Here is a 72089-nt window from a genome sequence, read left to right as displayed (position 1 = left end):
CACCTTTGAAAGGTTCCGGGTGCATTGCATAAACCAAATGGCATGCGGCGATAGGCAAAGGTCCCAAAAGGACAAGTGAATGTGGTCTTTTCTTGGTCGTTGGGATCAATTGAAATTTGGAAGTAACCGGAGAAACCATCTAGAAAGCAATAGTATTCTTTCCCCGCTAATCGTTCAATTATTTGATCAATAAAAGGTAACGGGAAATGATCTTTTCTAGTGGCATCATTGAGACGCCTGTAATCAATACAGACTCTCCAGCTGGTAACCGTTCTAGTTGGAACGAGTTCGTCTTTTTCATTTACAATAACGGTTGTACCCCCCTTTTTGGGTACTACTTGTACTGGACTAACCCAAGGACTATCGGAGATGGGGTAGATTAACCCGGCGTCAAGAAGCTTGACTACCTCCTTTTTAACAACCTCTTTCATGTTGGGATTTAGCCTGCGTTGTCTTTGTACTACTGGTTTGAAGTCATTTTCAAGGAGAATTTTATGTGTACAATAAGACGGGTTTATCCCTGGAATGTCGGTCGTTTTCCAGGCTATAGCCTTTTTATGGGTTTTCAAAACAGAGATTAACCTTTTCTTCTCGTTACCGGAAAGATGTGAAGCAATAATTACTGGCAATTGAGATGTACCTTCGAGGTAAGCATACTCCAAGTGTTTGGGTAGCTCCTTAAGCTCTAGTACGGGTGGTTCTTCCAAGGAATTCTTTATTCGGAATCTATCTTTATTTCCGATATCTTCAAATGATTCTTCTTCCTTAGGAAACTCTTCTTTCATGGTCTCATCATCCGTGACCGCTTTCATCAACTCATCAAAATCCTCATCAATATTGAAATATTCACTTTCACTCACCGGGGCAAACCCCGAGGTATCAATTTCAAGTAGCTCTTGTAATTCATTCTCAACACAAAAGTTTATAACATCAATTTGAAAACAAGAGTCATCGGTGGAAGTGGGTCTTTTCATGGCTTTGTCAATATTACAAACTATTCTCTCGTCTCCCACACCTAGACTTAATTATTCTTTTTGGACATTAATGATAGCATCTGCAGTGTTAAGGAAAGGACGTCCTAAAATGATAGGAACTTTTGTGTCCTCTTGCATTTCTAGAATAACAAAGTCGACGGGAAAGACAAGTGAGCCAACTTTTACAAGAATATCCTCGGCTATACCTATGGAGGTATCAAATGATTGGTTTGCTAATCGAATACCCATCCGGGTTGGTTTCAAATCTCCTAAGTCAAGTTTCAAGTATAACGAGTAAGGCATTAGGTTAACACTTGCACCTAGGTCGGCTAGCGCATCATACACTACCGAATCACCCATCATACATGGTATGATAAAACTACCCGGATCTCCCAATTTTGGAGGTACATTTTGCTTTTTCAAGATGGCCGAACACTCCTCATGGAGGAATGTGGCAGATACTTCTTGGTATTTTCCTTTCGAGGATATGAGATCTTTCAAAAACTTCCCGTAATGGGGCATACCCTTAAGAACCTCTGCGAGTGGCATGTTAATGCTAATTTGCTTGATCATATCCGCAAATTTCTGATATTGGCTCGCGAGTCTGTCTTTCTTCAACGCTTTTGGGTATGGAATAGGTGCCTTGTACACCTTCACTGGTGGTTCTTCACTTTTCTTCGATATGACCTCCGGTGGATCACCTTTCTCTTGCTCTTTTTCAACATGCTCATCTATATCAACAGGCTCCTGCAAAACAGAAGGAGACAAGGGAACTTCCGGGGACTTAAGGGTCTCTGGGTTAGTAGTTAAACCGCTTCTAGTGGTTATAGCATTTACATGCTCATTCCTTGTTTGATTGTTACTAGGATTCACTTGAGTATTTGAGGGGAGAGCACCAGGTGGTCTCTCTGCTAGTAACTGTGAGATCCTTCCAACATCCCTTTCTAAGTTTTGAATCGTAGCTTGTTGATTGCGAATTTGCTGAGTTTGAATTTCTGCATTTTGTTCGTGTTTAACCATAAAATCTCTCAACAGATCTTCTAAACCGGATTTCTTCTCAGGTTGTGGTTGTATAAGTGCTTGTGGTTGTGCTTGTGGTTGATTGTGTTGGAAATTATTTTGGTAATTTCGTGGCGGTTGATTACGATTGTTTAGATGATTGTAACCCGGTGGTGTATTTCTTTGATTTTGATTATGGAAATTTCAGTTATTTTGGTAACCTGCATTCCCTCCATGGTAGTTGTAGTTTGAACTTGAAGGTCCTCCTATTTGATAACTGTTGACAGGAGGATATTTCCGGTTATTTGCTTCAACCGCCGGAAAGTCGTCAAAATTCATCTCACCTTTTCGCATGTAACCTAGGAAATTTGCTTGCTCTTCCATCATCGTTTGGTCGCAATCTCGTGTGAGATGGGGACCTTGGCACAACTCGCACCCTACCCTGATAGCGTGCATTTCTTTGGTTACCTTCTCGATTTGCCTTGCTTGATTTGCCAATTGAACTTTTAATGCAGCGATTTCATCGTTGCTTTCGACATTAGCAACTGTTGACGATCTAGAGAATTCCATCTCCTGATGCCAATTATGAGAATGGGCTGCTATATCGGCAATTATCGTGTGAGCGTCTTCGGGCGTTTTTTTCATGATTGATCCTCCTGCTGCAACATCTATATCCTTCCGGGTAGCCACATTGACTCCTTTATAGAAAATTTGGACTTTTTGGAATGTATTCAACCCGTGTTGAGGACATACCCTAAGCATTTTATTAAATCGGGTCCAAGCTTCATAAAGAGTCTCGTTAGACTTTTGTTTGAAGTGATTTATGTCACTTTGCAATTTTGCTGCTTTTGAAGCGGGGAAGAATTCTGACAAAAATTTGTCCATCATATCATTCCAGTTTTCAATATAACCTTCCGGTAATGAGTCTAGCCAATCTCTTGCTTCATCCTTTAGGGACCATGGAAAGATTTTTAGACATGCAACTTCATCGGAGACATCTTTGATTTTGAAAAGCTTGCAAATGCTTACAAACTTACGAAGATGCTCGTTAGCATCCTCATTTGGGGCTCCACCGAATTGACATGTATTAGTCACCATGTGGAGAAATTGTCCCTTTATTTCAAAACCATCAGTCATCGTAGGTTGAACAATTGCGTGGCCTTGTCCTGTCCTTGTTGCCTTCATCAAAGCATCCATCGTTTGATTTGTAGCAGTCATCTCTTCCTCTTCTTTAATGACTGGCTCGATGATTGGTTGAACAATTGGTTCAGAGTTAGAATCTAACGAAAGTGATTCTAAACCTTGAGCAAGAGATTCTACTTCTTGAGCTCTTAAGCGTTCGTGAAGTTCTCTTTCAGGTTCAGGATATGAAGGAATTAAATTAGAGTTGGAAGAACGTAGATTCATGCACTAATGCCTATCCTGCAATCACAACAACACAAACAAACCAATTGCAAAAATACAAGCTTACAATAAAAAGTAACTTTTCTAGGAATTGAATTCCTACAAAAGGATCGAATAATTCAAAGTTTATTAAAATCTTTTAACAAAACCGCTCCCCGGCAGCGGCGCCAAAAAGTTGATGTGTCAAGACGTAACCTTTAAAATGTAGACAATATGCTTAATAATTAACACATAATACAGGCAACTAAAACCCGATCATGTAGTAACTAGCAAGTAAATTGACCAGTTCGATCCACAGGGAGAAGTTTGTTTAGATGATTTTACCACGATTAATTATTCTAAAAAGGGGGTTTATATTTGAAGTTGTGTTTTTGTTTAACGAAACAGTAAATAAATATAATCAATGACAATAATGAGAATGCGGTGTTTACTTCTATGCTTGATAGATGACAGGGATTGTTCTTTTATAATTAAAACCATTATGCGATAGTTACAAAAGAGTAGTTTATATCAATTTCACAATATCTATAAACTTAAGAACTATGTTTAATCAACAGGATTCTTTCTTGGTTAAATTCACATAAAACCTAGTTTACTAAGATCACTCTAAGTAAACTACATGATTGTAAAACCTAAATATCATCCAATTACCATCCTATATTCACATATAGGTGTCTAGATCACTAGGTGTTGAAGTACAAATTATAGCCTTTGATAAATTCACATAAATCAAGTCATAACTCGTATAATTGAACTAGAATATAAAGATAGTTACAACAATGGATTTCTTGAAAGAACATGGTGATTTAGATTGATTAACTAACTAGATTCAACCCGGTTAAACTCACGTGAAACCTTAATTACAACAATCACTTGAGGTAATTTCATAACTATGTTGCTTTGGAACTTATTCAATTACCGAATTAAACACATAACAAAATCACTTAAGTGTATGTATCTAATCGTCTAGATTACTAGATGTATTGAAGTATAGATTGTTTTCCTAGTTAACTCACATTAATAGGTTGCAATCTATATAATTGAAGTAATGATCTAAACATGCATAACAATGGTTCTTACGGTTGAACTAGATAATTAAATCAATCAAACATATGTATAACTAGCATAACATCAAAGTATAGAACAATCTCAAGCCATAAATCTTACATTGAAGCAAACACACAAGGCTTTTAGCCTAACATAATCATAGTAGAACTAATGAAACAGTAAATACAAGTTGAATTCATGTTAAAAAGATATAGAACAATAGTACCAATTGCGATAAACGATCCTAGCTTAATATTGATGTTGAAAGAGTAGAGATTAACTTGCAGCCTTCCTTTGGATCTTGAAAATCGTCTTAAAACTGGGGGAGAACGTAGTAGTGAAGGTCCCCAAGTAAGTAGCCATTTGCTTCATTAAATAGCCTCAAAAGTTAGGTATTTTGGCCAGAAAGTGACCAGATGCGCCGCATCTCTTTGGGATGCGCCGCATCTCTTTACGTTCAGTAGATTCCAGCTCGATTCTGCACTCAGGACTGTCGGCAGGGGGTCAGATGCACCGCATCTAGGACAGATGCGCCGCATCTGGCTTGGATACGCCGCATCCATCTCAGATGCGCCGCATCTGTTGCTATTTTGGCCCAGAAGTCTTCATGCTCCGCATCTGAAACTGTCGGGAGTTATTTGGTGTAAAGATGCACCGCATCTAAGAGAGATGCGCCGCATTTGGACCTATTTCAGTGGTTTCGGGCTGTTTTACGCATTCGATCTTCGTTTTAACTCTGTTTTCGCTGTTGGTCTTCATTTATTCATTCACAATGGACTTTTTACAAATGTACATGAATTACAATACATACGTATAACAATTACATACAAATGGAACAACATTGGATCGAAATAACGACAATAAACATGTATAATTTTGGCGTTATCAACAAGATAAACATTGTATTATCTTTTGGCATTTTTTCGGTTGAAAAGAGGGAGTAATTCAGTGATTGGTAGATTCTATAATGTATTTAGTAGTTTACACAAAATTCAATATGATTTGGTACATAATGGTACTCATTCTTATGGTTGCCGATTTATTTTTATGTAATGTTATGGTTACCTATCTATTATTATGTATTGTTTATGGTTACTAACGTTTACGATGCCGGTGCGCATTGTGTACGTATATATATATACGTTTAAGATACTAATGTTTTCAACACCAATGCTTTCATGATTAATAATAAAAAGTTTTTTATCTTTATTGTAATTGTATTATACATTTGATCAGTATCAATACTAATTATAGTATAGGTGGCAATATGAGCGGGCTAACCGGTGGGAGATTGAAGAAAACGTACATCATGCTTTTATTTGTGTATTTTGGAGAAACTAAAATCTTAAGTATTCACTTTTATAATTAACTAGTCCGGATCCGGCCCGCGCGATGCAGCGGGGGCTTTCGGCATGTGTATTCATATTTAACGTAGCGTTGTGTATTTACAGAGGGGAAAACGGCTCATGTCTTAAGCGCCGTTTTAGATGTCTTTGTCTTAAGCGTTTTTTAAAAAGTGTCCGTTTCGAACGTAGTTAGTTTCGTTTTGTTCATAAAAAAATTTCGAGTGTAACGGTGCTGTCGGAAAAATTCAACTTGCGGCGAACAGAAAGATACGGGCTGTCGTTGTGTTAAGCGTTTTTTTAAAAAGTGTCCGTTTCGCGTATAGTTAGTCCCGTTGGGTTCGTGAGACTTTTTCGAGTTGAACGATGGTGTCGGAAAAATTTAACTCGCACAGAGCGAGAAGATAGGGCCCGTTAAAAATTCGGGTGGAAATAATTTCTTTTGTTTTAATATAATTATATAATTACGCTTTCTACCCCTGAAAAAGTGTAAACTCGAGGGATCATTGTGTAAAGTAAGTGGAAGTTGAGGGACCGGTTGTAGTGTGAACGCAAACTCAAAACTATATTCCGAAATAAATGAAACTACACATCTGGCCATGAGGTTTAGTATATAAGGTTAACCGAAATAAATGAAACTACACATCTGGCCATGAGGTTTAGTATATAAGGTTAATAAGTTATATTAAAATTAATATTAATTAATATTAATATTAATATTATTAATACTTTAGTACTTATACTTATTTTTTATATGCTAAAAGTCATGGAAAAGTTCGTCGTTTCAGCTATATCGGATTATCGTTTTGAGTTTGCGTTCACATTACAAACGGTTCCTCAACTTCGATAATATTTACAAAAAGACCCCTCAAGTTTACATTTATTCAGGGGTAAAAAGTGTAAATATATAATTTTATTAAAATAAAAAAAATAATTCCACCCGAATTTATAACGGGCTCTATCTTCTCGCTCGGTGCGAGTTAAATTTTTCTGAGACCACCGTTCCACTGGAAAAAATCTTACAAACCCAACGGGACTAACTATACGCGAAACGGACACTTCTCAAAAAACGCTAAACACAACGACAACCCGTATCTTCCCGCTCGCCACGAGTTAAATTTTTTCGACGGCAGCGTCAGACTCGAAATAATTTTATGAACAAAACGAAACTAACCACATTCGAAGCAGACACTTTTTAAAAAAACGCTAAACACAACGACATCCCGTATCTTTCTGTTCGCCGCGAGTTAAATTTTTCCGACAGTACCGTTACACTCGGGAAAATTTATTGAACAAAACAAAACTAACTACGTTCGAAACGGATACTTTTTAAAAAACACTTAACACAACGACATCTAAAACGGCGCTTAACACATGGGCCGTGTTCCCCTCTGTAAATACACAACGCTACGTTAAATATGAATACGCAGGCCGAAAGCCCCCGCCGCAACGCGCGGGCCGGTCCGGACTAGTTACAAGCTGAAACCGTGTATGACATTTTAGATTGTTACTTGTATCATACACTTAATCGATCTCAATATGAACGTTTTCGAGTACTATTTTATAGAGCTTCCGTGAAACGCACGGGCTCTTATAACCTTATTTCTTATTGTATTTAAGAAACAAGCTCAAGTATGTAAAAGTAGAATACTGCTTCTATGCAGTCAAAAAAAGTCAAAAAAAGCTTATTGACAATCCCATATATACAGTAGTAGCCTCATTTTATTATTACCGTGCAATTGGAGTAGTTGTATAATGTATAATACTTTAACTAATGCCTACTCATTTTTGAAAGCTCAATATGAGAATAAAGATTTGAATATTTGTATTTCAAATATTCATTCATTTCTTACGTGGTCTTTTTGTATTATTGTTTTGCACTTAGCATTTTGTAATATACACATCTTCATCAAAAGCAGCTATGAATGAGGCCAGGGGCGGATTCACATAGGGTCAACTGGGGGCAGTTGACCCAGTGAAAAAATTATATTTACTGCTAACTAATACGTTTTGGACCTTATACATTCAGCCCAAGAAGGAAAATGCCCCCAGTGGGCTAAGCAAAAGCATCAACTAATTAATATGGATACTTTTATTTGTCTTTATATAAAGAAGAAATTGTGAGACAAATGTTTATATGTGTCGATGTGGGACTACTTTCATACACGTGTTTATATAAACATGGAATGGTGGGAAGAGTATGTGTATGTATCGATGTGGGACTTTTTTCAAACTTCACCCAAATTATGTATGCTCTTTATTTAGTGTATTTTTTTTATTTTTTTTTTTTTTTTTTTTATTTTTTTTTTTTTTTTTTTTTTTATCAAACTTCAGTATTAGCAACATTATTATAGTACACGAAATATTTATTATCTATATCTTGTACAACATGTGTTATTTATTCTTAACCCACACTCACTTGAATTGTCAATGAATGAGTAGTTTTTTTAACTACTTATTAACGATGATGTGCATATAATTTGATGCTAAAAGTAATTACGATCTCTCTTTTTTTTTTTTTTTTTTTGTATGAAGATGAAGATGTTACTAAAATATTTAATCGTGATTATTTTGAACGTTTCAACATATGCATAGTATATTAAATAATAAAAATATGTAAATTTAAAAATAAAGAACAATTTATCTATAAAATTCAATCATGGATATCATTTTTATGGGTTGAAAATAACCCGACCCGTTTTGTTGTTAGTACACCGGACCCGTTTCGGTTTCAGTGAAATAATGTCCCCGTCAAAATATTTTCTGGATCCGCCACTGAATGGGGCTTATTAGACATATGTTATTTTGCTATTCACTACTCGCATACTCCGACCTACAGTACTTGAAGAACCAACCGAATTTCGCCTGCATCTAAGCCCGACCGACCTCATCCGAATTTAAGGTTAGGTTTTTATCTACTGATGTTTGATGTTTGTATCGAAATGACATATAACATTTTTACATTAACCTTATGTTTACTATTGAGAAATTATAACCCATTTTGCATTTTGGTTTGTTAAACAGCATGCATGTGTTTATACAAAAATACTTGAGCAGGTTATGTTTATTTTATGCACAACGATACTTGTGACATTGTCTTTATCGTACCGTTAAATGATATGACATTTTACGTTTCAATTTAGTTTGATTAGAAGTCCCCGTGCAACGCAAGGGCTCTTAAATCTAGTGGAGTAATATTTTACAACGTACATATTTATAATTCAGGACCAAACTATATTACTACCGGAAACAATGAAGAATCCTAACATAAAAATAGAACTTTAAAGTCTCGACTGTCATCTTGTTAAGCAATAACTGTTTTAAAGATACATAAACATAAACATAATTTGCATATTAATATTGATAAAATTAAGAATCTAGAGAAACATAAACATAACTTGCTTGCCTTTCAAAAAAAAAAAATAATAACAGTTTTAAAGATACATAAACATAATTTGCATATTAATATTGATAAAATTAAGAATCTAGAGACACAATTTTTATATTCAACAACAGTGAAAAAGGTGTCACTCTCATTTCCAAAATCTACAAGAATCTGATACAGAAAATACTTGTAAAGTGGAGACAACTTTCAGCTAAAATTGGTTCTCAAGTCAAACTTGGTACACCTAATTTCAACTAAATGTCGTGTCAAAATATTAAACTACACAGCTCTTCATTACCCCAAAAGGGTAAAACTTATGCAATAGATTTGAGAATCCAAAAAAAATATAATCAGCTACAAAACAACTTATTCTATTCAGTAAAAATAGTGGTAGAAGACAATATAGTACCAGAACTATAATAAGATTCCTTACACTGAATAAAAACAAGTTTTACATACAGAGCTTCATAATTATCAGATCCAGGTTTATTCAGTATCAACAATAGATCTATCTTGGAAGCTAAATGAGCTGTATGTTTTACAAAAAGATTAAAACTTTATCATAAAACAGAATAATAAATAATTCATGTTTGTTTCATGGTAATCCTAATAACTTGCCTTTCTCATTTAAAAAAATCAATCAATAACTATCAAAAGATAACTTTGTGGATAATCGATTAAAAGGTCTCTTGTTCAAACCTTACCTTACTAACATGAAAATTTGAGGTCTCAATTTCAAACGGTACTAGAAGCATATCTTGGGTAACAAGGGAAAAAGGTTAGAAACGATTACCGAATTGGTCGAGTACAAACGAATGAAAATATACTCGCTTATCCGGATAGCCTGAACAGAAAAAACTCGGTTTATGTTATACCTTAGAATTAGAACAGTACCCACAAAGTTCAATAACAAGTCAATGTGTAAGAAATTTCATTAGAATAAAGTAAAATGTAAAAACTTGAGATCCAAATTTAAACATAATAAACCTTTTTCACGAATCTTGTGAATCCAAATTAAAGATCTTCAAGCTTTTGTATTGTTACTATAGCTAGCTGCTGCTGTGAATCATTCACAGCGGTTTCAGATTCAGTTGATGTAAGGCGGGATCACAACTTAATGATATAAAATATCTAGTGAAGTGATTCCCGACCTGCACCAAGCGAATTTGAAAACCGCCGTAACATTTATAAATCAATAACTAGATCGATGTATAGACATTCATTTAATTAAGTGATATTTGTAATATCATGTAAGCTTCATTTCTTGATGGTGTGTGTGAATATTATTGTGAGGAAGGGAAGAATTTATGAATTTATATAGGGAGATGCATATTGAGATTTACTAGTTAGAATATATGTTAGAGAATAGGCTTGGATATGAGTTTTAATTACGAAAATGCCATTTGAAGTTTTGTAAAGTTTAAACAGGGAGTGGGTGGTAGTTTGTATTGGAGTGAGGATGGAACAGTAAACTCACGTGTTTGTGACAGGAAGGGGCAACTAGTGTTCAAAGAAATGCGTTTTTTTTAAGCTAGAGCGAATATGTTATTGTGTTACATAACTCACGTGTTTATGTCATTGTTGTAGAATAAGTTATTTATTTGTTATTATTATACCATAAGATCTAGTGTGTGTTTGGGTTAATTAGATAACAACTAGAGTTAAAACTGCAGCTAGAAATTGTAGTTAGAAGCTGTAGCTATAGCTAAAAGCTGAACTGATGGAGTTCCCGGCTTATATTCTGTAGAGTAGAGTGTGTTTGTGAAATGCCTCGTTCATATTAATTATAAACGTTTCATATTAATTGGTTTCTTTGCGAGGTTTTGACCTCTATATGAGACGTTTTTCAAATCTCGCATTCGTTTTTAAAAACAACCATAACCTTTATTATTGAATAAAGGTCTTAATGACATAATTTAGATTGTCTATCAAAGACAATCTCCTCAAATAAATAAGTTTTTACACAACCCATTACAATATGATCAAATATATTACAACAAATACTCCGAATGCAAGTTTAAACAATATAAACAATTATGCCGACTCCAAATCTTGACCTTGGGTTGGCATACGACAGCGGAAGCGTTTTTAATATTCACCTGAGAATAAACATGCTTAAAACGTCAACAAAAAAATGTTGGTGAGTCGTAGGTTTAATTTCTATATAATAATCATAACATTTAATAAGCCACAAGATTTCATTTAACCAAATGCGCAGGATCATTACAAATGCAAAAATCATTCATACGATGAGTCGCCTGGTAACCGACCTTAACATAGAGCGCTTAAGATATCTGGCATCATACATTCCACTATTCAAATGTATGACAAGAACCCTTCGAAGTACTAAAGCATTTCCACTATTCGAAAATGGGGGTGGTTGGTGCCCGTAGATCTACCTTTAGGATTCGCGTCAATTAGTGTTTTTCACTAATTCTTAGGTTACCAAGCATAATAATAATAAGTACAGATATCCGGTATAACAAAACAGTCGTAGAATGTAGTTTCATGAACTTGTGCTTATTTTGTAAAACATTTATAAATTTGCATGTATTCTCATCCCAAAATAATTTAGATAGTAAAAATGGGACTATAACTCACTTTCACAGATTACTGATTCGTCGAGAATTAGACTTGGCCACGGGTTGATTTATGAACCTATAACAATATATACATATATTAAAATATGATCGAAATATATTCACAATATTTTCTTTATTACGTGTTGATGATTTTAGTTGTCCAGTTAGCAGTCCAATGTTAGTAGTCCATAATTTGTCGTACATGAATAACTTAATATATATCTTGAATCAATCCACGACCCAATGTATACATATCTCAGTATTGATCACAACTCAAACTATATATATATTTTGGAATCAACCTCAACCCTGTATAGCTAACTCCAACATTTGCATATAGAGTATCTATGGTTGTTCCGCAATATATATATATATATATATATATATGGGTTGACATGATAGGTCGAAACATTGTATACGTGTCTATGGTATCTCAAGATTACATAATATACAATATAAGTTGATTAAGTTATGGTTGGAATAGATTTCTTACAAATTTTCACGTAGCTAAAATGAGTAGTTTTTACCAATTTTGTTTTACCCGTCATTTCTTCGTTTCAAATCCGTTTTGAGTGATTTAAGCGGCTACGGTTTCATATTGAACTTAACTTTATGAAACTAAACAGAAAAAGTATAGGTTTATAGTCGGAAATATAAGTTACAGGTCATTTTTGAAAGAGGTAGTCATTTCCGTCGAAAGAACGACATCTTGATGACTATTTTGAAAAACATACTTTCACTTTGAGTTTAACCATGATTTTTGGATATAGTTTCATATTCATAAGAAAAATCATTTTCCCAGAAGTATAGCTTTTAAATCAAAGTTTTTCATAGTTTTTAATTATCCAAACCAAAACAGCCCCCGGTTGTACTACGACGGCGTATATCCGGTTTTACGGTGTTCTTAGTGTTTACAGGTTTTAAATCATTAAGTTAGCATATCATATGGATATAGAACATGTGTTTAATTGATTTTGAAAGTTAAGTTAGAAGGATTAACTTTGTTTGCGAACAAGTTTAGAATTAACTAAACTATGTTCTAGTGATTACAAGTTTAGCTCTTCGAATAAGATAGTTTTATATCGATGAATCGAATGATGTTATGAACATCATTACTACCTCAAGTTTTCTGGATAAACCTACTGGAAATGAGAAAAATAGATTTGGCTTCAAAGGATCCTTGGATGGCTTGAAAGTTCTTGAAGTAGAATCATGACACGAAAACAAGTTCAAGTAAGATTTCCACTTGAAATAAGATTGTTATAGTTATAGAAATTGAATCAAATTTTGAATATGAATATTACCTTGAATAAGAAAGATAACCTACTGTAAATAACAAAGGTTTCTTGATCTTAGATGATGAGTTGGAATGGATTAGAAAGCTTGGAAGTAGTCATGAAGACTTGATATGATTCTTGAAGTGTTCTTGAAAGATGGTTGTTTTTATGATGATTAAAGCTTGTAATTGAAGCTAAAAGATGGTGAAAATGCTTAGAGATAATCAAGTATGATGTTAGGAGTATTTTGAGAGAGAAATTGGAGTGTAAGTATGAGAAAATGGAGTGAAAAAATGGTGTGCATTCATGAATACGTTTTTTACATTTTATAAAGAAAAAAAGATACTTAAGTTTGTTTTCTTGCTAAATAATTCATGCAAGTTGACAAATGATGGTTCCCACATGATACTTAATCATTTAAGGCTGCTAAGGAGCAGATTTTTATTAGTATAGATGAATAGTAAATACATCTAGAAGCTGCGTATTATACGAGTACAATACCATACATGTACGAGTAGAATTTTCGATGAAAATGAATGAGAATGTAATTGTAAGCATTTTTGTTAACTAGGAGTACTTTGATATGTGTCTTGAAGTCTTTCAAAAGTGTATAAATACATCATAATACATTACATGTATATATATTTAACTGAGTCGTTAAGTCATCGTTAGTCGTTACATGTAAGTGTTGTTTCGAAACCTTTAGGTTAACGATCTTGTTAAATATAATTGACCCATTGTTATTATACTTAAATGAGATGTTAAATTGTTATGTTAACATATTAACATGGTGTATTATCATATCTAATATCATATATATATGTGTGTGAAATACTATTACAACGATAATCGTTACATATATGTATATTGTTTCGAAGTCTTTAAGTTAGTAGTCTCATCTTATATATATATATATATATATATATATATATATATATATATATATATATATATATATATATATATATATATATATATATATATATATAACTCATTGTTATTATACTTAATGAGATACTTAAATATCATTTAATCAAATCATAAATATATATATCCAAATATATATTCCTTTAATTAATTACTACGATATATGACGTTCGTGAATCGTCAGACAGACTGGGTGTCCAAACGTTTGTATAAAATTCATTTCAAATAACCAAGTCTTAATGAGTTTGATTGCTTAACATATTGGAAACATTTAATTATGTAAATATTAATCTTATATATATTAGCGGAAAAATCTGGGTCGTTACAGTTTGATTGAGGAGATTACGTTAGCATATTTTTATATTTTATATAAGTTTCAACATCAAGTTTTGTTTAGTAGACAAAATTTCAAGAGTTTATAGAAAAAGTAAACTCTAAAAAAATAAGGCATTTTAAGTTTATTATCAAAATATGCTAGGAATCTATGAAATGAAAAATTATATAAATAATGCTTATATATATCACTATACAGCATGTGTTTATATGTCCCATTTTATATCAATTCATATGTTTAAAATCTAGATCCAGCTAAATTTAGCCAACCATTTACAAAAAATAGACTTTACCTATAGCTCTAAGTATAACATAACAGCGCTCTATCAAATACACCTATAGAATTTATGTTTTCAGTAAGCTTTTATAATTTTATGTATCAAATGAAGCTTTTAATTTAAAAAATCTATCTATATAGTCATATAAAGCTCTAAAATAATGATGTCATCATTAAACTAATTACTTTTTAATTTTCATAATGATGATGTCATAATTATATATTAATTTAATTAAAAAAATAATACAAATTCTTTTATAAAAGGAAATACTAATCTTTTTTAAATTGTAATTTTAATTTTCTACAAAACTTTAAAAGACATTTATTATTACTAATAATAATTATTATTATTAAAAATATAAATACTCAACTTTGAGCGAAATTTATTATTATTATTATTTACTTTTAATATAATAATTATAATTATTATATTATTAATATTCAAATATAGATTTTTTTTTACGAAATTAATTACGTTACATATTCATGAGAAAATACATGTCTTTACATATTTATAAAAACAACGACTAATTTCTTAGTCAAACGGGTTATTAAAATAAATGACTTTAACATTTACATAGGCTTAATACCTAAAACATGTCATTCAATTGTTTCGTTTAAACAAATTCGTGATTTCACGGGTCATTCCACTAGTTAAAATACATAAGCTTAAACTTTCACAAGGATTTGGATTTCTAGGGCCATGAATTCTTTTTAACTGAAATGAAACGTGTTATTGGGCCGTAATATAGTTACGGGCTTTACCTTCATACTAGGGCCGGACCCACATAAAACACATGAAACGTGGTTTGAGACAATGTTACGCTCGTCGTCCCTGAACTTGTATCCAGCCTTCTCAGATGATCCTTAAACTTTTATTTTTGCTGGCGTCATCCCTAAAGTTGTACTTTGTAACTTCGGTCGTCCCTCCGTCTATATTCCGTCCAATTTTCCTGTTAAACGGACTCATGTGCGAATCATCTGAGGGTATTTTTGTCTTTTTATCCTTTTTTTTCTTCCTATCTTGATTTTTATTTCCAATATTGAAACAAACTAGTTTATTTCACAAAATCATAATTCCTAGAAACCCATTTCTCCACAAAATCCAGAAACCCATTTCTAAATTTCTTCAAGAATCTATCATTTCCAAATAAAAATAACCGTTTTTATTTAGTTTACTCACCTTCAACAGATTTCGAGTGGGTTTCATTCAGCTGTCTCATTCAACATTAACTTCAACATCATCTTCATGATTTTATTTACTTAAGAGTATCAACGAAATGAAATTTAATTAATTATAGATCTTGAAATACGATGTTTGAACAGCTGTGTTGAATCTGAGTTTTTAACTGTACTGGAAGAAAGTCAAAACTCTCAATTCTCAGATCCGGTAAATATGAGTTTGTGTCATTCCAGATCTGATTGCGAGTGTGGGCTGATTGTGTTTGTATTTGTTTTTAGAGTATTATGCTTGTATCTTGTTGAGTTCATACCAATTTCGAACCAGTGAAAAGAATAAACATAAATAAGTTGGTTTTGAACCATGGTGTGTTCTTTTTTAAGTGGGTTGTGATGCAACATCTTTTTAACATGTGAAGAAGAAGAGGAGGTAGTGGACAAAGATAAGTGTTCTTGTTAACAGGTTCGTATTTGAAATCGGGTCAGGTTTTGGTGGGTGGTTCGTATTTGAATGCAGGTTCTAATGCAAACATCAAACATAAGTGTTCTTGTAAACATGGGAAGAATAAGAAGAGGTGGTGGACAAAGATGCATAAACGTTTTGATTTTAAGTTTTAGTTTGAATATAGATTTGAATACTTGGATTTATGATATTGTAATGAAATAATGAGAAAGTAAGGTGGAAAAGAAATTAGGGTTTGTGAAAGGGATGAAGATGAAGAAAAGGGAAGAAAAGATAAAAAGACAAAAATACCCTCACATGATTCGCACATGAGTCTGTTTAACGGAAAAATTTGACAGAATGTAGACGGAGGGACGACCAGAGTTACAAAGTACAAGTTCAGGGACGACGCTAGCAGAAAAATATGTTTAAGGATGACCCGATAAGACTGGAGACAAGTTCAGGGACGACGAGCGTAATTTTGTCTATTTTAAATTTTGTTTCATTTGATTTGGACACTTCGTTAATTCTGTTTGCTTCATTCGCATTTAAAACATCATTCAAGTTGAAGTTATTCGACAACCGACTGTCATGTCTCTTCAACATGCATTCATTCAAGGATGCTTTTTCTTAAAGTTATTTCTATAAAGATGAATTTTATTTTATGATAATTCATAATTATGTAACACATAAATGAAAAGAACAATGAAGTTATAGGAATATAATTAGGATGTACATGTACCAATGTTATGATAACATATCTATATCACTTTCCTAAATATCTACAACATTTTTTAAGTATTCAATAGTTATCTCTCATTTCAATTGAGCATGCACGACTGTGCTCTTATTAAACAACAAGTATGAACAAAGTGTAGAAATCATTGCAATAAGTACGAGAATTCCCGAGCCAACGAAAATGCCATTTTTTACAAGGTAACACGTACCACCCACCCATCCTTCTCCGTACTTCTGTTTTTTGTTCATACTTATCGCCGTTCCAGCTAAAATCAATGAAATCAAAAAAATTATCCTACAAAACAAATAAGATAACGTTAGATAACTATTTTGTCAACAAAAGTATCAAATATGGTTTGATATATATATGTGTGTGTGTGTGTGTGTGATTATAAACTTATTTTTAAAATATAGTCATCAATTTAATCTAGCTATTAATAATCCGTAATAATAATAATAATAATAATAATAATAATAATAATAATAATAATTATTATTATTATTATTATTATTATTATTATTATTATTATTATAACAACAACAATAATGATAATAATAATAATAATAATAATAATAATAATAATAATAATAATAATAATAATAATAATAATTATTATTATTATTATTATTATTATTATTATTATTATTATTATTATTATTATTATTATTATTATTATTATTATAACTATTAATTATAATTATAATTAATATCATCTGAGTAATCTATAGTATCACATAAATCTCTAAAATGATGATATCATAAATAAAAATTATTCAAACTTAAAAAACTTCGAATATAGAAAAAAATCTAAGCCTCCCATGATGATGTCATTAAAATAAATAATTGTATTTAATAAAAATATTAACATGTTTAATTGTATAATATATAAAGCATTATGTACAACCTTATAATAAAACACCCCATGATCATATGTACAATATTTGAAGTATTATGTAAAACCTTATAATAAAACATCTTCATAATCATATGTACAATATTTGAAGCATTATGTACAACCTTATAATAAAACACTCTCTTGACCATATGTACAAACTTTAAAACAAATTGTATAATCTTTTATAAAACAGGTCATGAACACACATACAAATTTTGAAGCATATTGTGCAACCATCATGTAATAATTGTATTACAGTATAATTTTTGAAAAATTTTTAATAGACATTTGTTATTACTAATAATTATTATTAAAATATAAATACACATTTTTAAAGCAAACTCTGTTATTATGATTATAGCCTAAATTGACTGCCGCTTAGAGCCTAAATTGAATATCAGGCAGACTTTAAAACCCATGAAAATTTGATTCTACCATTCCCATGACGTATCATTTTTTTTTTTTAATTTTAATTTTAATTTTTTTTATTATTATTATATTTATACATTATTGTCTTTTTTCCTACTTATTGGTCGGAGGTCCACTCGAAAGCAATCTTCCTATCCATCGAATAAAGAGAGAGATTATTTTCTCTACTTTTGAGAGTGTTTTTCACTCTGGGTGGAGAAATAACTTGCCTTTATTCTCGGATAGGGCCCCCATACACCACTTATGTGATATTGGGTTTTGTTGTCGTTGTTGTAATTATAATTATAATTATTATATTATTATTATTTAAATATGAGTTCTCTTTACGGGATTAATTACGTTACATATGTATGCGAAATACATGTCTCAATAAAAGGTTGTAATGTAGGCTTTTATAACAAGGAAAATAGTTTTTGTGATGAAAATTGGAAGATGGAAGTGGGAGAATGAATGTAATTCATTTATTCTGATCAAACTAAATATATCAATATGTTTGTAAAAACAACGACAAGTTTCTTAGTCGGAATTCTTGGTTTCACGGTTCATTAGACTAAATGACTTTAGTATTCACATTCACTTAATACTTAAAATATATCATTAAACTGTTCCGTCTAAACAAACCCGTAATTTTACGGGTCATTTCACTAGTATATAATATATATAGCTGGCTATTCAATTTTCTTTGCATGACATATGCTACATACAACATGACACATTTACAAAGAATTCAATGTACATAAGTCCAAAACTATAGAGGTTTTCAGATTGATACACACGTCGTATAATTAGAAAGTGGTTATCATTCAAAACTTGTTCGTATGACGTAAATTAATTAAAACTAGTAGCAATTGGAAATATATGATCCAAATTTAAAAACACGGCTTTTTTAGCCGAAGGGAAGTTCCATATACTCCGTATTATTTATGCTATACTATATTAAATTTATAATAATAATAATAATGATAATAATAATAATAATAATAATAATAATAATAATAATAATAATAATAATAATCAACTCACATCCCGATGTAAACCCTTTCTCCCAACTTTAATTTGAATTTTCCATATTTTCTTTTTTCTCACTGCCGTTAACCACCTTACACCATCATCCTACCGCCACAACCAACTCTTTCCGTTCATCTCCATTCTTAATTTCTACTTTCATTTAACAACAGAGAAAATTATCTATATAGATAGAAACAGCTTTCTCTCCCAACACCCTTAAAACTCTGATCACCTTACACTGCTGTCCACAAGCCTTAACTTCCGGTCAGCCACATCTTCTCCGGCCAGACCTCTAGAGGATGTTGGTTTGACCCATATGTCGAAACCCACTGGTTTTTCGTCTTCTTCGTCGTGTGACAATCGTGCAACGCCCAATGGCTTTTCGTCTTCATCGTCGTGTGATAATCGTGTAACTTCGTTTTTGATTTTCAATTTCCCGGAGTCTTGGTCCCGGGATGATTGTCGGAGAATCTTCGAGAACTACGGTACTCTTAAAGATGTGTATTTTGCACGAAAAAAACTATCGAGTGGTCAACGCTTTGGTTATGTTCGATTTGAAGGCATTGACGATATCGAGTCTTTCTCCAAAGTCTTAAACTCCATTCATATAAATGGAAGATGGATTCGAGCCTATAAGGCTTTGGAGAAAAAATCTGCAGGGGTTAAGATTCCTCCTTGTACAAGTCGGGGTTCGAAAGTTGAAGATCTCCCTTCTCGCAGGCACCATGAGGCCATTCCGAATATTAATGGGTTCGAGGACTTTCCTCCGGCTCCTTGGAACCAAGGTCAGACCAAACCGTTCAAATGGGAAGACAAAAATGCTGCTGCCCCGTCTGCGAATCTCGACTCCAAATTTTTTAAACTACCTGTCAACAGTCGAATTGAGATTAAGATTGGTGATAAATGTTTCGATTTTAACCTTCCTAAGTCGGTGTACAACCACAACCTTGTTTTTAGCTTTAACAAAGATCGTGTTTCGTGGACTTTGATCGAGGTTGACGATTTTCCGGTAAAGGACGACTGTGGTGATGCATCGATAAAACCTCATGACGTCTCCAACGTTGATGTTGAGGTTAAAGGTGTGTCCCAATCGGTACTTAACAAGGATCCCATTTCGACGGATAAAGAAGGGCCGAGAGTGGGTAAGAACTTTAATCTTTGTGAGGAAAAAGTCACCGAACAAGATGAAGTCGTTGACGGGTCTGATGTCGATGATGTTATTGAAGAAGGAGAGTTTATCCCTGTTCCAGTCGAAGAAATTTCGGCTTCTGTCTCTTTTCCGTCCGACGATCCTCTGGATTCTGCAACTTCGGATTACGTGCCAGAAAATATCTCGGGCGTAGGATTTACAAGTGGATCGAGGGAGGATAAGGATAGTTCCAATGTAATTGGTGATTCCAATGGCACGCGTGACAGTATTTTTACCCAAAAGCAAATTCAAAATAATTTTGGGCCTGAGCTTAATGGGCCAATTCCCTTAAATGATCATAAGGTGGGTTGTGTATCTCCAAACAGGCTGGATCCTACTTCAAATGTGGATGAAAATGTTATATCGGCTGATTCTTGTTTAGATGACAGGGATTATGCCGACTCGAGTGAGGTTATCACTTGCCCATCATCTACAGCTGTTGCTCGTTTTCGTGTTAGGGGAAAAAAATTTCACCCCCTAATTAAAAGTCATTTCATTAAGCATGTGTGGAGAAGAGCTAATTTGAAACGTTGTCGCCGTCGGGAATCCTTTCGCTGGCATGATAGGCTTTTCATTGATAATGTGATGAAGCATTCGTTTGAGGACGAGGATGAAACTGATTGCTGCTCATGCTGCTCTTCTTGTGCGTCCTCGGAGTCGGATACATAGTCTCATGTCTTGTCGTGTTTCGAGTCGGTAATCGTTTCGAGTCTGTAATTGATGTGACTTTTTAGTAGAATTGTCGTCGGGTGTTGTCTCGTGCTTGTTTTGCTAGCTTCTTGCTAGTCCGTATCGTGTAATTTTTCTTTATTTATATATCCTACTTGCCTTTCAAAAAAAAAAAAAAAAAAAAAAAAAAATAATAATAATAATAATAATAATAATAATAATAATAATAATAATAATAATAAATCTCCTAATATTAGGGATTAGGATAATTGAGTGGTAAATTTCTTAAGTAATAAACATAAACATGAGAGTTACGAGAAAATGTGACTTTTTTTAGGATTGTTAAGTATTGTCTCTCATGAATTATTTTCTGAACAAGATGTGTAAACCTTATAGGCTATAGCAATATCTGTTTTTAACGTCAACACGAAATTAAAACCAGAGATATGATGCTTTTCATTAGTCTGATTAGTATTCGTGATTATAGCATAATAGTTAGCGGACATGTAACATAAAGCAGAAAGAAGGGCAATTCCAACCTCGTGTCATTTAATCATGAGTTACGCTATATTTCTTTTCCATATTAACATAGGATCCGTCAATGAAGGACCGCAAGAGGTTATTTTTTTCATTAGGTTGATTTTAGAGTTTACCAATTTAGACTTAAATCTCAACCTAATCTTGTTGAATAATCAACTCGTACTTTATACAAAAAAACTCAACTTTCTAAATATAGAACCATAGATTAGGAATAGAAAATATTTAATATTAAGAACTTACGTATACGGTATACTCTCTCTGTTCTTTATGTGTTGGTTTTAATTTGTTTAAAATAAATAAAATAATTAATGAATTAATATTTTTAAGCGTACAACAAAAAGAGAATAATTAACCTTACGAATTTTTTTTTTATAAAGAATTTAGTGTACGAGATTTTATTAATGTTATCGGTATGTTGATTATAAAAAATAACACATTCATTTTATCGTATCAAAGAAATTTGCAATATAATAACTATTTGGAAATAGTAAACCAATTCACTGACTTTAACAAGTCAAATGTCGAATGTAGCATTGTATTCAAGACTTATAAAAGTAATATGGTTTCAAATAAATAAACTTACCATGAAGAGAATATAAGAATGCTAGCATATGAAGTTTTTGAATTCTTGATATCAATCGATCTTCTACGCAATATAAAGAATCCGGTCCCAATGATTTGTGCAAAGGAGGAACACACCAAAGCTACAATTCCATAGCCAAAAGCTTGGCTTTGTGGTAGAAAGCATAAATCTCCATCAATTCGAAGCTCATTCTGTTAGAAATCGGATATGAATTGACTGCCGGATTCGTTCTTGAATCGTGTAATCACTGTCTCTATAAAGTATTTCGACCCTACGATTGCCACAGTTGCACGAAATCTTTATAGGGATCAAACAAGAACGCAATCAGTGTTTTGGGCAACGAAATCACTGATCAAATTGTTAGAGAATTTGTGTGTGTTTCTGTTGGTTTGATGAATGCAGAATGATGAACAAAAACGTTCATTAAACTGTTATAGGAAACAGTTAAACCGAAAGGGTGTAACCCTTCAATTTTGGCGGGAAATTCGGGTATACCAAAAGATGCAACTATTCGCTTATACTCATTCGGATGCAACGTTTCTATGTAACGAATAGTGCAAATTCTGTTGAGGTTTCGGGGCGCTGCCCCGAGCCCCGCGAGGGGCGCTGCCCCCTCGACCCCTGCCCGCTCACCTGGGAGCGGGACCCCAGCCAGGGGCGCTGCCCCTTGGACCCCGCCAGGGGCGCTGCCCCTTGGACCCCGCAAGGGGGCGCAGCCCCCTTGACCCCCGCATTTTGCGCGACAGTTAGTAGCCAACTCTTACGGGCGTGTACTCCACACTCTCCGAACCCGTTGGTAAGTATAACTAGCTAACACCTGCATTCAAGTAAATCGCAACTAACTAAAATGTACGTTGGAAGACACTAAAATCACCAACACATTCTTCTACAAAACCGGAAAACACCCGCAACCCCTAAGTTGACACAATATATCGTACTCGTGTAAAACTAGCATATGGGTGTGAAGTGTATATGATTGATATAAACATACCTCTGATTTCTTGGATTCACAAACGATGCATAATGCAAAAGAAGCAATTGATAAGGAGATGATGAATGTGATGATCAAACCATGACAAATGTTTTTGGTTTGGTGTTGTTTTTCCATGTAAAAAGAGTTATTAAGTGTTTGTATATTTTGTTTTTATGTCGAGAGAAGAAAAAAAGAGAAAGAAAAAGTGTTTTGAAGAATAGCTTGGAGTTTACTTTAAGAAAAGAGAAAAGTAGTTGTTAAAATGATTCTATCCTATTTTTTTTAGTTGAGAGGTTGGAGTAGAAGGTAGGAGGCTACTTCTTAGAAGATGGAAGGTAGATATACCATCCCTAGTTGAAATGCATTTGATGAATAATTGCATCTTACAAGAATAAAAAAGTGACATGTAAGTTTAAATGTGTATTTAGTGAAATAACTATTACTACATATATAAAGATGACTCATAAATATGAAAAGAAAATACATGAAACTAAAGCATGCTTTTTCATTTATAATGTTATGTTATACATATATAGCAATAGTAATTTTTACTTTTCGTACATCATTAATTTTACTCGTATACTTTAAAATATGGTTTAAAGTATATTATGATATCATAAAGTATACTTGACGGTATGTGAATAAAATTTGTTAATACGATAACAAGTGTTTAAAAGTTAATAGGACATGTATGTGTGTGATGTAGTAGCTTAAACATGGGTTGTCAATGTCGTAACTTACAAGAAGATTAGGAAAACGTGAGAGGGGGTAGTTATGTCAACTAGTAATTACGCACAAATTTGCTATTTTTTTTTTTTTTTTTTTTTGGGTAAAATAACGATAACATTAAAAAAAATCTTTTACATCAATAGATGAAAAAGACTAACAAAAGATACAACGAGACAAAAGCGCTATAAGGCTCGGAGGCCGTGAACAACGTAACACTCAAATTTGCTAGTGGCTATGTTTATTCTAATATAGTAATATTGTTATTGGGTTGCTAAATCATGTGCTATATTTTTCTGTATTTATCTTAAAAAAATTACACATGATTGTATTTGATTTACTTTGTGTGATCATTTATTAGAAAAAAAGGGAATCCAAATTACGAGTGGATCTGTGAACTTTAACTACTCTAATATAGTAAAATGATTTGGCTTTGTGATTAGAAAGTCAATGAGTATTTTCCAATTTGATGATATTATTATTAAAAAAGAGTACAAGACAACATGACTGAATAAATTAATGATTGTGGCAACTGTAAGATTATTCTTGTTCCAAGCTGATCAAATGCCTTGCACATTTGTTGACTTTTTTTACTTATATTTTAAAAAAGGCTTGAACGGGTATGATCATACACCAATCTGCACAAGTAAGGTTGGTAATATAATTATGAACGATTTACTATTTATAGGTAATATGTATATAGTAAATTGAAATGAATAAATAAAAGTGTAACATATTATTAAGAGCAGAAAATTAAAACGACGCATACCGCCTAATCAAACGGGGAGACGTTGTTGCGGCTAAGAGGAAAGATTGCCTACATGAAAGCATTTTCGGCAATTTATATCATTTGTGGTTTGCTTGTCACGTTTTATCGGGTACCTAAAATATAGTTTGGCCTTAGTATCTTGAGGACCAGGTCATTTCAGTACACCAAGCTATGTTTTTAACCAGCACCGGCTTAAACTCAGCCAATTACGGTTCATACCAGGCATGACCCAATCAAAAAATATAACCAACCTAACAAGAAATAACAAACTTGCATCGAATCCAAAACTCCATTTCACCTTTCAAAATCAGAGAAAAAGTAGAGAATGAAAAACACCACAAAATGCTTAAACATGTGCTCTGTTGTATATCAGTAATTGACCAAGTAATGAGCCAGAAATTATAACTGGCAAACAAAAATGGTAGGCTCCAAACGAGAATTCAAACACTCGAGTACAAGCATCTGTAACGCATAACTACATGTCATCTGTCAAACAAGATGAAGATCAACCATGGTGTAGATTAACTGGGGATGAACCCGCAGCCACTAACCGCTAATTCTGGTGGCCGATTCGTGACGGCCAAATGTCATGTAGTGTAGCTTGCAACTTGAACCACCAAGTTAGTCGTCCAGGTAGTAATAAGATCCAGCAAGTTTCTGCTCCCTGTCCTTTGTTGAATTAAGCTTGTTGATTCTTGGTCGGTAATTAGTTGGGTCCTGCCTAAATGTTATGTTCAGATGCTGCATACCACATAGCAAACATTAACTCTCAGCTTCCGCTAAAAAATAAAATAAAAATTAATTACAAAATTAGCAAAATTTAATACTAGTAATTAATAAAATCAGTGTAAGACTTACAGACAAGAAGAGATTCATTCCGGTCAATAACGACTGAGGCGCATTTGCAACACAATCAACAGAGGGAGTTCCTTCATAAACAATAACTCGATCGGCCAAATAAGTTGCCATTATAAAATCATGTTCAACCACAAATGCAGTCTTCTTAGCATGTAGTATAAATCTCTCTATAACTTTTGAAGCAATAATACGTTGCTCAGAATCAAGATATGCACTTGGTTCATCTATCAGATAGATATCAGCAGGCTAAAAAAAAAAACACAAAAAACCAAGTGAGATCATACGAATTATAAGCAAACCAAAACATTCATAATTTATTGATAATATTCCATTCAGCAACAGCAAACAAACTTAATCACTGATTTCATACAAAATCATGCAAGTAAGAAACAAAATGCATGATCACATGCAACAAAATAAACATTATAATAAAAGTAAATGAATGGGTGGGCTAATTTAATTACCTTGCCAAGGCATAAAGTCAATGCAACTCTTTGCAACTCGCCACCAGATAGATTCATAACTTCTTGATCCAATAGTTGTTCGATCTGAAGAGGCTTCATGACGTCCGAAACAAACTGAGGATGCATGTACGAATCACGAATTTTTTGACGCAGCAAATCCCTGACCGAATGAGGGAATTTGGGACTGATCTTTTGGGGTTTGTAAGAGACGTTAAACTCGGGAATCTCCACTTCAGAGTCTTCTACGGTATCAGGCTTCAGTAAACCAGCCTACAGATACAATATAACTTTACATAAAATTAAGAAACAAGTCAAAAGGTTGAATGTACCCAAGTTTGACTTTGACTAATTTTGACCAAGTTTTGAACGATTTTTCGAGTTTTGGTCAGTAATGACTCACCATCATACGGATGAGCGTTGTCTTCCCTGTTCCATTTTCTCCAAGCATTACTATGATCTGAGAATCAGTAAATTCGCCTTCGACCACCTTGAGTTTGAAACCACCCTGAGTTTTAGACATAGTCGGGTATCTATATCGAGCATACGTTTTAATTTCCTCAGCACTCTCTTGTGGTGTCTCCGAAACCTTTTCACCATAGACCATAATCAGTACAATAATCATTACAAATAAAAGTTACACTTATGAAATTACAATTATGAAACTGATGACTTGTGTAAAAAAAGTACCTTAAATGTAAGAGATTCATCACGAAAACGAAGATTTTCGGTAGGCACTTCCCCTTTTAAAAAGATATTAATCCCTTCTCTGACAGAGAAGGGCAGTGTCACAACACCATAAGCACCAGGCTTCCCGTAGAGGCAGCAAATGAAGTCCGATAGGTAATCAAGCACACTTAAATCGTGCTCAACAACAATTACATAGCTGAAATTGAAGTTTTGGAGAAAGAGTTGTATTAGTTCTAACAGAAGTAACAAGTTTGACCATTTAGTTATGAATAAAATGATTAAAAAGTTTTTAGCTGAAGGAGAACATGTCAAATGGGTTTAACTTAGGTGTCGTTTGTTTCTTAAGATATTTTTTTGTCCGAATATCTGTGGACCATGTTTGTAGAAAAGATAAGACCTAAAGGTATGTATGTTGAATAGTGAAGAATGTTTGTTTTTATGTCTGGAAAATAACTTAATCCTGTCTTAGGTACTAAGAAACATATTTCTAAGTCTTCGAGTTTGCAAACAGAACAAGATATTATTTTATCTTACGTCTTCAGACAAACAAACAACCTGTAGTAAAAACGTTTGCGGGCGCCCAAACATAATACATAATAAGATCTACAAACTGAAAACAAACAACACCTTAGCCTTTAGTGCAATTTTTGCATAAAACTTCCAAATCAATTAAATTATCACCAAAACAATATTATATTATATTTGTTGTTAAAATAGCACTCGAAGTACTTAAACAAGAGAGTGCTGAGGAAAACGTATGTTGAGTCATTAACCAGGTTACCTCACGACCATAATCTAAAACGCTAACCAAAGAGAGCAAACAAAGATAGAATAAAAACCTGTTAGGTGTAAGCAAGGATCTGATAACTTGGGCAGCTTTAAGCCTTTGTTTGACATCAAGATAACTTGAAGGTTCATCAAACATATATATATCTGCACGTTGCATTGCAACAGTAGCAATTGCAAACCTTTGAAGTTCACCACCAGATAAATCTCCAACGTTACGATCTAAAACCTGATTCAGCTCAAGATCAGCACAAAGCTCGGCTTTAACGCCTCTTTCGTCTTTTTGTTCAAGTACTTGTCCAACATTCCCTTGAACTGCTTTTGGGATATGGTCAACATATTGTGGTTTTATGAGTGCCTATTTTATCACAAAAACAATACTTAGATGACACTATATAGATTAATAAAGTAATCTCACAAGCAAAAATGCACCTTAAGATTATCTTCAAGAATGCGCGTAAAGTAGTTTTGTAACTCAGATCCTCGGAAGTAGGTTAAAATTTCTTGCCAATCTGGCGGGTTCTGAGAAAACACTTGAAGAACTAAGCAAAACAAGATAAGGTAGCAAAAATAATCATGCAGGCATTTAATTGAAAATAAAATAAAAATTAAAGGTACAGGATCAAAAGATTTACATTGAAATCGCCCAAATTAGGTTTCAACATTCCACCCAAAAGTTTGAAGGTTGTAGACTTCCCACTTCCATTTGCTCCAACCAATCCAAGAACTTGTCCAGGCCTTGGGACAGGCAACCTGACATTATAATGAATATGGCAAAATAGGAGGGTCAAGCTAGTTGGATAGCTTGATAAAACAAGTTCGGGTCAAACAGGTCAGGTTCGGTTGACCTTAAACACTTTCTGGGTAAGAGTTCAACCTTTTTTTATTTTAAACTAACGAGTTAAATTATTGCAAATGATATAATATTGAATAAGAAATTGTAATTCATAATAAAACTTTAGGAAGTTTTAAACAGCCATTTTCAACCCATCTGATCCCTTTCTTTTCAAGCTGATTTTTAATTTTAATTAGGGGACTGAATGCAGTTCAACGTATGATCGGACACGTAGCTTATAGAATCAAATTTTTACATGTTTGACCAATTAGGGATAAACCGCAAGACAAAAAGACCCAAAAATAAGTACATGGGTTGAAGTTGCCACCTTTAATAAACAACAAGGCCCATTGTAACAAAGTAGAGAGGTTTACTAACCTGTGTAATTTGAAAGTATTGGGTCCATAACGATGAGTTGTATCTTTATCCAAATCTTTTGGTAAATTAATAATCTCAATTGCATCAAATGGGCATTTCTGCATTATCGAAGCAAAGAAGATCATGTTTATCGGTATGTGCATATAAAGCAATGCAAAATAATACAAGGTGAACACACCTTAACACATATACCACACCCTATGCAAAGCTCCTCAGAAATACACGCCACCTTGGATGCCGAAGTGACCTCGATACATTGTTTACCTGCATATAAGAAGTGACTATTGAGCGCATGTAAACAGTCTTAAGGACCATATAGAATTTATTCACTTTCAGCACCATTTACAAACTTATATGGCTTACATTAAAGATAAAAACTATTTTGGTTTATCATAAACCAACAAGTGCATAAACCCTTTATGATTTTAACTTCGGAGGCGTGCTTATACAGTGAACAAAAGAAACTAAGTTGTTTAAATTTAACTTATTACTATATAATAAGTTAATAAATTGTAAAATCAACATACTTACAAGTTGCAACCACCAAATCAAGAAAAACAAACGAAAATGATGTCACGAATATGTCATCAAATGAGAGATAACGGAGATATTAATGAAATATTATCTACAAGCTTCATGTAGCTTAATGTATAACCAAAACCAATAATGAAAGTATATGAAGAAGGTACATGAGACTCTATATTTTCTGAACGGGGTTCGGGGAAGTTAAAGGCACATAATCAACAAAGATACTTGCAACAACCAAATCAAGTAAAACAAACATAAATGATGTCATACATACATCATTAAATGAGAACAAGATAAATATGAAAGAAATTGTTATAATTCAGTAGGCTTATAACTACCTTTAGTGGTTTGATTCTTGATGTTATAATTCAGTAGGCTTATAACTACCTTTAGTGGTTTGATTCTTGATGTTATAATTCAGTAGGCTTATAACTACCTTTAGTGGTTTGATTCTTGATGTTATAATTCAGTAGGCTTATAACTACCTTTAGTGATTTGATTCTTGATTTAGAATACTAATAATGAAGTGTAAGAACAAAGATGATAATGGAGAGAAAGAAAGAAACACTTTGTAAGTGTGAGAAATGGTGCAAGTTTAATGCTTGCATTCATGAGTATTTATAGCCTAAAATCTCAATATAAAAATACATACTTTGTGTACCAAAATTGACTATATGTATACACCAAAATTGACTATCCATATCTATATTATTATTATTATTATAACACTCCCCCTTGGATAGCAATTTTATTTTGTTGAAGATCAACTATAAATTACTGCCTCGTTAAAAACCTTGCTAAAGAAAACCCAGTGGGAAAAAACTTTAGCTAAGGGAAAAAGAGTGCAGCATGGAGTTGACTCCCCCTCAAGTAGACATCGCTTCAGCTGTTACATCTTTTGAACATGTCTCATGCCAATGTTATGAACGTGTGTTCTGAAAATAGCAGTTGGAAGTGCTTTCGTGAAAAGATCAGCAGAGTTTTTGCTAGATTGCACATATCTCATTTCAATCTGGTTGTCCTTAATGAGATTTTGAGTGTATGAGAAGAATCTAGGTGGTATGTGTTTTGTTCGGTCACTTTTGATATACCCTTCTTTCATCTGTGCTATGCAAGCTGCATTATCTTCATAGATAGTTGTTGGACTTTTATCGCGTTCTAGTCCACAAGAATCAGTAATGAGTTGTGTCATTGATCTCAACCAAAAACATTCTCGAGTAGCTTCATGTAATGCAATCACTTCGGCATGATTTGACGATGTAGCAACAAGTGTTTGTTTTTGAGAACGCCATGATATTGCAGTACCTCCATTTAGGAATACATATCCAGTTTGAGATTTAGCTTTATGTGGATCAGATAAATAACCTGCATCTGCATAACCAACCAAATCTTGTTTTGATTCGTTAGAATAAAATAATCCTAAATCAGTAGTTCCTCGAAGGTATCGAAATATGTGTTTGATCCCATTCCAGTGTCTTTTGGTAGGAGCAGAGCTGAACCTTGCCAACAAATTAACTGCAAAAGAAATGTCAGGTCTTGTACAATTTGTAAGATACATAAGAGCTCCAATTGCACTAAGATATGGTACTTCTGGTCCAAGAATGTCTTCTTGATCTTCACATGGACGAAATGGATCAGCTTCAACATTGAGTGATCTAACAACCATAGGAGTACTTAATGGTTTTGCCTTGTCCATATTGAAACGTTTCAAAATCTTTTCAGTATATGTTGTTTGATGTACAAGTAAACCATTAGGCATATGCTCAATTTGTAAACCAAGGCAATACTTGGTTTTTCCGAGATCTTTCATTTCAAATTCTTTCTTTAGAAGTTGAATGGCTTCATGGATCTCTTTATTTGTACCTATGATGTTAAGATCATCAACATAAACAGCTATGATCACATATCCGGATGTTGTTTTCTTAATGAAAACACAAGGGCAAGTAAGATTATTTGTATACCCTTTGCTTATTAAGTAATCACTTAATCGGTTATACCACATACGTCCCGATTGTTTTAACCCATATAAAGATCTTTGTAATTTAATCGAATACATTTCTTTGGGTTTTGCATTTGATGCTTCTGGTACCTTAAATCCTTCAGGTATCTTCATATATATATCACTATCAAGTGATCCATATAGATAAGCAGTCACAACATCCATGAGATGCATTTCTAAATTTTTAGAAACTGCCAGACTGATTAAGTACCTAAAAGTAATTGCATCCATAACAGGAGAATAAGTTTCTTCATAATCAATTCCCGGTCTTTGAGAAAAACCTTGAGCTACAAGTCTAGCTTTATACCTTGTAACTTCATTTTTCTCATTTCTTTTTCGGACAAAAATCCATCTGTATCCTACAGGTTTCACATCTTTAGGAGTGAGAATGATGGATCCGAAAACTTTTCTTTTATTGAGTGATTCTAATTCAGCTCGTATTGCTTCTTTCCATTGAGCCCAATCATGTCTATTTTGACATTCAACCATAGATGTTGGTTCTGGATCATCATCATTATTCATGATGTCATATGCAACATTAAATGAAAATTTCTCATCAAGATTTTTCATTTCATTTCGGTTCCATAATATTTTTGAATATGCATAATTGATTGCAATTTCTGTATTGACATCATCAATCTCCTCTGCAGTAGGAGTACTGATTTGTGGTTCTTCTTGAACACTTTCTTTTACTTCATTATCAGCTGATTTTCTTTTTCGAGGATTTTTATCCTTTGAACCGATTGGTCTTCCACGTTTCTGACGTGGCAAAGATTCATGAGTGACGTTATTGCCAGCTTTTGGAATTTCAATTCGAGCTGGAGTATTTACTGCTGGTATATATGATTTTGTCACCGTTTTTGTATCTGTAAATGCATCAGGCAATTGATTTGCAAGTTCTTGTATATGCATTATCTTTTGAACTTCTGTCTCGCATTCTTTTGTGCGAGGATCAAGATACTTTAATTGAGGTTCACACCATGAAACATCATTTTCTTTATTTTTCATTTCTCCCCCTAATCTAGGGAACAATGTTTCATTAAAATGACAATCAGCAAAACGTGCTGTAAAAACGTCACCTGTCATAGGTTTAATATACCTTAATATTGAAGATGTTTCATATCCAACATATATTCCCAACCTCCTTTGAGGACCCATTTTTGTACGTTGTGGTGTCGCAATTGGAACATACACTGCACAACCAAATGTTCTAAGATGGGAAATATTTGGCTCTTGACCAAAAGCAAGTTGTAGGGGGGAATATTTATGACTTGCACTTGGTCTGATGCGAATCAATGCAGCAGCATGTAAAATTGCATGACCCCATATAGATACAGGGAGTTTTGTTCTCATTATCAATGGTCTAGCGATTAACTGTAAACGTTTAATCAATGACTCGGCTAAACCATTTTGTGTATGCACATGAGCAACAGAATGTTCAACAACAATTCCTATAGACATGCAATAGTCATTAAATGCTTGAGATGTAAATTCACCAGCATTATCAAGTCTCACCCTTTTAATGGTGTAATCAGGAAAATGAGCTCTCAATTTAATAATTTGGGCAAGAAATTTTGCAAATGCCACATTACGGCTTGATAACAGACAAACATGAGACCATCTGCTAGATGCGTCTATTAGAACCATGAAATATCTAAATGGTCCACATGGTGGATGAATTGGTCCACATATATCACCTTGAATTCTTTCAAGAAACATTGGTGATTCTTTCTCAACCTTAAGTGGTGAGGGTCTAGTTATCAATTTTCCAAGAGAGCAAGATGTACATGGAACCATTGTATCATGATGGATTTTTCTATCCTTTAGTGGATGTCCATGAGTACATTCAATAATCCTTTTCATCATTGTTGATCCTGGATGGCCTAATCTGTTATGCCATAAACTGAATACACCAGGATCAATATATTTTTCGTTAACTACCATATGTATTTCTGGTACATTTATATGTGTATAATGTAATCCAGAACTAAGTCTTGGCAGTTTTTCAACCACATGACTCTTGTCAGTGATACTTAAATATTTCTCATTTTCTGTTGTCACTGACTGATAATCATACCCGTTAAGGTATATGTCGGAGAAACTCAATAAATTTCTGCTTGACTTGGGAGAAAATAAGGCATCATTTATTAAAAATTTTGTACCATTTGGTAGTATGAAATTTGCCTTTCCTATCCCTTTTATCAAGTTAGCAGGTCCTGATATTGTATGTATAGTTCCTTCCGTTGGTTTTAGATCAATAAAATATTTCTCGGATTTAAGTATAGTGTGTGTAGTTCCACTGTCTGCTATACAGAGATCTCCACCACTTGATTGATGTTGTATTCCAGCAAAATTCATATTGAACTTCATATATAAGAAATAAATAGTGAGTACATTAATATTACACAATATTTTAAACGCAAATAGATAGTACTGAAACATTTAGCAAACATAATGACAAAGACAGACGATATTAAATCGTTTATTTTTCAAAAGACACACAACTTAAACATTCAAGAAATCTTCATATAAATCAGATGGTTTCTCAGTGACTGTTGGATCAATATTATCCACAAAATTTACTTCCTTTTCTTTACCTTTCAGCGAATCCTGATACATCTTAACAAGATGTTTAGATGTTCGGCAAGTATTAGCCCAGTGGCCCATTCTACCACATCTGTAGCAAGATTCTTCAGAATTTTTAGAAGAATTTTCTTCAACATCTTGTTTAATGGGCTTGTTTTGTGGTTGATATTTATATTTTCGTGGATTACTATTTCTTTGACCACCACGGCCACGACCACGACCACGTCCACGCCCATTACCATTACCATAAGGATGGTTTCTACCATAGTTATGGCTTTTGGCATGATGATGGTGATGGTTATTATAACCACGACCTTGCCCGCGTCCTTGTCCCTGTTTATAATTATTTGCAGTATTTGCTTCAGGGATTGCAAGTGTACCAGTAGGACGGGATTGCTGATTTTTCATTAATAGCTCATCATTTTGCTCTGCAACTAAGAGATATGAATTAAGTTCAGGATATGTTTTGAACTTTAGCATTCTCAAATTTCTTTGCACTGTGATGTTTGCAGCATTCATTGTGGAGAAAGTTTTCTCCATCATGTCTGCATCACTAATTTCATGTCCACAGAATTTAAGTTGTGAACATGTATTATACAGAGCTGAGCTGTATTCATTTACTTTCTTAAAGTCTTGGAACCTTAATGTTCTCCATTGTTCCATTGCAGCTGGAAGTAAAATTTCTCTTTGATTATTGAATCTGCTTTTGAGACCTTCCCATAAAACATGGGGATCTTCTACAGTCACATAATTATTTTGTAAGCATTCATCAATATGTTGATGAATAAAGCAACATGCCGTAGCTTGTTCTTTTTCAGAACAAGTGTTGTTTTCATTTATGGTTTCAAGAATGCCCATTGATTTAAGATGCATTTTTACTTTTATAACCCATGGCATGTAGTTGTTTCCAGTTGATTCTAAAGGAGTAAATTTAAGCTTTTTCAGATTCGACATTTTCTATTATCAAAAATTAAAACAAACATCATGATAAATTAGAGTCAATTTATATTCATAAGTATATAAACATTAAACATAAATTTAATATAACATAAATGATAAGTAGGTGACAGTGTCGACCATGTGTAAGCAATCATAAATAAATGTTATATAACAAAAATATAAATATTAGTAAACATAAATGAAAATTTGGCGACAGTGTCGACCATATATTTTTTCAGGTGGTATAACCGACCTATATCATTCTGGTGGTATAACCGACCATATATCATTTTGGTGGTATAACCGACCATATATCATTTTGGTGGTATAACCGACCATATATCATTTTGGTGGCAGAGCCAACCATATTTAGTATTAAGATTATCGTGCTGATAACGTGTTATAATTCAGTAGGCTTATAACTACCTTTAGTGGTTTGATTCTTGATGTTATAATTCAGTAGGCTTATAACTACCTTTAGTGGTTTGATTCTTGATGTTATAATTCAGTAGGCTTATAACTACCTTTAGTGGTTTGATTCTTGATGTTATAATTCAGTAGGCTTATAACTACCTTTAGTGATTTGATTCTTGATTTAGAATACTAATAATGAAGTGTAAGAACAAAGATGATAATGGAGAGAAAGAAAGAAACACTTTGTAAGTGTGAGAAATGGTGCAAGTTTAATGCTTGCATTCATGAGTATTTATAGCCTAAAATCTCAATATAAAAATACATACTTTGTGTACCAAAATTGACTATATGTATACACCAAAATTGACTATCCATATCTATATTATTATTATTATTATAACAGAAATTATATTATCTACAACAAAACCGTCATAAAGTTTAAAAAAAAAACTATATACTTAAAAATGTTGGTATTTAACAAGTTCATATAATACTTAAACCACTTTAAGAAATAAGAAAGCGGAAGCATGTTAATTACCAATTAAGAACATGTATATCTTTAACCAATTAAAGTTAAATCCCAATTTGGATCAAGTTGTGAAACATACTTACAAACTACAAGCAAGAAAAGAGTTTATACCTTCTCCTAGCTTGTTGATAGATGATGATGAAGATGATGATAAATGGAGCTCCAAAACTATGAAACCTCAAGTAGTTATACCCCAAGCTAACCACCAACACCTTTGCTTTTAGTTAGGATTTAATTGCAACACTTGAATGAACTTGTAAAATAAAATTTGAACCCTTCTTTGGCCAAAAAAACTCACGGCAGCAACAGCAGTTCAGGGAGGTTTTTTTGCAGTTTTTTTGAAGTGTTTTGATGTGTTTAGCATGTGTGTGTAGTCCCCAACAAGTATTGGTACTTATGCTTCTTGATACTTGAAGTAACTACACACTTTGCTAGTCAAATGGCATGCTCAATGGAACTCCCAATGCCAATTTCATATTTATTATAAAATAGTTTTTTATAAAACTAGTTTTATAAAACTAGTATTTATAAACATATTTTATAAACATGCACATTTATTTTGTTATGTATACATTTTATATAAAACCAAGTTTTATAAAATGTAATATAACATAATTAATTATTTAACCTATAAATAATTAAGTATTAATTATATAAATTATTCCATAATTTATATACACATCAAGTAATATGTCAGAAAACCATTTTTCTTAAAATTCAAGTGTCGCGTATTCGATCAATGATCCAATCGTTAAGATCAAATACGAATAAGGTGTCGGTAAGCTTGTTATTGGGTATGACCCGACTTGGATCAAAACATATTAGCCACGTTAATTTAATATGTCTCTTGGGCATACGAAATACCTTCAATCTCCCACTTGCACGAGAAACATAAAAAAATTAATGCAAGTGACGGATACCACCTAACGACCGTCCATCACCCCCAATATGTTATGACTTTGTGCCATTCAATAACATCATCCCTTTTGAGTTCCCATCTCGAATATGAATAGGTGAATCTTTCATTTATCCTTTCATCCTAGATGTCATGTTAATTCCAAGAGATACAGAGTGATCACTCTCTTTTAGATTTAACTTTATCAGGCCTTAGACATCTGACTCTCAACGAATAAGAGGGACAAATTCCATCTTGACTACATACGTCCTAAATATGTACTTTGTATTATACCTGAGCTCTTCCTTATGAACTACCATATTTCAGAATAGCGAAGGAAAGAATCAAGGTACAATATTTGGTAAATATCCGAACTCAATATGTATCTCAGGTCAGAGGATACAATGATATTCGCCTTTACTCAAGATTACATGTGATCAACCACAAAGGCTCCATTTAGTAAATCTTGAGAGCGGGTCTTCCAATATTTGTATCCAACAAATATCTATGAACCTTGGTTGCAACCTTGCCCCACATTCATCCCGTGAATGTATACCAATCCAAGTTCATAATAGTCTAAACCTCACATTTGCTCCCACAAATGTGATCGACTACGGAATTTAGAATAATTACTTATTCATGGATAAAATATGCAAAATAGGAACATAACTCAAAATAAATTAATACCATAATTATATTAATGAGTTTGAACAATTTCGTTCCGTTACAATACTTAAAACAGATCATGAGCAATCACTAGAATATCGAAGCCCTAATGCACAAACATGTCCTGCATGTTTTGATCCATGTAAGAGCTTCGTGAGAGGATCCGCTATATTAAGATCTGTGTGAACTTTGCGAATACATATCTTTCCCTTTTCAACTTCATCCCTTATGTAGTTGAATCTCCGCTCAATGTGACGGGTCTTTTGGTGAGCACGAGGTTCCTTGATTTGAGCAATCGCACCCTCGTTGTCACAAAAGATCTCAAGAGGGTCCTGAATGGAAGGGACTACTCCTAAGTCGTCGATGAATTTCTTCATCCATGCAGCTTCCTGAGCTGCCAATGATGCGGCGATGTACTCCGACTCTGTAGTGGATAGAGCAACAACATCCTGTTTTGAACTCTTCCAAGAGACCGCACCTCCATTTAATGTGAAGACATAGCCGGATTGTGATCGAGAATCATCTCGATCAGTTTGGAAGCTCGCATCCACGTAACCTTTTACAGCGAGTTCCTCCTCACCAGACCCATATATCAGAAACATATCCTTAGTCCTCCTAAGGTATTTCAATAACTTTTGACAGCAATCCAATGACTATTTCCTGGGTTATTCTGGTATCTACTTGTCAGGCTAAGAGCGCATGACACATCCGGTCTAGTGCATATCATTGCATACATGATAGACCCAATGGCAGACGCATATGGGACTTTCTTCATTCTCTCCTGTTCATCTTTCGTGGTGGGGCACTGAGATGAACTAAGGAGCGTTCCTCTTTGAATAGGTACCAAACCTTTCTTAGAGTTCTCCATCTTGAACCTTTTCAAGATTTTTTCAATGTATGCACTTTGATTCAAACCTATCAGTTTCTTGGATCTATTCCTGTAGATCCCAATCCCCAAAACGTATTGTGCTTCTCCAAGATCCTTAATGGAGAAACATTCACTTAGCCAAGTTTTAACTCCTTGCATTGCCGGAATATCATCTCCAAATAACAATATATCATCCACATACAGTACAAGGAACATGATAGTGCTCCCACTAGCTTTCTTGTATACACAAGCTTCATCACCATTTTTAATGAAGCCAAATTTCTTGGCCTCCTCATTAAAACGATGATTCCACATTCTAGATACTTGTTTCAATCCGTAGATTGACTTCTTTAACTTGCATACCTTTTTAGGATATTTCGGATCAAAAAAACCTTCAGGCTGAACCATATAGACATCTTCCTCAAGATGTCCATTTAGGAAAGCGGTCTTGACATCCATTTGCCATATTTCATAGTCATAATGAGCAGCAATGGCAAGTAATATCCTAATAGACTTTAGCATTGCCACAGGCGAAAAAGTTTCATCATAGTCAACCCCTTGAGTTTGAGTGAAACCTTTTGCTACAAGTCTAGCTTTATATGTATCCAAGTTCCCATGTATGTCGGTTTTCATTTTGAAAAGCCATTTACAATCAACTAGCCTCGAGCCAGCAGGTTGTGCAACAAGTTCCCAAACTTGGTTGTCATACATGGATTGCATCTCAGCGTTCATGGCTTCCTGCCATTTATCTTTATCAGTCCTTGATAAAGCATCTTGGTAGTTTGTTGGTTCATCCAAATCAACCACATAGCAACCATCCATGAGAAACCCATATCTCTCAGGAGGATTACTAATCCTACCAGATCTGCGAACGTCTCGTGTATTTTGATCATTCATTTGATCATTCTCAACATTTTCATGTTGAGTGCTAGTGTCAACCAATTGTGTATCATCTACTTGATCTTGAACCTCTTCAAGATCTATCTTCCTTTCACTATTTCCTTCCATTAGGAACTTAGTTTCAAGGAATTCAGCCTTTCGAGCAACAAATACATTTTGCTCGGTTGGATCATAGAAATAGTATCCCATATCATCCTTGGGATATCCTATGAAGATACACTTTGTGGATCGAGCATTCAACTTATTAGGGACGTAACGCTTAGGATAAGCTTCACATCCCCAAACCTTTAAGTATGATAGAGATGGAGGTTTTCCAAACCACATCTCATGAGGTGTTCGTTCCACTTTCTTGGTTGGGGCCATATTTAAAATACGAGCCGCGAAGCATAGACAATAACTCCAGAATGATAGAGGTAACGAGCTTCTAGCCATCATAGATCGAACCATATCCATTAGGGTTCGGTTCCTCCTTTCGGACACACCATTAAGTTGTGGTGTCCCGGGTGGAGTAAGTTGCGAGATAATGCCACAACTTCTAAGATGATCTTGGAAAGCATCGCTTAGGTATTCACCTCCTCTATCGGTACGAAGTACCTTGATTGTCTTATTGAGTTGATTTTGTACTTCGCTTTGATATTCTTTGAATGCTTCAAAAGTTTCGTCCTTATGTCTTAACAAGTAGACATATCCAAAACGACTGAAGTCATCAATGAAAGTAACGAAGTATCTTTCACCATTCCTAGCTATGGGCTTAAAGGGTCCACATACATCCGAATGTATTAATTCCAATAAGTCCTTAGCCCTTTCATAGGTCTCTTTGAAAGGTGCTTTAGTCATTTTGCCTTGTAAACAAGATTCACATACATCAAACGAGTCCATCTCATTTGATTTCAAGAGTCCATTCTTTGAAGTGTACGCATTCGGTTCTTGTTTATGTGACCAAGGCGACAATGCCATAAGTAGGAATCACTCAAATCCCTTTTGAGTTTCTTGGTGCTAGTATGGTATATTGAGCTACTAGATGATGTGTCATCATGAACCAATTCATAAATTCCATTTGAAGGCGAAGCCTTAAAATAGAATACATTATCTAAATAAACGTGGATATCATCATTAACAAAATTAAGATAAAAACCACATTGTTTTAAACGGGAAACTGAAATAATGTTTCGACATAAATCCGGTGCATACAAAACATTGTTCAAAATAAGTTCCAAACCACTTGGAAGCTTTAATACAAAGTCTCCTTGAGCCTTCACTTGCACTTTGGCTCCATTACCCATAAAGAGACTTGATGTTCCCGTTTGCTTGCTACTTCTTTTGAACCCCTGCAAAGAATTGCAAATGTGAGTTCCACATCCAGTGTCTAATACCCATGTATTAGAAGAAGTAATACTAAGCTCTATATATACCATATATATATTACCTGAGGTTTGCCCCGCATCCCTCTTTTCCTTCAACTCCTTAAGGTAGACCGGGCAGTTCCGTTTCCAGTGACCCATTTCACCGCAACCGAAGCACGGGTCTTCCTTGGGGTTTGCTTGTCCGGCAACCTTTTGCTTCTTGTTCTTGTTTTTGGTTGGGGTAACCATCCTCCCCTTTCCCTTGCCTTGATGGGCGGGTCCTTTCCTCTTAGCTGCCTTTGGCTTAGAGGTGTTATTACCTTTGGACCCACCATCATTGATCATTAGTACGGGTGAAGCCCTCTTACCCATGCTAGTTTCGGCCGTCCTAAGCATGCCATGTAGTTCGCCAATGGTCTTATCCATCCCATTCATATTGTAATTAATTACAAATTGGTCAAACCTCTTTGACAAGGAGTTTAGGATAAGATCCGTGGCTAGCTCATTAGATATGTTGAGATTAAGACGGTTTGCGCGATCAATGAGGCTTTTCATCTTGAGGACATAAGATGAAACGGATTGGGAGTCGTCCATACGACATGCATGAAGCGCTCGAACGGTCTCGAAGTGCTCGACACGTGCTTGTTGAAGGAACATCTCCTTCAATTGCGTGATCATGTCGTATGCAGTATGATGCTCGAAATCCTTTTGGAGTTCGGGTATCATAGTCCCAAGCATTAGGCAAGCGACTTGCACCGAATCGGTGCAATACTTATCCCAATAAGCCATGCCTTCCGTATCATCCTCGTCGGGTTGATCGGGAATGGGGTCTTCCAACACATATGCTTTATCCTCAAGTTTGAGGACAATCCTAAGATTGCGGAACCAATCCATAAAGTTCGTATGGTTGAGTTTGTCTTTCTCGAGGAGAGACCTTAACGATAGGTTGTTCAAGTTAATAGGTGCGTTTTGTATGTTGTTGTTATTGGCAGCCATCTACAAAATTTAACAAAGTTGTTTAAGTATCAATTTTAATTTAATAATCAATACCCTTTAAATCCAATTGATATTTATTAAATTTTAGAATCCAACGGTAAACCAAATTTCGGTTAGGTGACCTTTATCCCGTCATTTGGTTTAACTAGGTAGTCATTATATGACAATTGCAATGCTTTTGCAACTTCTAAGTTATGGGATCATGCAATCCTTTTGCATGACATATTATCCCATCAACGCCTATTTGTTCATCATGCTTCAGTGACCCTAAGTTCATGATTTCCAAATCAAGTCATCCTACTTGTATAGACATGTAAACTTAGCATACAAGTGGTTAGGTGACCTTTATCCCACAAGTGTGCGAAATTTACCTTAATCATATTAGTTTGCTCATAACGGTTAGGTGACCTTTATCCCATTATAAGTTCCCTAATATTTTTAAGTGTCATACAATAGGATGGCGTTTAAACTTGTTGACCTAGTGTAAAGGGTTTTAAGTTTTCTTTAATTCTAGTTTGAGAAAACATTTATGCCATACACCAACATGCATTTAGTGTATGGTTTATTTGAAATCCATTTTCAAGTCTAGTAATTTTAACCAATTACTTGATATAAACCATTTTATATATATGATCCTTATCATGTTCTTAATAACCGTTTATTAATGTCCTTTTAGCCGTTTTTAATTTAACCAATTAAATTGTAGTTTTGCATGTGTTAATAATGTTAAATTTAACCAATTAAATTGTCATTTTAGTTTGGTGTTAACATGTGTGATTAACTTGTAGCATACATACAATCCACAATCATACAATAAACAACCAAGCATGCAAAACAACATGTTCACAATCAAGCCTTTTGGTAAGCATTTTGTTTAGCCGAAAACAAAATGCCACCGGGTAAGGGGTAATTACACAAAGTAGGAGATTTTAAATCTCCCACTTAATCTTGCATCCAAATGCTTCTTCATGTGTTCTTCAAGTCTTCATTATCTTCATCATTTTACAAAATATATCCTAATACATTTTGTCTAAAAAATGAAATTACAACCTAATCTATTTTACATACCAAATATAAAATAAATTACATAACCAAATGAATTATTACATGCCAAATGAATAAATATTATTACAAACCAATTGAATAAATATAAATCAACCATGCATGCAACCAAACACAAGGTCAAGGCTTAGATTGTGAACTTTAACATACAACCAAGTATGAACCAAATGGAAGAACCAAAACCCACTTTTGGAACTCCATAAATTCGGCCATATTTTAAACCCACCCAAAACTATAAATTTTTGCATTTTACAATCATGCATGTACATAAAATGCAAAATATATAGTGAGTTTAATAATCATCTCGAAGCATATTTCAAAAAAACCTGGCTCTGATACCATTGTTGGGATTTAACAAGTTCATATAATACTTAAACCACTTTAAGAAATAAGAAAGCGGAAGCATGTTAATTACCAATTAAGAACATGTATATCTTTAACCAATTAAAGTTAAATCCCAATTTGGATCAAGTTGTGAAACATACTTACAAACTACAAGCAAGAAAAGAGTTTATACCTTCTCCTAGCTTGTTGATAGATGATGATGAAGATGATGATAAATGGAGCTCCAAAACTATGAAACCTCAAGTAGTTATACCCCAAGCTAACCACCAACACCTTTGCTTTTAGTTAGGATTTAATTGCAACACTTGAATGAACTTGTAAAATAAAATTTGAACCCTTCTTTGGCCAAAAAAACTCACGGCAGCAACAGCAGTTCAGGGAGGTTTTTTTGCAGTTTTTTTGAAGTGTTTTGATGTGTTTAGCATGTGTGTGTAGTCCCCAACAAGTATTGGTACTTATGCTTCTTGATACTTGAAGTAACTACACACTTTGCTAGTCAAATGGCATGCTCAATGGAACTCCCAATGCCACTTTCATATTTATTATAAAATAGTTTTTTATAAAACTAGTTTTATAAAACTAGTATTTATAAACATATTTTATAAACATGCACATTTATTTTGTTATGTATACATTTTATATAAAACCAAGTTTTATAAAATGTAATATAACATAATTAATTATTTAACCTATAAATAATTAAGTATTAATTATATAAATTATTCCATAATTTATATACACATCAAGTAATATGTCAGAAAACCATTTTTCTTAAAATTCAAGTGTCGCGTATTCGATCAATGATCCAATCGTTAAGATCAAATACGAATAAGGTGTCGGTAAGCTTGTTATTGGGTATGACCCGACTTGGATCAAAACATATTAGCCACGTTAATTTAATATGTCTCTCGGGCATACGAAATACCTTCAAAAAAAATATGTTTTTAAAGTACAAGAAGGTTTAATTGTAGATAATCTAATTCCTTAAATATTTCTCTCTTCTTGATGATGTATTTATATCATTATTTTCGTTTTGTTTTTCGTGATTTGGTGGTTGCAAGTATGTTTTTTATTTCTTATTCTTCATTGATGGTCGACTTCTTTCATCTAAACGAATAAATCTATTCGAATAATTACGAATTATCAAATGATTATATATTATCACAAGAATTCTTTTTTAACAATTATATGTTTTTGGTTCATCAAATAGGCTGAAGAAAGCACATATGACCTCCAAAAGCGTTTTCATTATACTCAAATTCATAGCGTTTATATTTATATTTTTCGTATTCCAAAACACGAGAAAATTAAAACAAACAATGATGGGTTACTTTGAGCCATTTAAGTATAACCCTACCTACATAAACGACGATTTTTAAACACTTTAATCTATCGATACAAAAAAAAAAAAAAAAAAAAAAAAAAGATAAGTTTTGTCAAGTTGAAAATGCGATATATCCTTGTTGGGTGATGGGAGTTGATGTAAACGTTAATGACTCGCGTAAACATAAAGCACACACCTTTCCTTAAGTCACATAACGTAAAAGATAAAGCAAAACTCGAGGCGATCGCAAGTTCGCAACACAACTTTGTCATGACAAATCATCAATCCAACATAAAACTACTAATACCATCGAGTGTAAACCTGAGCACCAAAATGTTAAAACGTAATTAAGCAACTCACTACTAACAAACTCTACTCCTTTTCCCACTCTTAACAACATCGAATTAATAAAATCAACTAAATTTTTCAGTATCGCTATACATCACTAGTTCTTAAACTAAAAACTGCACACACGAATCGGCAACTTCAAAAAAAAAAAAAAACAAACAAAAAAAAACAAACAAAACCTAACAAATCAGTACATGATACAGAAATACGAACCAAATAAAAACATCACATACATCGATTCACAACATAGCTGTAACTAATTCAAATTCATACTAGATTTGAATTCAATTAAATCAGTACATCAAATACATCAAAACAGTAATAATTTCAAATTCAATAGATAGATACAGAAATATTAAGCAAATGAGCATACCAGTTTTGACAACAGGACATGATTTCTTGCACTCCTGACGACATTTTTTGGTTTGCAACGGTCTTCTTTCAGGATTGCGATACAAGTCAATCGATCAGCCATTGATGATCAAAGTGTGAACGGCGTGTGGTAAGCACGAAATTATAAATAAATAAATAAATATAACGGCTAGCAGCAACAGAAAACGTAGTACGCAAGGGCTAGGGTTTTGTATAAGGACTTGTTGAACACGGCGAATTCGCGAAATTAATAGTTACTCCCTCAGTCCCGCGTTTATTTAAGATTCTCTTTTGATATTCTAAATTAAATTAATACGGAGTTTTTATTAATTAATTAATAAATAAATGTGCAATTTTTATTTTCAGCCAAATATTTGGATTAGAATGAAATATGACTAAAATTATTAGTGATCAATAAATATATTAGTTAACGATAAATTAGGGACAGGGGAGTAAATAATTATATTATAATTATTAACTAAGAACTAATTGGGTTTTGCTAATAGCATATGTTAAAGAGTATATAATGATTTTGAAATTTTTTGAAATATCAGAAGTTGTATTTAATTTTTCTGAATTACATGTTACAATGTCATTGAGATATTAATCGAGTCAACACCAAGCGTCGATTTATTTGCGACTTGACTGTCGCTTAGAGTTTAAATTGAATTTCAGACAGGTTTAAACCCATGAAAATTTGATTATACCATTTTCATGGCGTCTCACATCTTTTTATTTACTTTTATTTGTTTTAACCTACTTATTGGCCGGAAGTCCATTCAGAAGCAAGATCTCTATACATAAAACATTGAGAGGGAGGATGATTTTCTCTACTTTTTGGGTCTAAATAGATAAATGACTTCTCTTTATTCTAGGATAAAAGAAAGATTGTCTACATCATTCCTTCCCATACCCCACCTTTGTGAGATTTGAATTTTATTTTTGTAAATGTTATTGAGACATTACAAAATTCTTTCAATTTTCAAATTGTATTTCCATTTTAATTTCCTTAATTTTTTAAAATCAGCATTAAAGTGGTCCGTGTAACGAAGTCTTTTGACATCAACACATATCCTCTCGAATATGCAGCACACCTATACTTGAAGCATCATCTTAGACAAAAACCTAGATAAAAATATATAATTGAGAATAAATCACCACCATCAAGATAATGATGTATTTGTCAAATGAGAGAACCGTGAAGATTGACCATGCAATCGTGACCAAGACTATGGATGTTAACACAGAGGGTGGAGAACTGGAGATTACACTTTGGTGTTGCTGGGACGAAAAATATGTAACGTAAAAGTTATCATCAGATAGGGGTCATTGCAGATGTTAACAATATGGGGCTAGAATATGCCATGGCGAATTTGGAAGATGGAGAGAGGATTCTTCGGCTTGGTTATCATGGTTAATTTCCTTGTAAACTGACGCCAAGTGTCAAAGCAGTCCTCACGATCCCGTCATGCGTGACAGATAAAGATAAGCTAACATCGGTACCAAAACTAGCACCTCAACACAAGTTTTACTTACATGCGGGATGGGGTGTGGTTGTTCAACACATTTGACAATGAAGTTACAGATTGGAACCTTATTGCCCCCTCCAAGTGAGTGATACTTTAATTGGAACTTATTATAATACTTTAAATTTTAACTTACATATATAAATATGTAAAGGTATTTATTTAATATTACAACAATGTCAAGTTCCCAGTAGTAGCAGGGAAGGGAGTATAGCGATATCAATATAAGATTTAGCAAAACCTCAAGCAGGCTTCAAGCTCTTTCTCATCTTCACAGTTATAACCCAACTGGTAGGCCCGTGCTACAACAAACATAACAACAACATATATGAGATTATAAGGTAATGTAATCGTTGCAAAAAACCAAGAGTTAGCAAAGACTAATTGTTACCAAAACGACCAGATCCCATAAATGGTTCTGGTTCATCCGTTGCACCACCTTGCTGCTGTTCCTCCTAAAAATCCGAAATACAAGTGGGTTAGTATTAGTATTTTTCAAGTAAAAAAGTCCAACTAGTGCCTAAAGTATATTCATGGTATGTAATAATATTTTTCCAGTCCTTAGAGGTGGTACTTTATGACCCATTTACTTATTTATTGGGATCAATTGGATTGCAGTTCATAAAATGGGTGATATAAAAAACTGAAGCTATGACAAAAAAACACAAATGGGTTAAACCATTAAAAAGTCGTCCAAATGTATTTCCAAAGTACACAATTCTTTTCAAAAGTGACATTATAATTATCAAAACCAGCTTCATAAGTTATGCTGTAAATGAGGTTAATGCTTTTTTGAACCTTTAATCAAATCCTCTTCTATGCAGGTATTACAGCACATAAAAAACAACTAACCATGTCTCCTCCAGTTTCAGATGGGGAAAGCAATCGATCAAAACAATGTCCCGAAATTGTACACACCAACAGTTCATTATCTGGATCAAGGACGACCTCCTTGCAAGTATCATCACACACTGCACAAGCAAAGTAATAACATAAATTTCCCTCCGACTCCAATTTCCAAATATTCAAACAATTAAACGATTTCAACAATAAATGAAGGTCGGATGTGCAAAACAGTGTCTCATACCATGAACATATCCAGTGTTCTCGCAAACAAAAACATCTCCGATCTGATAGTAAGAACATTTTTCTCCAGAACAATCATGATCAGAGAACACCGTGTCAGTCAGCCCTTTGCTTTTCTTCCAAATGGAGACTTGATCAGCAACAGACTTGTCTAGAATCATCCACTCATCTTTCAACTACAGATTCCAAGTGAAAAACAAAAATGAACAAAAAAATTACAAAAATAAAAAAAAAGAAAATCATCTGGCAGTTTAACACATCAATGAAAAGGTTGAAAACTCTCATTTACCTGTGAAGGAAGAGGTGCTTGGCTTCTTTTTGCTACTTGCATTTGGATGTAGTACTCTTTGAACTCCTTGGGACAATCTCTAACAAACTCAACCATGTCTTCCTCATCACGCTACACGGTGGAAAGTATTTCTTATATAAAGACGAGTATTTCTCTTTTGAAAATAATCAGAAGAATTTCGAAGTCTGCGTATGATAAAATACCAGCCCAGGCCGGGGTCAGTATAGAGTGAAGGGGACGGCCCTAATGTTGTTTTAGCAAAGCCAACTTCTTGGATCTCGGGCAGAGAAAAGAAAATGTGGGGACTCAGGTCGGGTCGTAGTATAACTAAGGGGTTCCATTTAGGGCGAGACAAAATGAGCGGGCATGGGCGATCGATAGTGTAAATTTGTTACCTGAATATACAGCTTCTTCCAAGCACGATCCCGCAACTTCTTAGTTGGTGGAAGAATACCCCATCGCATACAGTACCTAAAAGTTAGCAAATATTATAAGCATTATTAAGGATAGGCAGTACGTCAGGAAATTCATCATACACAATTCAACCCTTATCATTAACAAATTACATGACAAGACCTAGAAACAAGTGCCACAAGTATAATACATTTAATAAAGAATAACAAGGATAGCACATAGTAATAACTGAAAAGACAAAGATGTATAAATTACTCACAAGCGACGCCATAAAGATTCATCAGAAGATGCAAAATTCAGAAATCTACAGACCAACGAACAAGAGACAAGATCCTGCAAATTTTCAACATCACAATTAAAACCACCAAAATATTATAATAATTAGTATACATCCCTTTTCCGTTTTGAGTATCATAACACATACATCACAACTCAATATATATGAATGTTTAACAATTTCACCTCTTTATTTTCAATTTGCAGGGATGCATATATCCTTTTTTTACAGTTCAAAGTTCATAGCAATTTAGTATAATGTTATATTAGATCACATTAAATTCATAATCATCATGTAATTAGCAGAAGCACAACCTCAGAAGAAAGAAACTTGAGTATGTGAGGAAAGAGCTCCGGAGGTATCCTAGCAAAGAAACCATCATCTATCCTCCTTGAACTTACTCCTCTGTTACTAACGCCACCATTTTGCTCCACTCGAAGCCTCTTCGGTGGCTGTGGTTCGTCCTCCTCTGATTTCACATCTTCCTGAATAATAAAAAAATTAATTTAAGCCCTGATATTCATTCACATCAGTGAATAAACAAACGTCTAAAAAAGAAAATAACTTTTCACACATAAATATAAATATCTCAAATCAAGATAACTGAATCGAAAAGTCGAATTTCATCACTAAAATACATCGCCTAACAATGTCATTCATACGATACTACAATAATTCACAAATATATACATGTAGCTCTCAAATATACATAACAAGATACAGAATTCGAATAGATAATAGATACAATCACGAAATATTATATAGCCGATAAGCCGAACAAAATTATTCATTATTCATATGATATGATTATGCAGACAGAAATACAGCAATCTCAGATCTACACCATGAGAACTCTAGGTTAAATCGATTTAAATCGGAAAACGGAATTAGATGTTACCTGATTGGAGATCTCTGATAGAACTTCGGATTCTAAAAATTGAGCCAGACTCTCGTCTTCATCTTCGGAGAGGGTCATGATTACGCCAATATTAGTTAAAAGATTAAATTTTGAGATAAATTACAAAAATATGTGGCCGGAGTTAGCCGGAAAAATTCGCCGCGAAACTGATTTTAACCTGATGGTTGTGAGGAGAAATCTCGATCTCAGAAAATTGGGGCCGCTTTGCGTGAAACATTTCCGGGTCGGGTCGAATCACATTATTGGTTCAAGTCGACTGTTCATAATATTCGTACATCCAAACATTTTCCACTAATAAATAAATACGATTAATAATAAATAATTATGTCAGTGTTATAATATAATATAAATATATAAATATAAATATACATAAAGTCATAAGATGTTGAAATGTCAAATATGGATGGTCAATTTTTAGTATAAATACTACTGTAGTGACCCGAACTTTTTCATGTTTATATATATTAAATGAAATTGATATTTACATGATTAAGTGTTTCCAACATGTTAAGCAATCAAACTTGTTAAGACTTGATTAATTGAAATAGGTTTCATATAGACAATTGACCACCCAAGTTGACCGGTGATTCACGAACGTTAAAACTTGTAAAAACTAAATGATGACATATATATGATTATATATATAATTAACATGATATTATGATAAGTAAGTATTTCATTATGTATTTTAACAATGAGTTATATACATAAAATTGTGTTTATTGAATTAAGAAACTCGAAACGATATACATAACGATTATCGTTATAACAACGTCTTACTAATTACATATGAATCATATTAAGATATTGTTACACTATGTTTAATCATGATAAATGATAAGTAAACATGTCATTATGTATATTAATAATGAACTACATATATAAAACAAGACTACTAACTTAAGAATTTCGAAACGAGACATATATGTAACGATTATCGTTGTAACAACATTTAAATGTATATATATCATACTAAGATATATTAATATATCATAATATCATGATAATGTAATAATTTAACATCTCTTTAGATATAATAAACAATGGGTTAACAACATTTAACAAGATCGTTAACCTAAAGGTTTCAAAACAACATTTACATGTAACGACTAACGATGACTTAACGACTCAGTTAAAATGTATATACATGTAGTGTTTTAATATGTATTCATACACTTTTGAAAGACTTCAAGACACTTATCAAAATACTTCTACTTAACAAAAATGCTTACAATTACATCCTCGTTCAGTTTCATCAACAATTCTACTCATATGCACCCGTATTCGTACTCGTACAATACACAGCTTCTAAATGTATGTACTATTGGTATATACACTCCAATGATCAGCTCTTAGCAGCCCATGTGAGTCACCTAACACATGTGGGAACCATCATTTGGCAACTAGCATGAAATATCTCATAAAATTACAAAAATATTAGTAATCATTCATGACTTATTTACATGAAAACAAAATTACATATCCTTTATATCTAATCCATATACCAACAACCAAAAACACCTACAAAGACTTTCATTCTTCAATTTTCTTCATCTAATTGATCTCTCTCAAGTTCCATCTTCAAGTTCTAAGTGTTCTTCATAAATTCTACAAGTTATAGTTTCATAAAATCAAGAATACTTCCAAGTTTACTAGCTCACTTCCAATCTTGTAAAGTGATCATCCAACCTCAAGAAATCCTTGTTGTTTACAGTAAGATATCATCCTAAATCAAGGTAATACTAATATACAAACTTTGATTCAATTCCTATAACTATAACTATCTTAATTCGAGTGATAATCTTACTTGAACTTGTTTTCGTGTCATGATTCTACTTCAAGAACTTTCAAGCCACCCAAGATCCTTTGAAGCTAGATCATTTCTTGTCACTTCCAGTAGGTTTACCTACTAAACTTGAGGTAGTAATGATGTTCATAACATCATTAGATTCATACATATAAAACTATCTTATTCGAAGATTTGAACATGTAATCACTAGAACATAGTTTAGTTAATTCTAAACTTGTTCGCAAACAAAAGTTAATCCTTCTAACTTGACTTTTAAAATCAACTAAACACATGTTCTATATCTATATGATATGCTAACTTAATGATTAAAAATCAGAAAACACGAAAAACACCGTAAAACCGGATATACGCCGTCGTAGTAACACCGCGGGCTGTTTTGGGTTAGTTAATTAAAAACTAGGTTAAACTTTGATTTAAAAGTTGTTCTTCTAGAAAAATGATTTTTCTTATGAACATGAAACTATATCCAAAAATCATGATTAAACTCAAAGTGGAAGTATGTTTTCTAAAATGGTCATCTAGACGTCGTTCTTTCGACTGAAATGACTACCTTTACAAAAACGACTTGTAACTTATATTTCCGACTATAAACCTATACTTTTTCTGTTTAGATTCATAAAATGGAGTTCAATATGAAACCATGGCAATTTGATTCACTCAAAACGGATTTAAAACGAAGAAGTTATCGGTAAAACAAGATTGGATATTTTTTTGATTGTTGTAGCTACGGGAAATATTGTAACAATTCTATACAAATCATATCCTAGCTAACTTATATTGTATTTTACATGTATTCTAATGTAATCTTGGGATACCATAGACACGTATGCAAATGTTTTGACATATCATATCGACCCATGTATATATATTATTTGGAACAACCATAGACACTCTATATGCAGTAATGTTGGAGTTAGCTATACAAGGTTGAGGTTGATTCCAAAAATATATATACTTTGAGTTGTGATCTAGCCTGAGACGTGTACACACTGGGTCGTGGATTGATTCAAGATAATATATATATTGATTTATTTCTGTACATCTAACTGTGGACAACTAGTTGTAGGTTACTAACGAGGACAGCTGACTTAATAAATTTAAAACAATAAAACGTATTAAAAATATTGTAAATATATTTTGAACATACTTTGATATATATGTACATATTTGTTATAGGTTCGTGAATCGACCAGTGGCCAAGTCTTACTTCCCGACGAAGTAAAAATCTGTGAAAGTGAGTTATAGTCCTACTTTTAAAATCTAATATTTTGGGATGAGAATACATGCAGTTTTATAAATGTTTTACGAAATAGACACAAGTAAATGAAACTACATTATATGGGTGAATGATCGAAGCCAAATATGCCCCTTTTGCTTGGTAACCTAAGAATTAGTAAACCGATCTACTAATTGACGCGAATCCTAAAGATAGATCTATTGGGCCTAACGAACACCATCCAAAGTACCGGATGCTTTAGTACTTCGAATTCGTTTATATCATGTCCGAAGGATTTCCCGGAATGATAGGGGATATTCTTATATGCATCTTGTTAATGTCGGTTACCAGGTGTTCACCATATGAATGAATTTTATCTTTATGTATGGGATGTATATTGAAATATGAAATCTTGTGGTCTATTATTATGATTTAATGATATATAGGTTAAACCTATAACTCATCAATATTTTTGTTGACGTTTTAAGCATGTTTATTCTCAGGTGATTATTAAGAGCTTTCGTTATTGCATACTAAAATAAGGACAAGATTTGGAGTCCATGCTTGTATGATATTATGTAAAAACTGCATTCAAGAAATTTATTTTTGATGTAATATATTCTTATTGTAAACCATTATGTAATGGTCGTGTGTAAACGGTATATTTTAGATTATCATTATTTGATAATCTACGTAATGCTTTTTAAACCTTTATAGATAAAATAAAGGTTATGGTTGTTTTAAAAATGAATGCAGTCTTTGAAAAACGTCTCATATAGAGGTTAAAACCTCGCGACGAAATCAATTAATATGGAACGTTTATAATCAATATGAACGGGACATTTCAGTTGGTATCCGAGTGTTGGTCTTAGAGAACCAGAAAATTGCATTAGTGTGTCTTACCGAGTTTGTTAGGATGCATTAGTGAGTCTGAACTTCGACCGTGTTTTTCTTCAAAAACGATTGCTTAACATTTTTTTGTTGTTGGAAACTATATATTATTAACATGTAAATATTATGTGATATTTTAATCTCTTAACGTGTTTGATATTGTGTGATAGATGTCTACCTCTAGTACAAATTCCATTGATTCACCTAATAATAATGAAGAGCCGAATATATTTTGGGAAGATTCACAAATTCCCGATGAGGAACCGGAAGAGGAGGAACCGGAAGAGGAGGAACCGGAAGAGGAGGAACCAGAAGAGGAGGAATCGGAAGAGGAGGAATCGGAAGAGGAAGAAGTTCCGGAGGAAGAAATATTGATACCTATAGTAAATCGATTAAATAAAAGAAAATCCTCAACCAACGGACCAAAGTTAATAATGGTCAATGGTGTTTCGGCCGAGGAAGCAAAATATTGGGAAGATTACCAATTTTCCGATGAATCGGATTCCGATGAGGATTCTAATGATGTTATAGAAATTACCTCGACCCAATTTAATAAAGCGAAAGAAAATAATAAGGGAAAAGATATAAAAATAGAGAAACCCGATTTCAACCCCGATGAACTTTATATGTATCGGCAACATCCGTATTTCCTAAAATGTAACAATGATCCGGGAACCTCTAAACCACCAGGTTTTTCTAAACCATTATGGAAAACGACGGCTCGTATTAGAGGAACACCATATATTCCTAGAAAATTAGGAAAACGAACCAAGTCTGAAGAAGAAGAAACCAGTGATTCAGATTAGAGGGTTGTAATCATGTTGTGTATTATATGTATTGTAGTGTGCTTGTACTTTTATGTTCTATGTAAAAATTGCTTGTATTGTTCGTTATTACGAATCTAATCCTTGTCTATTTTACAGTATAAAAACAAAATGGACGTTAAGGGTAGACAACCGAATATTTTAGAAGATCTACCAGAGGATATGATTGAGGAAATCTTGTCTAGAGTCGGTCAGAATTCATCAGCACATTTAGTTATGGTGAAATTAACTTGTCAAATATTTGAAAGACTTTCCAGAAATGCCTTAGTTTATAAAAGGCTTTCCTTTGATAGGTGGGGTATATCACATTGGGGAGACCGTAAGTTACACCGTGTTTTCTTTAAAGCATTAAATGCGGGGAACCCAAATGCAATTTTACGCTACGGGTTAAGAACCTATTTTGACTCAATATATCCCAACATAGGATTTCGTGAATTAGAAAGAGCTTCTAACATGCAACATAAAGAAGCATGTTATGCTTACGGGTTAGTGATGTTCGCTTCTTACCAAAGTGAGAAAAAGAACATTGGATTGCAACTTTTAAATAAAACCTTCCCACAAGTGACGGATTCAGTAGTTGGGGTGAGAAACAAGGTTTTTAGATTATTACGGGGCTGTTGGACATTACGAAACCCTCGTCCTTTTGACGACATTACAACATGCCGCCTAGCCAATGGTCATAACGGTTATTTTTCACAAGACCAAGGATGGGAAGTCGTCTTAGTAAAACCAGAATGCATGACTTGTTTCCGGACTTATGAATTACGTGCCTTTATTTCCTTTGCTGAACAACTTGCGTATTAACTAGATTTATCTTCAAAACTGTCATGTATCATAGTGTACTATATTTCATGTTATATGTAATATAGCGAAGTTGTAAGTTTGAAGAATATTTGTATGTGATATATTATTATAATCAGTTTTTCATATGGAATTGTAGTAGTTGAATTGTATATTAGCTACTAAGTATGAACTTAACGGGTAGGTAGTACCCGAATTTAAACTTATAAAACGCTAATATGAAGAAAAAGCTTTTATAAATGAGTTCATATTATGCTACGGAATACTATTGACTACTCTTAATATTCTGTACGATTAACTCGATTCAGTTGGCTATTTTGAAGGAAATGACACCGACTACTCGACACACCATGAATATGAGCGAAGAGGAATTTCGTACCTTTCTTGCTGCAAACATAGCCGCAGCACAGGCTGCGCTACATACCAACAATAACTCTGAATCTAGCAATGCAGCTAACGGTGCAAGAAATCGTGTAGGATGCTCCTACAAAGAATTCACTGCCTGCAAACCTTTGGAATTTGATGGAACCGAAGGACCAATTGGATTGAAACGGTGGACCGAGAAAGTCGAATCGGTGTTTGCCATAAGTAAGTGTACTGAAGAGGACAAAGTTAAGTAAGCTACGCATACCTTCATAGGAACTGCGTTAACGTAGTGGAACACCTATCTTGAACAGGTAGGACAAAATGCTGCTTACGCACTACCGTGGTCGGCATTCAAGCAATTGATGAACGAGCAGTACCGTCCTAGAAACGAAGTCAATAAACTCAAGGCAGAACTTAGAGAGTTACGAACACAAGGGTTCGACGTTACCACATATGAACGACGATTCACAGAGTTGTGCCTATTATGTCCGGAAGCATTCGAAGATGAAGAAGAGAAGATCGACGCGTTTGTAAAAGGGTTACCAGTAAGGATTAAAGAAGATGTGAGTTCACACGAGCCCATTTCTATACAGAAGGCAAGTCGAATGGCTCATAAACTCATAAATCAGATTGAGGGAAGAATTAAAGAGCAGGCGGCTGAAGAAGCCAACACGAAATAACTCAAGAGGAAGTGGGAGGAAAACGGTGACAAGAGTCACCAGTACAACAACAACAATTACAACCACAATCGCAACAACTATCCCAACAACCGCAACAACAATCGCAACAATAACCGCAATCCTAACAATAACTACAACAAACATCCCAACAACAACAACAACTACAACAACCGTTTCAACAACAATAACAATCCCAACAACAACCTCAATAACAACAACGACAACAAAAACCAAAAACAGCCATGTCATAGGTGTGAAGAAAATCATCAGGGGTTTTGCACGACATTTTACAACAGGTGTAAAAGAAATGGTCATAGCGCGACAAAGTGTGAGGTCTACGGACCAAAGTTTAACAGAACTAAAGGAACAAATAATGTCAGAATAAGTAATGCCGAAACGAATAGTGTCGGAGCAAGTAATACCAACGCTGTTTGTTATAAATGTGGAAAATCGGGCCACATTATTAGAAATTGCCCGAATCAAGGGAATACTAATGGGTAGGGCCGTGGAAGAGTTTTCAATATTAATGCGGCAGAAGCACAGGAAGACCCAGAGCTTGTTACGGGTACGTTTCTTATTGATGATAAATCTGCTTATGTTTTATTTGATTCGGGTGCGGATAGAAGCTATATGAGTAGAGAATTTTGTGCTAAATTAAGTTGCCCATTGACGCCTTTGGATAGTAAATTTTTACTCGAATTAGCAAACGGTAAATTAATTTCAGCAGATAATATATGTCAGGAGAGAGAAATTAAACTGGGGGATGAAACGTTTAAAATTGATTTAATACCAGTCGAGTTAGGAAGTTTTGATGTAATAATTAGCATGGACTGGTTGAAAAAGGTGAGAGCAGAAGTCGTTTGTTACAAAAATGCGATTCGCATTATGCATGAAAAAGGAAAACCTTTAATGGTGTACGGAGAAAAGAACAACGCAAAATTAAATCTTATTAGTAGTTTGAAGGCGCAAAAACTAATAAGAAAAGGTTGTTACGTCATTCTAGCACACATCGAGGAAGTTAAACCTGAAGAAAAGAACATCAGTGATGTTCCCGTCGCAAAAGAATTTCCCGATGTATTTCCGAAAGAATTACCGGGATTACCCCTACATCGATCCGTTGAATTTCAAATAGACCTTGTACTAGGAGCTGCACCAATAGCTCGTGCTCCATACAGACTCGCACCCAGCGAAATGAAAGAATTACAAAGTCAGTTACAGGAACTTTTAGAGCGTGGTTTCATTTGACCAAGCACATCACCATGGGGAGCTCCTGTTTTGTTTGTCAAGAAGAAAGATGGTACATTTAGGTTGTGTATCGACTACCGAGAGTTGAACAAACTTACCATTAAGAACCGCTACCCACTACCGAGAATCGACGACTTATTTGATCAACTACAAGGCTCGTCTGTTTATTCGAAGATCGATTTACGTTCTGGATATCATCAAATGCGGGTGAAGGAGGATGATATTCCAAAGACTGCTTTTAGGACGCGTTACGGTCATTACGAGTTTATGGTTATGCCGTTTGGATTGACTAACGCACCAGCTGTGTTCATGGACCTCATGAACCGAGTGTGTGGGCCATATCTTGACAAGTTTGTCATTGTTTTTATCGATGACATACTTATATACTCGAAGAATGATCAAGAGCACGAAGAACATTTGAGAAAAGTGCTAGAGTTGCTGAGAAAAGAAAAACTGTACGCTAAGTTTTCAAAGTGTGCATTTTGGTTGGAAGAAGTTCAATTCCTCGGTCACATAGTGAACAAAGAAGGTATTCAGGTGGATCCAGCAAAGATTAAAACCGTTGAAAAGTGGGAAACCCCGAAAAATCCAAAACACATACGTCAGTTTTTAGGACTAGCTGGTTACTACAGAAGGTTCATCCAAGACTTTTCCAGAATAGCAAAACCCTTGACTGCATTAATGCATAAAGGGAAGAAATTTGAATGGAAAGATGAACAAGAGAAAGCGTTTCAATTGTTAAAGAAAAAGTTAACTACGGCACCTATATGTCATTACCTGAAGGGAATGATGATTTTGTGATATATTGTGACGCCTCAAAGCAAGGTCTCGGTTGTGTATTAATGCAACGAACGAAAGTAATTGCTTATGCGTCTAGACAATTGAAGATTCACGAACAGAATTATACGACGCATGATTTGGAATTAGGCGCGGTTGTTTTTGCATTAAAGACTTGGAGGCACTACTTATATGGGGTCAAAAGTATTATATATACCGACCACAAAAATCTTCAACACATATTTAATCAGAAACAACTGAATATGAGGCAGCGTAGGTGGATTGAATTGTTGAATGATTACGACTTTGAGATTCGTTACCACCCGGGGAAGGTAAATGTGGTAGCCAACGCCTTGAGCAGAAAGGACAGAGAACCCATTCGAGTAAAAGCTATGAATATAACGATTCACACTAACCTTACTACTCAAATAAAGGAGGCGTAACAAGGAGTTTTAAAAGAGAAAAATTTAAAGGATGAAATACCCAAAGGATCGGAGAAACATCTTAATATTCGAGAAGACGAAACCCGGTATAGGGCTGAAAGAATTTGGGTACCAAAATTTGGAGATATGAGAGAAATGGTACTTAGAGAAGCTCATAAAACCAGATACTCAATACATCCTGGAACGGAGAAGATGTACAAGGATATCAAGAAACATTTTTGGTGGCCAGGTATGAAAGCCGATGTTGCTAAATACGTAGGGGAATGTTTGACGTGTTCTAAGGTCAAAGCGGAGCATCAGAAACCATCTGGTCTACTTCAACAACCCGAAATCCCAGAATGGAAATGGGAAAACATTACCATGGATTTCATCACTAAATTACCAAGGACTGCAAGTGGTTTTGATACTATTTGGGTAATAATTGACCATCTCACCAAATCAGCACACTTCCTGCCAATAAGAGAAGATGACAAGATAGAGAAGTTAGCACGACTGTATTTGAAGGAAGTCGTCTCCAGACATGGAATACCAATCTCTATTATCTCTGATAGGGATGACAGATTTATTTCAAGATTCTGGCAGACATTACAGCAAGCATTAGGAACTCATCTAGACATGAGTACTGCCTATCATCCACAAACTGATGGGCAGAGTGAAAGGACGATACTGTAGTGACCCGAACTTTTCCATGTTTATATATATTAATTGAGATTGATATTTACATGATTAAATGTTTCCAACATGTTAAGCAATCAAACTTGTTAAGACTTGATTAATTGAAATATGTTTCATATAGACAATTGACCACCCAAGTTGACCGGTGATTCACGAACGTTAAAACTTGTAAAAACTATACGATGACATATATATGGTTATATATATAGTTAACATATTTTTATAAGTATGTATCTCATTAGGTATTTTAACAATGAGTTATATACATAAAAATGAGACTATTAATTTAAGAAACTCGAAAACGATATATATAATGATTATCGTTATAACAACGTCTTACTAGGTACATATGAATCATATTAAGATATTGATACACTTGGTTAATTATGTTAAATGATAAGTAAATATATTATTAAGTGTATTAACAATGAAATACATATGTAAAAATAGGACTACTAACTTAATGATTTCGAAACGAGACATATATGTAACGATTATCGTTATAACGACATTTAACTGTATATACATCATACTGAGATATATTATATATCATAATATCATGATAATATAACAATTTAACATCTCATTTGTTATAATAAACAATGGGTTAACAACATTCAACAAGATCGTTAACCTAAAGGTTTCAAAACAACATTTACATGTAACGACTAACGATGACTTAACGACTCAGTTAAAATGTATATACATGTAGTGTTTTAATATGTATTTATACACTTTTGAAAGACTTCAAGACACTTATCAAAATACTTCTACTTAACAAAAATGCTTACAATTACATCCTCGTTCAGTTTCATCAACAATTCTACTCGTATGCACCCGTATTCGTACTCGTACAATACACAGCTTTTAGATGTATGTACTATTGGTATATACACTCCAATGATCAGCTCTTAGCAGCCCATGTGAGTCACCTAACACATGTGGGAACCATCATTTGGCAACTAGCATGAAATATCTCATAAAATTACAAAAATATGAGTAATCATTCATGACTTATTTACATGAAAACAAAATTACATATCCTTTATATCTAATCCATACACCAACGACCAAAAACACCTACAAACACTTTCATTCTTCAATTTTCTTCATCTAATTGATCTCTCTCAAGTTCTATCTTCAAGTTCTAAGTGTTCTTCATATATTTTACAAGTTCTAGTTACATAAAATCAAGAATACTTTCAAGTTTGCTAGCTCACTTCCAATCTTGTAAGGTGATCATCCAACCTCAAGAAATCTTTGTTTCTTACAGTAGGTTATCATTCTAATACAAGGTAATAATCATATTCAAACTTTGGTTCAATTTCTATAACTATAACAATCTTATTTCAAGTGATGATCTTACTTGAACTTGTTTTCGTGCCATGATTCTGCTTCAAGAACTTCGAGCCATCCAAGGATCCGTTGAAGCTAGATCCATTTTTTTCTTTTCCAGTAGGTTTATCCAAGGAACTTAAGGTAGTAATGATGTTCATAACATCATTCGATTCATACATATAAAGCTATATTATTCGAAGGTTTAAACTTGTAATCACTAGAACATAGTTTAGTTAATTCTAAACTTGTTCGCAAACAAAAGTTAATCCTTCTAACTTGAATTTTAAAATCAACTAAACACATGTTCTATATCTATATGATATTCTAACTTAATGATTTAAAACCTGGAAACACGAAAAACACCGTAAAACCGGATTTACGCCGTCGTAGTAACACCGCGGGCTGTTTTGGGTTAGTTAATTAAAAACTATGATAAACTTTGATTTAAAAGTTGTTATTCTGAGAAAATGATTTTTATTATGAACATGAAACTATATCCAAAAATTATGGTTAAACTCAAAGTGGAAGTATGTTTTCTAAAATGGTCATCTAGACGTCGTTCTTTCGACTGAAATGACTACCTTTACAAAAACGACTTGTAACTTATTTTTACGACTATAAACCTATACTTTTTCTGTTTATATTCATAAAATAGAGTTCAATATGAAACCATAGCAATTTGATTCACTCAAAACGGATTTAAAATGAAGAAGTTATGGGTAAAACAAGATTGGATAATTTTTCTCATTTTAGCTACGTGAAAATTGGTAACAAATCTATTCCAACCATAACTTAATCAACTTGTATTGTATATTATGTAATCTTGAGATACCATAGACACGTATACAATGTTTCGACCTATCATGTCGACACATCTATATATATTTCGGAACAACCATAGACACTCTATATGTGAATGTTGGAGTTAGCTATACAGGGTTGAGGTTGATTCCAAAATATATATAGTTTGAGTTGTGATCAATACTGAGATACGTATACACTGGGTCGTGGATTGATTCAAGATAATATTTATCGATTTATTTCTGTACATCTAACTGTGGACAACTAGTTGTAGGTTACTAACGAGGACAGCTGACTTAATAAACTTAAAACATCAAAATATATTAAAAGTGTTGTAAATATATTTTGAACATACTTTGATATATATGTATATATTGTTATAGGTTCGTGAATCAACCAGTGGCCAAGTCTTACTTCCCGACGAAGTAAAAATCTGTGAAAGTGAGTTATAGTCCCACTTTTAAAATCTAATATTTTTGGGATGAGAATACATGCAGGTTTTATAAATGATTTACAAAATAGACACAAGTACGTGAAACTACATTCCATGGTTGAATTATCGAAATCGAATATGCCCCTTTTTATTAAGTCCGGTAATCTAAGAATTAGGGAACAGACACCCTAATTGACGCGAATCCTAAAGATAGATCTATTGGGCCTAACAAACCCCATCCAGAGTACCGGATGCTTTAGTACTTCGAAATTTATATCATATCCGAAGGGTGTCCCGGAATGATGGGGATATTCTTATATATGCATCTTGTTAATGTCGGTTACCAGGTGTTCACCATATGAATGATTTTTATCTCTATGTATGGGATGTGTATTGAAATATGAAATCTTGTGGTCTATTATTATGATTTGATATATATAGGTTAAACCTATAACTCACCAACATTTTTGTTGACGTTTTAAGCATGTTTATTCTCAGGTGATTATTAAGAGCTTCCGCTATCGCATACTTAAATAAGGACGAGATTTGGAGTCCATGCTTGTATGATATTGTGTAAAAACTGTATTCAAGAAACTTATTTTGTTGTAACATATTTGTATTGTAAACCATTATGTAATGGTCGTGTGTAAACAGGATATTTTAGATTATCATTATTTGATAATCTACGTAAAGCTTTTTAAAACCTTTATCTATGAAATAAAGGTTATGGTTTGTTTTAAAAATGAATGCAGTCTTTGAAAAACATCTCATATAGAGGTCAAAACCTCGCAATGAAATCAATTAATATGGAACGTTTTTAATCAATAAGAACGGGACATTTCAGTTGGTATCCGAGCGTTGGTCTTAGAGAACCAGAATTTTGCATTAGTGTGTCTTATCGAGTTTGTTAGGATGCATTAGTGAGTCTGGACTTCGACCGTGTTTACTTGAAAAATGATTGCTTAACAAATTTTGTTGGAAACTATATATTTTTAACATGTGAATATTATGTGATATATTAATCTCTTAACGCGTTTGATATTATGTGATAGATGTCTACCTCTAGAACAAGTCCCATTGACTCACCTAATAATAATGAAGAGTCAAATGTAAATTGGAATGATTCGTGGACTGATTCACAAGTTCCCGAAGAGGAACCGGAAGAAGAGTCGGAACCGGAAGAAGAGTCGGAAACGGAAGAAGAATCGGAACCGGATGAAGAAGTAGAACCGGTGGGGGAAATAATAAAATGGTTAAGTAAAAGAAAATCCTCAACCAACCGACCAAGGTTAATTATGGTCAATGGTGTTTCCGCCAAGGAAGCAAAATATTGGGAGGATTACCAATTCTCCGATGAATCGGATTCCGACGAGAATTCCGATGATGTTATAGAAATTACCCCAACTGAATTTAAAAAGGCAAAAGAAAATAATAAGGGAAAGGGCATAAAAATAGAGAAATCTAATTCCAACCCCGATGAACTTTATATGTATCGTCAACCCCCGAAGTCCTTAAGTTGTAACAATGACCCGGGAACCTCTAAACCACCAGGTTTTTCTAAACCGTTGTGGAAAGCGACAGTTAGTATTAGGGGAACATCATATATCCCTAGAAACTTGGCAAAACGAACCAAAACCGAAGAAGAAGAAACGAGCGAGTCGGAATAAGATAGTTGTATTCGTGTGGTGTAATATATGTAATATAGTGTTCTTATGCTTTATGATATATGTAAAAATTGCTTGTATTAATAAGTATTTTTTTATGAATCTAACTCTTGTCTATTTTACAGTTTAAAAACACAAAATGGATAGACAACCCAATATTTTAAGAGACCTACCCGGAGACATGATTGATGAAATCTTGTCTAGAGTCGGCCAGAATTCCTCGGCACAACTATTTAAGGCGAGATCAGTTTGTAAGACATTCGAAGAACGTTCCAAGAATGTCTTGGTTTATAAGAGACTTTCGTTTGAAAGATGGGGGATATCACATTGGGAAACTCATAAGTTACGATGTGTTTACTTTGACGCATATATTGCGGGGAACCCAAATGCTATTTTACGCAACGGGTTAAGAAATTATTTTTACTCAATATATCCGAATATTGGACTTCGTGATTTAGAAAAAGCGGCTAACATGCAATATAAAGAAGCATGTTATGCTTACGGATTAGTAATGTTCGCTTCTCACCAAAGTGAGAATAAGAACATCGGGCTACAACTATTAAACAAAACGTTTCCACAAGTGACGGAGTCGGTAATTGGGGTAAGAAATGAGGTTTTTAGATTATTACGGGACTGTTGGACATTACGTAACCCTCGTCCCTTTGACGACGTTACAACACGCTGTCTTATCAACGGCCATAACGGTTATGTTCCACAAGACCAAGGATGGGAAGTAGTCCTAGTAAAACCAGAATGCATGACTTGTTTCTGGACGTATGAATTACGTGTCTTTATTGCCTTTGCTGAACGACTTGTGTACTAGCTAGAATTATCTTCACAACTATCTTGTATCAAAGTTATTGTGTGCTATATTTCATGCTTTATGTAAAATAAGCGGTATTGTAAGTTTGTAAAATATTGTATAAAAGTTTGAACGCGAAATATTATTATAATCAGTTTTTCATATAGAATTGTAGTAGTTGAATTGTATATTAGCTACTAAGTATGAACTTAACGGGTAGGTACTACCCGAATTTAAACTTATAAAACGCTATTATGAAGAAAAAGCTTTTATAAATGAGTTCATATTATGCTACGAAATACTATTAACTACTCTTAATATTCTGTATGATTAACTTGTTCCATTTGACTATTTTGAAGGAAATGGCACCGACTACTCGACACACCGTGAATATGAATGAAGAGGAATTCCGTACTTTTCTAGCTTCAAACATAGCCGCAGTACAGGCTGCGCTACATACCAACAATAACCTTGGATCTAGCAGTACAGGAAATCGTGTAGGATGCACCTACAAAGAATTCACTGCCTGCAAACCTTTGGAATTTGATGGAAACGAAGGACCGATCGGATTGAAACGGTGGACCGAGAAGGTCGAATCGGTGTTTGCCATAAGTAAGTGTACTGAAGAGGACAAAGTGAAGTACGCTACGCATACCTTCACAGGTTCTGCGTTAACATGGTGGAATACCTATCTAGAGCAAGTGGGACAAGACGATGCGTACGCACTACCGTGGTCAGCATTCAAGCACTTGATGAACGAGAAGTACCGTCCCAGAACCGAGGTCAATAAGCTCAAGACAGAACTTAGAGGGTTACGAACCCAAGGATTTGATATTACCACGTACGAAAGACGATTCACAGAATTGTGCCTATTGTGTCCGGGAGCATTCGAAGATGAGGAAGAGAAGATCGACGCATTTGTGAAAGGATTACCGGAAAGAATCCAAGAAGATATAAGTTCACACGAGCCCGCCTCTATACAACAGGCATGTAGAATGGCTCACAAACTAGTGAACCAGATTGAAGAAATAATTAAAGAACAGACTGCTGAAGAGGCCAATGTAAAGCAAGTCAAAAGAAAGTGGGAGGAAAACGGTGATAAGAATCACCAATACAACAACAACAGCAATTACAACAATAATCGCAACAATTATCCCAACAATCGCAACATCAATCGCAACTACAACAAACGGCCCAACAACAACAACAACAACAACAACAACAACAGCAACAGCAACTACAACAATCATCCCAACAACAATAATAACTGCAACAACAACAACAATCAGAAGCAGCTATGCCAAAGGTGTGAAAAGTATCACTCGGGGTTCTGCACCAAATTTTGCAACAAGTGTAAAAGAAATGGTCATAGCGCGGCGAAGTGTGAGGTCTACGGACCAGGGGTTAATAGAACGAAAGGAACAAATGGTGTCGGAACGAGTAATGGCGGAGCAAGTAGTGTCGGAGCAAGTTATGCCAATGTAGTTTGTTATAAATGTGGAAAACCGGGCCACATTATTAGAAATTGCCCGAACCAGGAGGACATGAATGGACAAGGCCGAGGAAGAGTTTTCAATATTAATGCGGTAGAGGCACAAGAAGACCCGGAGCTTGTTACGGGTACGTTTCTTATTGACAATAAATCTGCTTACGTTTTATTTGATTCGGGTGCGGATAGAAGCTATATGAGTAGAGATTTTTGTGCTAAATTAAGTTGTCCATTGACGCCTTTGGATAGTAAATTTTTACTCGAATTAGCAAATGGTAAATTAATTTCAGCAGATAATATATGTCGGAATCGAGAAATTAAACTGGTTAGCGAAACATTTAAGATTGATTTGATACCAGTAGAGTTAGGGAGTTTTGATGTGATAATCGGTATGGACTGGTTGAAAGAAGTGAAAGCAGAGATCGTCTGTTACAAAAATGCAATTCGCATTATACGAGAAAAAGGAAAACCCTTAATGGTGTACGGAGAAAAGGGCAACACGAAGCTACATCTTATTAGTAATTTGAAGGCACAAAAACTAATAAGAAAAGGTTGCTATGCTGTTCTAGCACACGTCGAGAAAGTACAAACTGAAGAAAAGAGCATCAATGATGTTCCCATTGCAAAAGAATTTCCCGATGTATTTTCGAAAGAATTACCGGGATTACCCCCACATCGATCCGTTGAATTTCAAATAGATCTTGTACCAGGAGCTGCACCAATAGCTCGTGCTCCTTACAGACTCGCACCCAGCGAGATGAAAGAACTGCAAAGCCAATTACAAGAACTTTTAGAGCGTGGTTTCATTCGACCAAGCACATCACCGTGGGGAGCTCCTGTTTTGTTTGTCAAGAAGAAAGATGGTACATTCAGGTTGTGTATCGACTACCGAGAGTTGAACAAACTTACCATCAAAAACCGCTACCCACTACCGAGAATCGACGACTTATTTGATCAACTACAAGGCTCGTCTGTTTATTCAAAGATTGACTTACGTTCAGGATATCATCAAATGCGGGTGAAAGAAGATGATATTCCAAAGACTGCTTTCAGAACACGTTATGGTCATTACGAGTTTATGGTCATGCTGTTTGGTTTAACTAATGCACCAGCTGTGTTCATGGACCTTATGAACCGAGTGTGTGGACCATACCTTGACAAGTTTGTCATTGTTTTCATTGATGACATACTTATTTACTCAAAGAATGACCAAGAACACGGTGAACATTTAAGAAAGGTGTTAGAAGTATTGAGGAAGGAAAAATTGTACGCTAAGTTTTCAAAGTGTGCATTTTGGTTGGAAGAAGTTCAATTCCTCGGTCACATAGTGAACAAAGAAGGTATTAAGGTGGATCCGGCAAAGATAGAAACTGTTGAAAAGTGGGAAACCCCGAAAACTCCGAAACACATACGCCAGTTTTTAGGACTAGCTGGTTACTACAGAAGGTTCATCCAAGACTTTTCCAGAATAGCAAAACCCTTGACTGCATTAACGCATAAAGGGAAGAAATTTGAATGGAAGGATGAACAAGAGAAAGCGTTTCAGTTATTGAAGAAAAAGCTAACTACGGCACCTATATTGTCATTGCCTGAAGGGAATGATGATTTTGTGATTTATTGTGACGCATCAAAGCAAGGTCTCGGTTGTGTATTAATGCAACGAACGAAGGTGATTACTTATGCCTCTAGACAAATGAAGATTCACGAGCAAAATTATACGACGCATGATTTGGAATTAGGCGCGGTTGTTTTTGCATTAAAGACTTGGAGGCACTACTTATATGGGGTCAAAAGTATTATATATACCGACCACAAAAGTTTTCAACACATATTTAATCAGAAACAACTGAATATGAGGCAGCGTAGGTGGATTGAATTGTTGAATGATTACGACTTTGAGATTCGTTACCACCCGGGGAAGGCAAATGTGGTAGGCGATGCCTTGAGCAGGAAGGTTCGAGTAAAATCTATGAATATAATGATTCATAATAACCTTACTACTCAAATAAAGGAGGCGCAACAAGGAGTTTTAAAAAAGGGAAATTTAAAGGATGAAATACCCAAAGGATCGGAGAAGCATCTTAATATTCGGGAAGATGGAATCCGGTATAGGGCTGAAAGGATTTGGGTACCAAAATTTGGAGATATGAGAGAAATGGTACTTAGAGAAGCTCATAAAACCAGATACTCAATACATCCTGGAACGGGGAAGATGTACAAGGATCTCAAGAAACATTTTTGGTGGCCGGGTATGAAAGCCGATGTTGCTAAATACGTAGGAGAATGTTTGACGTGTTTTGAGGTCAAAGCTGGGCATCAGAAACCATCAGCTCTACTTCAACAACCCGAAATCCCAGAATGGAAATGGGAAAACATTACCATGGATTTCATCACTAAATTGCCAAGGACTGCAAGTGGTTTTGATACTATTTGGGTAATAGTTGATCGTCTCACCAAATCAGCACACTTCCTGCCAATAAGAGAAGATGACAAGATGGAGAAGTTAGCACGACTGTATTTGAAGGAAGTCGTCTCCAGACATGGAATACCAATCTCTATTATCTCTGATAGGGATGGCAGATTTATTTCAAGATTCTGGCAGACATTACAACAAGCATTAGGAACTCGTCTAGACATGAGTACTGCCTATCATCCACAAACTGATGGGCAGAGCGAAAGGACGATACAAACGCTTGAAGACATGCTACGAGCATGTGTTATTGATTTCGGAAACAGTTGGGATCGACATCTACCATTAGCAGAATTTTCCTACAACAACAGCTACCATTCAAGCATTGAGATGACGCCGTTTGAAGCACTTTATGGTAGAAAGTGCAGGTCTCCAATTTGTTGGAGTGAAGTGGGGGATAGACAGATTACGGGTCCGGAGATTATACAAGAAACTACCGAGAAGATCATCCAAATTCAACAACGGTTGAAAACCTCCCAAAGTCGACAAAAGAGCTACGCTGACATTAAAAGAAAAGATATAGAATTTGAAATTGGAGATATGGTCATGCTTAAAGTTGCACCTTGGAAAGGCGTTGTTCGATTTGGTAAATGAGGGAAATTAAATCCAAGGTATATTGGACCATTCAAGATTATTGATCGTGTCGGACCAGTAGCTTACCGACTTGAGTTACCTCAACAACTCGCGGCTGTACATAACACTTTCCACGTCTTGAATTTGAAGAAATATTTTGCTAAAGAAGATCTCACTATTCCTTTAGATGAAATCCAAATCAACGAAAAACTCCAATTCATCGAAGAACCCGTCGAAATAATGGATCGTGAGGTTAAAAGACTTAAGCAAAACAAGATACCAATTGTTAAGGTTCGATGGAATGCTCGTAGAGGACTCGAGTTCACCTGGGAGCATGAAGATCAGATGAAGAAGAAATACCCGCATCTATTTCCAGAAGATTCGTCAACACCTTCAACAGCTTAAAATTTCGGGACGAAATTTATTTAACGGGTAGGTACTGTAGTGACCCGAAATTTTCCATGTTTATATATATTAATTGAGATTGATATTTACATGATTAAATGTTTCCAACATGTTAAGCAATCAAACTTGTTAAGACTTGATTAATTGAAATATGTTTCATATAGACAATTGACCACCCAAGTTAACGGGTGATTCACGAACGTTAAAACTTGTAAAAACTATACGATGACATATATATGGTTATATATATAGTTAACATGTTTTTATTATAAGTATGTATCTCATTAGGTATTTTAACAATGAGTTATATACATAAAAATGAGACTATTAATTTAAGAAACTCGAAAACGATATATATAACGATTATCGTTATAACAACGTCTTACTAGGTACATATGAATAATATTAAGATATTGATACACTTAGTTAATTATGTTAAATGATAAGTAAATATATTATTAAGTGTGTTAACAATGAAATACATATGTAAAAATAAGACTACTAACTTAATGATTTCGAAACGAGACATATATGTAACGATTATCGTTGTAACGACATTTAACTATATATACATCATACTGAGATATATTATATATCATAATATCATGATAATATAACAATTTAACATCTCATTTGTTATAATAAACAATGGGTTAACAACATTCAACAAGATCGTTAACCTAAAGGTTTCAAAACAACATTTACATGTAACGACTAACGATGACTTAACGACTCAGTTAAAATGTATATACATGTAGTGTTTTAATATGTATTCATACACTTTTGAAAGACTTCAATACACTTATCAAAATACTTCTACTTAACAAAAATGCTTACAATTACATCCTCGTTCAGTTTCATCAACAATTCTACTCGTACGCACCCGTATTCGTACTCGTACAATACACAGCTTTTAGATGTATGTACTATTGGTATATACACTCCAATGATCAGCTATTAGCAGCCCATGTGAGTCACCTAACACATGTGGGAACTATCATTTGGCAACTAGCATGAAATATCTCATAAAATTACAAAAATATGAGTAATCATTCATGACTTATTTACATGAAAATAAAATTACATATCCTTTATATCTAATCCATACACCAACGACCAAAAACACCTACAAACACTTTCATTCTTCAATTTTCTTCATATAATTGATCTCTCTCAAGTTCTATCTTCAAGTTCTAAGTGTTCTTCATATATTTTACAAGTTCTAGTTACATAAAATCAAGAATACTTTCAAGTTTGCTAGCTCACTTCCAATCTTGTAAGGTGATCATCCAACCTCAAGAAATCTTTGTTTCTTACAGTAGGTTATCATTCTAATACAAGGTAATAATCATATTCAAACTTTGGTTCAATTTCTATAACTATAACAATCTTATTTCAAGTGATGATCTTACTTGAACTTGTTTTCGTGTCATGATTCTGCTTCAAGAACTTCGAGCCATCCAAGGATCCGTTGAAGCTAGATCCATTTTTCTCTTTTCCAGTAGGTTTATCCAAGGAACTTAAGGTAGTAATGATGTTCATAACATCATTCGATTCATACATATAAAGCTATCTTATTCGAAGGTTTAAACTTGTAATCACTAGAACATAGTTTAGTTAATTCTAAACTTGTTCGCAAACAAAAGTTAATCCTTCTAACTTGAATTTTAAAATCAACTAAACACATGTTCTATATCTATATGATATTCTAACTTAATGATTTAAAACCTGGAAACACGAAAAACACCGTAAAACCGGATTTACGCCGTCGTAGTAACACCGCGGGCTGTTTTGGGTTAGTTAATTAAAAACTATGATAAAATTTGATTTAAAAGTTGTTATTCTGAGAAAATGATTTTTATTATGAACATGAAACTATATCCAAAAATTATGGTTAAACTCAAAGTGGAAGTATGTTTTCTAAAATGGTCATCTAGACGTCGTTCTTTCAACTGAAATGACTACCTTTACAAAAACGACTTGTAACTTATTTTTCCGACAATAAACCTATACTTTTTCTATTTAGATTCATAAAATAGAGTTCAATATGAAACCATAGCAATTTGATTCACTCAAAACGGATTTAAAATGAAGAAGTTATGGGTAAAACAAGATTGGATAATTTTTCTCATTTTAGCTACGTGAAAATTGGTAACAAATCTATTCCAACCATAACTTAATCAACTTGTATTGTATATTATGTAATCTTGAGATACCATAGACACGTATACAATGTTTCGACCTATCATGTCGACTCATCTATATATATTTTGGAACAACCATAGACACTCTATATGTGAATGTTGGAGTTAGCTATACAGGGTTGAGGTTGATTCCAAAATATATATAGTTTGAGTTGTGATCAATACTGAGATACGTATACACTGGGTCGTGGATTGATTCAAGATAATATTTATCGATTTATTTCTGTACATCTAACTGTGGACAACTAGTTGTAGGTTACTAACGAGGACAGCTGACTTAATAAACTTAAAACATCAAAATATATTAAAAGTGTTGTAAATATATTTTGAACATACTTTGATATATATGTATATATTGTTATAGGCTCGTGAATCAACCAGTGGCCAAGTCTTACTTCCCGACGAAGTAAAAATCTGTGAAAGTGAGTTATAGTCCCACTTTTAAAATCTAATATTTTTGGGATGAGAATACATGCAGGTTTTATAAATGATTTACAAAATAGACACAAGTACGTGAAACTACATTCTATGGTTGAATTATCGAAATCGAATATGCCCCTTTTTATTAAGTCTGGTAATCTAAGAATTAGGGAACAGACACCCTAATTGACGCGAATCCTAAAGATAGATCTATTGGGCCTAACAAACCCCATCCAAAGTACCGGATGCTTTAGTACTTCAAAGTTTATATCATATCCGAAGGGTGTCCCGGAATGATGGGGATATTCTTATATATGCATCTTGTTAATGTCGGTTACCAGGTGTTCACCATATGAATGATTTTTATCTCTATGTATGGGATGTGTATTGAAATATGAAATCTTGTGGTCTATTATTATGATTTGATATATATAGGTTAA

The 72089-nt window shown here is 34.0% G+C and overlaps 2 protein-coding genes and 1 pseudogene across 2 annotated transcripts; all 3 read right to left on the bottom strand.

Moving 5' to 3' along the window:
• Positions 1 to 16898: 16898 nt before the first annotated feature.
• Positions 16899 to 23421, bottom strand: LOC139861082 (protein MODIFYING WALL LIGNIN-1-like). The gene is made up of 3 exons (XM_071849385.1): positions 23213 to 23421; positions 22222 to 22412; positions 16899 to 17202 (listed from the first exon to the last, which is right to left on the bottom strand). The coding sequence occupies exons 1-3, from the start codon at positions 23327 to 23329 to the stop codon at positions 16986 to 16988; spliced, it is 525 nt and encodes a 174-aa protein (XP_071705486.1). The 5' UTR covers positions 23330 to 23421; the 3' UTR covers positions 16899 to 16985.
• A 1695-nt stretch (positions 23422 to 25116) lies between these two features.
• LOC139861071 (ABC transporter E family member 2-like) lies at positions 25117 to 44914 on the bottom strand (annotated as a pseudogene).
• Positions 44915 to 46397: 1483 nt separating this feature from the next.
• Positions 46398 to 49573, bottom strand: LOC139861055 (F-box protein SKIP31-like). Its single transcript, XM_071849373.1, has 9 exons — positions 49302 to 49573; positions 48718 to 48888; positions 48386 to 48459; positions 48108 to 48183; positions 47713 to 47823; positions 47425 to 47599; positions 47190 to 47308; positions 46729 to 46792; positions 46398 to 46639 (listed from the first exon to the last, which is right to left on the bottom strand). The coding sequence occupies exons 1-9, from the start codon at positions 49377 to 49379 to the stop codon at positions 46569 to 46571; spliced, it is 939 nt and encodes a 312-aa protein (XP_071705474.1). The 5' UTR covers positions 49380 to 49573; the 3' UTR covers positions 46398 to 46568.
• Positions 49574 to 72089: the final 22516 nt, after the last annotated feature.

Source organism: Rutidosis leptorrhynchoides, chromosome 1 (genome assembly GCF_046630445.1).
Source record: "Rutidosis leptorrhynchoides isolate AG116_Rl617_1_P2 chromosome 1, CSIRO_AGI_Rlap_v1, whole genome shotgun sequence".
Classification (NCBI taxonomy): domain Eukaryota; kingdom Viridiplantae; phylum Streptophyta; class Magnoliopsida; order Asterales; family Asteraceae; genus Rutidosis; species Rutidosis leptorrhynchoides.
Note: the sequence above shows the minus strand (reverse complement) of the source record. Positions and strands in the feature narration are given on the sequence as shown.

Bases quoted from the DNA above. Each gene is read 5' to 3' on its own strand.
- LOC139861082 (XM_071849385.1), bottom strand. From the start codon at position 23,329: ATGGAAAAACAACACCAAACCAAAAACATTTGTCATGGTTTGATCATC. The intron at 22,413-23,212 runs GTATGTTTATAT...GATTTCTAACAG, and splicing joins GTGAATCCAAGAAATCAGAG to AATGAGCTTCGAATTGATGG. The intron at 17,203-22,221 runs GTAAGTTTATTT...TTTGTTTTGTAG, and splicing joins ATTCTTATATTCTCTTCATG to GATAATTTTTTTGATTTCAT.
- LOC139861055 (XM_071849373.1), bottom strand. From the start codon at position 49,379: ATGACCCTCTCCGAAGATGAAGACGAGAGTCTGGCTCAATTTTTAGAA. The intron at 48,184-48,385 runs GTGAGTAATTTA...GCTAACTTTTAG, and splicing joins GAATCTTTATGGCGTCGCTT to GTACTGTATGCGATGGGGTA. The intron at 46,793-47,189 runs GTTAGTTGTTTT...TCGGATTTTTAG, and splicing joins CTGAAACTGGAGGAGACATG to GAGGAACAGCAGCAAGGTGG.